At 36.9% G+C, this 72,089-nt stretch overlaps 2 protein-coding genes, 1 non-coding gene and 2 pseudogenes across 3 annotated transcripts; all 5 read left to right on the top strand.

Moving 5' to 3' along the window:
* The first annotated feature begins 19,792 nt into the window (after positions 1 to 19,792).
* Positions 19,793 to 24,776, top strand: LOC107793035 (uncharacterized). The gene is made up of 3 exons (XM_075237128.1): positions 19,793 to 20,257; positions 21,704 to 21,994; positions 23,292 to 24,776. The coding sequence occupies exons 1-3, from the start codon at positions 20,108 to 20,110 to the stop codon at positions 24,456 to 24,458; spliced, it is 1,608 nt and encodes a 535-aa protein (XP_075093229.1). The 5' UTR covers positions 19,793 to 20,107; the 3' UTR covers positions 24,459 to 24,776.
* Positions 24,777 to 32,693: 7,917 nt separating this feature from the next.
* Positions 32,694 to 32,764, top strand: LOC142174199 (U6 spliceosomal RNA; annotated as a pseudogene).
* A 3,786-nt stretch (positions 32,765 to 36,550) lies between these two features.
* On the top strand, positions 36,551 to 36,966 carry LOC142174213 (18S ribosomal RNA; annotated as a pseudogene).
* Positions 36,967 to 51,852: 14,886 nt separating this feature from the next.
* LOC107811977 (callose synthase 12) lies at positions 51,853 to 60,924 on the top strand. Its single transcript, XM_016636977.2, has 3 exons — positions 51,853 to 57,313; positions 58,703 to 58,774; positions 60,544 to 60,924. Exon 1 carries the CDS (start codon positions 52,001 to 52,003, stop codon positions 57,305 to 57,307), a length of 5,307 nt encoding a protein of 1,768 aa, XP_016492463.2. The 5' UTR covers positions 51,853 to 52,000; the 3' UTR covers positions 57,308 to 57,313; positions 58,703 to 58,774; positions 60,544 to 60,924.
* On the top strand, positions 54,945 to 55,023 carry LOC142174152 (small nucleolar RNA J33). Its single transcript, XR_012703488.1, has one exon. It is a non-coding gene; the product is annotated as a small nucleolar RNA J33 (small nucleolar RNA).
* Positions 60,925 to 72,089: the final 11,165 nt, after the last annotated feature.

Genomic DNA, 72,089 nt, shown 5'->3' with positions numbered 1-72,089 from the left:
TTTTACATGACCATTTCCTATTTAGGTCACTGTGCTTAGGTTGAAGCCTTCTTCCTTATTTCCTCAGCTAGTCTTTCGTTGTAGTACTTAGGGAAGACCTTCTAACTCTTGTAAAGCTGCGTGCTTATTACATCGTATACTTGATAGAATTTTTGATATTCTTCCTTGTCTATAATTATCCGTAGTTACTTATTTCCACACCTTCGTACTTGTAGGGTTGCTCATGAACTGAAGTTTTGACTGTCTTCCCAGTGACATTCTCTTTTATTTACCTTTAACTACCACAACTCCTATCTGAATATATCTCAAGGGTCACGATATCATTATCTGCGAGACTGGATTCACTATGTTCGGGGTTCACTATGTTTATCTTGCAAGATCTGTTGATTTGCCTGTAACCTCTTGTCTAGCCATGACTAGGCTCTTTCTGAATCAACTACTAACAACTCGTTGGCCCACTCTCATATCAATATTCCCTATAATCTTTCTTGGGTTATATTCTTTGTCTTAACTTACGTCTCGCACTGGCTCCTTATTTATCAATAACATCTCTGGCAGGAATTCTTACTTCCTCTCCTTGACGTCGTGTTTGCATAATATTCTGGAATCGTAGCATATCTATTGGATTTGGATAAGTGCAATCTCATTTTTTTCTCATTTTTTTTCGCATTCTTCCTTTACCATTCCATAGTTACTAGAACCACTTAATTCTGACTTAATGCCACATCACACCATATTCCCCCCTTTAGGGGAGCACTAAGATTTAGTGCTACGATGATCTACGTATAGATGTTTTACCTTCTCATCTTTGGCATCTTTTCACATCATCGATGATCCTTACTCGCCTCGCGGCAATCCTTCTGTACCAAGGATAAAGAAATTCCTGACTCGCGAGGGTGACACTTAGTGTAACTGGCACATACAGTCCCTTAAGCTTAACTTTGCTCACCTTGCTCGCTTTAGGGAAGCGTCTTCCTAAATGACCTTCAAAGGTTATTCTTCTGTCGTCCATTCTATTATCGCCGAAATGAAATCTGAAATTCTCATAATGGCGACTATTGTCAAAATACTTAGTCCCTAATTCATGTTTAGCTTATCTTGTTCATCAGTCCATGCTGATTTCTTATTACTCTGGGGTCTAACTTTTCCTTTTGGTAATCATGTTTGAGTCACGAACTTATTTCTCGAAATGAGGGTATGACTTTATGGCCTATACTCTTTTGATGTCTCAAGGCCTGCCACCTCTCGTCTTTTCCTTCACTTGACTATGGACTCTGTAATACTGTTATTCATTTTTTTTAACCGTTGTCATCCATGCATCACATCTTACTCATAATGCTTTGTTATCTCTCTTCTTATTTCCCTGCTAATATTTTTGTGTATCACTTTATTCTGAAAACTTTAACAAGACATTCTTTTGCTTTTAGCTCCCCTTGCTTCATCTGTTGGCTCTTCGGGTTGCCTAACATTCTTTCTTTATTAGGGACGGGAGCCACACTAAGATAATATTTATCCCTTCAGGATTCCAATGCCTATCTTTGTAGTATTCATATCTGGTTGTACTATTTTAGAGTGCACCATCTGGGTGTCTTACAAGGAGATCTATTACCACATTTGCAATATCCTTAGGAAATGTCAACTGACACAAATAATCCATTCACCATTTTGGGTTACTCTAACCCTATCCGAATCCTGATATCCCGTCCTTCTCTTAAACTACACATGTCAGCCCCCATAGGGCATAACTGAAATGAGTGTGATCAATTGTATATATCTCTATTACTGTTGAAAGTAACTCAGAATGCTTACATTTCTCTGCTTGAATTGTAATTACCGTTAACCTTCATTAACTGGGTACCTCGTACCCTTTTTCACCTTGCTTCTTTTGCTTGCTGAAACTTGTATCTACCTTCCGATTCTCTTATTTCTTTTTACCGTAAGAGTGGATAGACATTCTTGCCTTAGGAATCCTCATCAAGAAGCTCACACATCTTAGTACATACATGATCTGTTGAATACCTCATATTTATCCATCATAAGCATGATGCAAAAATTGAGTTCCTCTGAATCAATTCTTCCACAACTATATCTCTTACCAACTGTCTTTCTGGATATAGGTATCATTGTATTATAAATAAAATCGAATTTAGGAGTTTGAATTCTTACAAGTGAGCTCTACCACACGATCTAGAGTAAGAAGAAAGAGTGACAATCCTAAATGCCCTGTAGCCTCCTGCTTATAAGTGTGGTGCACAACACACCCATAAACAAGACTCTACTAGACACGGCTTGTAGACTCCCTAGAACGGAACTGCTCTGATACCACTTTTGTCACGCCCGAACTTGGGGGGCGAGACCGGCACCCGGTACCTTACTCAACCGAGTACCAACATAATGTATCTTTTCATGTCATACTATCATAGATAACTGAGCCGGAAGGCTGCCGTGAGATAAGTAGAATACAACATATAATACCAACTTATACATAAGACATACGGGCCTATAAGACCAAAATAACCACTCATACACTGAACATAGGCCGACAAGGCCATACAATCTTTTACGTACATGACATCTGTCTACAAGCCTCTAAGGATACATAAGTCTCATAAAGGTCGGAACAGAGTCCCGCCATACCAAACAATACACGTCTAAATCATACTAACCAAACAAGCAACTCCAAAGCAAATGGAGCACCAACATCTTACGCTGAGCTGATAGTCTACTTGGAGGGCTCTCGACCTGTATATCGGGACCTGCGGGCATGAAACGCAGCGTCCCCAGGCAAAAGGGACGTCAGTACAAATAATGTACCGAGTATGAAAGGAATAAAAATCAGTAAATAATAGACATGAGAGAAACATGGAGTAAAAGACTCGACATGTACGTTTGCATAGCTCTGTGAATCATTTTATTTTTATAATGTCATGCATATGCGTATAAATATCATACCATGCATAGGTATATGCGTTCATAACATCATCAAGCCTCTGAGGGCATCCCATCATATCATCTCGGCCACTGTGGGCAAAATCATCAACGTATACCAGCTGATCAGGTGGTGGTGCATATATAACGCCATAACCTATTTCCATATCCCATATACATATAATATACATATATACGCGTATATAACGCCATCTGGTCATGAGTCAATGTACATGTATAAATGAATGAAATGCATATGAAATATGTCAATAAAATCTCTCGGAATGTCAAAAAAATAATATGCATGTCGGATAAATTTTATCAAATACGTATTTTTCTGAGACCCATGAATATAAGATATAATAATAATTCACATAGAGTCATTTATGAAAATTGTGCATTTGCTCATTTCGTTCGTGTCGTATAGATCACGCCAAAAGAAAGAAGAGATAGCCTTAACATACCTGGAGTAGGAAAAAATCCGTATGATATTCTTGGAAAAGGTTGCACCGTACTCCTTTAGAACCACAAAATTTTACGTTGCTAAAGTTTCAATAATTCTCGTTGGATTTTTTTTTTTTGTGTAGGAATTGGTTGAAGAATCACGTTGCTAATGTGGTGTTTAGAATCTGATTGAAGTATTGTATTCCAAATATGAAGTGTTGCTAACACTCTGACATGAAGTCTTTGTATTCAAAATCCTAGAAATGAATATATTAGGTTGAAATTAATATCCTAGAATGAAAGGTGTCTTGAAATTAATGCATTAGGTTGCCACCTAATCATAAATGACCAAGAGTCATTTATCTAATATGTGGCTTGCTGCCACGTGGGGGTAGGGTGAAAATTTTAGATCTTTATCCAACTTATTAGTTAATTAGGTAATGTCCCATTACCCGGTAATTAACTAATTACCCGCATAATTAAGAATTATCTCAAATTACTTAAAATACTACTCATTTTTAATATACTTTATACATCATACTATCATGGTCATATGGTACCTTGTATGGTATTAGTCCATAAATATCGGATATTATATCTCGGACCGTATTTTATCCCAAAATGTCAAACTTCGACGAAATTTATTTTTTTGATTTGCTTACCCTTTCTTCTTCATGAATTTACTCATCACTTGTTTGAAATAGCATAATGCTTATAATCGCAAAATAATCTCATTCCCGAACTTACGTCGATTAACTTACGACGAAACTTTAACGTACGAAAATGCGGGATGTAATATCTCATTCCGAGCTTTCATCAATTTATTTATGGCGTACTTTCGCGTACGAAAATATGGGGTGTAAGAACTTTACAAAATTTATTGATGAAGGAGGCAAACGTAGAGCAAAATGCAATTATTGTGTAAAACACTTTGCTTCCAAGACCAAGATAATGGAACTTCTACTTTGTGGAATCATTTAAATTTGATGTGTCTTAAATCTCCCTTTAGATTTGTTGATAGGAAGCAATCTACATTGAAACTTACACCTATCCAAGAAGGGGGACAAGAAACTGGTAAAAGTTCTATTGAAAAGGTGGTGTATAATGTGGAGGATATTAGGAGGGCAATTGCTGAATTTGTTATTATTGACGAGCAGCCATTTCAAGTTGTTGAGGGAGAAGGATTTAAAAATTTAATGGCTAAGGCTTTGCCTAATTTTGAATTATCTTCTCGTGTAACTGTGGCTAGAGATTGTTTGAAGATTTATCAAAGGGAGAAAGAAAAACTGAAAAAACTTATCAAGAACCAACATGTATGTCTTACTAGTGATACATGGTCATCACTCCAAAATTTTACTTATATTGTTGTCACCGCCCATTGGATTGATGATGAATGGAATATACAAAAGAAGATACTTAACTTTTTCCAAACACCAGATCACAAGGGATAGACTATTGCTAAGGGTATTGAAGCTTGTACGTTAGAGTGGGGTATTGAAAACTTGTTTACGGTGACGCTAGATAATGCAAGTGCAAATGCTGCTGCTATTAAGCATTTGAAGGCACGTATTGATGACTGGAAAGGAGTAATATTGGGAAATGAGTTTTTACATGTTAGATGTAATGCACATATTTTGAACTTGATTGTAAAAAATGGGTTAGATGAACAAATTGATCCCATTTCTCGTATTAGAAATGCGGTAAAATATGTCAAGTCTTCCTCTTCAAGGTTTGCTTCTTTCAAGTCACATGTTGAAAAAGTTAAGATAGACAATCATGGTCTTTTGAGTCTTGATGTTGAGACTAGGCGAAACTCTATATATACAATATTAGACACAACTGTGAAATTTAAAAAGGCCTTTACAAGAATGTACGTGGATGACCATAAGTACCAAAAGTATTATCGAGAGGTAACAAAGGGACATCCATCTGTTGATGATTGGAAGATTGTGAAAGCTTTTATCATGTTCCTTAATATTTCTTACCAGACCACTTTAAAATTTTCAGGAAGCTTATATGTTACTTCGAATGCATTCTTCCATGAATTTTTTAATGTTCGAAATGCTATTATAAAGTATTCTTACAATGAAGATCTTATTTTGATTGATATGGCTAACATGATGAAAGGAAAGTTTGATAAATATTGGGGTAAGTTTGAGAATTTGAACATGTTATTATTCATTGTTGTTGTGTTGGATCCCGGATATAAGATGAAGTATGTGAAATTCATTCTTAGTATATCATATAATCCTTTGGTGGGAAAATTGAAATCAGATCAGGTGACAGGTGCTTTGACTCGTTTGTATGATCATTACCATAATTCTTTCTCTGAATCTTCTAATGACAATTCTGGAGGTGAAACTAGTATGGTGAGTGAAGTTGGTGATATTTTGCTATCTCGCTGGGCAAAATATTTGGAAGATAAGGGAGATGTTGAGAAAAAATCTGAGCTTGAGAAATACTTGACGGATAATATGGAGAAGACCAAGGATTTAAATATCTTGGCTCGGTGGAAAGCTTCATCTAGTAAATATCCAATTCTTTCAAAAATGGCAAGGGATGTTCATTCAATTCCTATTTCTACTGTTGCATCTGAGTCATCTTTCAGTACCGGTGGTCGAATTCTTAATTCTTACCGAAGTTCTTTATCACTAAAGACGGTAGAAGCTCTTATTTGCACTCAACAATGGATAAAGTCACCTAAGGAATGCAAGCTTCAAGACTATCTAGAAGAAATTAAGAAAATTGAGCAAGTTCAAGAAGGTAATTTTATATATTTAATTCGTAATGAATTTGATTCTATCTTTATATTGTTTAACATATAACTGTGTTTTTTTTCCAGAATGTCCAGGTGACCCTTTTAGTATTGATTAGTTCAGAACTTCAGTTAAACAAAATAGTGTCAACCTATTCATGGTGCTTGGCTGCTTGCTGCTTATTTCTAACTTTTGTCTTGGCCAACTTTAATTAACTTGATATTTTTTGTGGAACTACAAGTTGGGTTGTAACTTTTGGTTTATCACATGTTTGTTGTCATTTTCTATTATGGAAGGTCTTGGAATTATGATTCATACGAACAATTATTATTCCTCATATATTATTTTAATGAATAGTAATCATGCGGATAAGTGATGATTATTTGATCTCTTTCAAGCATAATATAACTAAAAAGGAAAACCGAAAATAAACCGAAAAAACGAGAAAATAGAAAAAATCGAAAAAACGAAACTGAAAAAATCGAGTTTATATTGGTTTGATTTGATTATAAATTTAGTAAACCGACATAGTTGGTTTGATTTTGATTTAATAAAAAACCAAACCAAACCGCCTCACGTACACCCCTACTTTTCATTCTTCATCACTTGTATGAACAAATTAGTTAAGGAAAACTTGCCTGAGATAATAAAATAATTTGGCCATAAAAACTTGCCTGTTGTGGTTGTTAATTACAGAAAGGAGAAGAAGCTTTTGGTTCTTTGAATATGTCAACAATATTAGCCGGTCAACATTTGAGGTTATTTTTGTCGATCACTATGGCATTTTAACATTCATGCCTAATTTTATATATGGTATTATGGTATATCATGTGTTAGAAAAAACACAACCTTTTATACATACTTTAAAAATATATGTGGAATCACAAATATAAATAAACATATTATCTACCCGAAAATCGGATAGAGTTGAATTTATGTATGGTTCTAAGGACACATGATATAACTTGATACAAATTGTAGAGTGAAATGTAAAAATCTTTCTTCTTGGCAAAATGGAATGAAATACGAAAAACAGAGGAAAGGAAATATTCCTCCACCCTCAATTAAGCACCCCTCTAAATGTGTTAACATTCCCCTTTTATATTAGAGGGATCCTACTTTTTCTATAATAATAAAAATATGTAGTGGAGGTCCCACGATGAATTGTCTTTTCCTTGATTTCTGCCAAGATTCTCTCCCATAGTGTGGTTGCAACGGCTCTTGTTTGCGAGCTCGATACTGGCTTGAGCTCGGTATTAGATCGAGCCCCCGGTCTAGGTTCGAGCTCGATTCTGCCTTGGGGCATCGATATTCAGGGTGAGTATTGGTTGGTCTAGGCACCTTCGATAATCTACGCCTTGCCTCGTAGTTTGATTTGGATATGAGCTCGATAATAATACCGAGCTTGCCATTGATCGGTCTTATAGCTCGAAGCTCGACGCCCTCACTTCGTACCTCGACCGAGCTTGTCACGCAGATACCCTTTGATCGAAACATCATCGTTTTGACCAATCCGTACGACTGAGTCAATCGATATTGACCGTACACAGATAGTCCCCTCGTTTCTCGGAAAAGGATGTGGCGAGAAACGATATGATTTCCCAACAGCTCGATCAGATATATGCTGACATTTACCTCGATCCCGACTTTGACATATGTGATAGCTGTCCCATCAGCTTAGTTTAACCGAGGCATTTAATGTGTGTCAGACGGTGGTCGGCCACCGCTGATATTGAACTGTTATTGCTTCAATCTATAAATAGCCTTTCTTTCCACCATTCATCACTTTTACGTCTTCAATCCTCCAAATTTTCTAAGTTTATTCTCATCTTTTCTGAGTTTTCTGCCTGCAAATCTGCAAGTTTTACTGCAAACTCTTCCTTAGAACACCAAATACTTCCATTTTTTGTCTACGAAATTTTAAATGGAAAAAACGTCTAAAACTGTTCCGCAAAAAGAGATTGCTTCTTCATCTCGACCTGCTGGTGGCGAGGATGTGGAAGAGCCCCGCCTCGAGAAATTCGTTCCGATTGGGTGTTCGACTGTAGGCGATTTTAAAATTGAAAAGCCTTCTCCCATACCGGGTCAGTGTGAGCCGATGTCGAGGTACCAATGTTCAATTACCGAAAAATTTCTCGATAAAGTTATACAGGAATGCAACTGGGATAATAAACTCGTAGTAATTCCATCGCACGATGAATAATTACTACCCACATCGAAGGTTTCTTAAGTGTTTATACTTATCCTTTCACGTTGGAGCCCCTAGACCCTGTCATCGTTGCCTTTTGTAAGAGGTACGATGTGACCCTTGGCCAAATCTACCCTTCCTTTTGGAGGATAGTGATTCTTTTTTGATTTTTCTCGAGTAAGGTCGAAGAGCGTATCTTCACCCTCGACCACCTTATGCGCCTTTACAGTCCCCGACTTTATCGAAGAGGCTTGATCAAGCTTGCTCGCCGAGCAACCAAAGCGCTATTCTCGAGCATAGACGGGACTCGAGATCGGGGTTGGATGGGCCGCTTTGTTCAAATCAGAACCTCGGACCTGATCCCTGCCGATGACTTGCCATTTCCCGAGAAATGCAATATGAGCCGTGAGTAAACATTTCTCTTTGCCCATTTTGATTTTTTGATTGCCTTCTATTTTGTTGATCCATTTTTTTTCCTAATCACAGCCGTAGCTCGAATACCGGAACCGATCCCGGATCTTAGACAATGGGTCGAAAGTCTAGTGTTGTAGAGACCGTACTCCGAGCGTGCTTGGGTCGAATTATTAAAGGGTCGATAGGAGGCCCGCAGTCATGGTAAATCTTTTTTGTCGACTTGCCTCTTCCGTGGTTTGTATGGTAAATCTCTCTCTTCCCTTTTGTAGGACTTGGGAAAGATGTAGTCATGAGGCCCCCATCTGGTGGCGAAGAAGTTCATGTCCCCAAGCAGGTAAAAGAAAGGAAGAGAAAAGACGTATCGGGCTCCCCGAGCTCGGAAAAGAAGAAACCGGCTAAAAGATCTCGAAAGCCGAAGGTGGGCTCTGGTGTTGTGTCTTCGGAAGTGGTCCGCCATTTAAGGGACGAGCCCGAAGAAGGAGAGAAAAATTTATCCTGCGTACGGACTAATGTTGAGATTCAACATCCTTCCAATTTAGTGGAAGCAAATCAGGGAACCCTGGCCATAATCCCAAAACAAAAAGAAATCGAGATTATCCCTTCTCGAGCTAAGATGATAGAAAGGGATAACGAGGGTGGATCTTCTCGGGCAGTAGAAGATATTTCAAGGGATGAGTTCGGGATAGTTGACATTGGCGGATCCCCTCAGATTTCGGATGCCATGATTCGAGAGGCCGTCATGTTGGAGGATCGGTCCTATAAGGGTATTCAGGAGTCGGCCGATATCCATGGTTTTCTGGAGGGGCTCGAGTCAGGTACCTCGGAGGAGGTTACCGATTTTGGTGGAATGTCGATACCCAAAAAAGCATCGTGGTCGGGTTCTACCGATCCTTCATCGATTCATAAACTGGTTGACTTGACATTGGCGGATCCCCTCAGATTTTGGATGCCATGATTCGAGAGGCCGTCATGTTGGAGGATCGGTCCTATAAGGGTATTCAGGAGTCGGCCGATATCCATGATTTTCTGGAGGGGCTCGAGTCAGGTACCTCGGAGGAGGTTACCGATTTTGGTGGAATGTCGATACCCAAAAAAGCATCGTGGTCGGGTTCTGCCGATCCTTCATCGATTCATAAACTGGTTGACCGATTTCCGGCCCCGAGTATCGATGCCGACCGAAGGCGAAAGATAGTGCTTTTTGTACCTGCGGATACCCGAATATTTTCTTCCTCTGTGGGGATTCCCAGTTACCTTAGGTCCTTGGTAACCGAAGAGGATCAGTCAGTGATGAGTGCGGTGGGGCCCGCCTATCTTTTCAACGAGGCCCAACATGCTTTGAATCGGGTAAATCTGACGGCGTTTTCGCCGCTTCTTTTACACATAGAGTTATAGGTAATTCTAATGTTTCTTCTTTTATTTTCAGGCTTCAGTGTTGCATCACGAGGCTTTTCTTTGAATCCGGGACGAGCATGATGCCGAGGTTCGAAGCCTCAATGAGAAGAGTGACTCGTACAAGCTTTTTAGTGAAAACCTTCGAGCAGATTTGACAGCGGCTCGAGAAGAGCATGAGGAGATGGCCGAGCAAGTATTCCGAATGTTCCATGATAATGAAGATGAAAAAGAGATAACCACTAATGATCCGATTCTGCAGGTTCGGCAGAGGATCGAGCAGATTGGATGGCTTAACTCACAGGTAGATACGCTACTAGCCGAGGCAGAAGAATTTAAAAAGTGTATGGATATCCTTGCCTCGAAAAAGGAAGTCGTCGAAGCTCAGTTGGAACTGTCTGATGCTCAACTTCGATTTGCGAAAGAAAATGCTTTGGAGCTGATCGAAAAGATGAAAGAGCTTCAGCATCGGTTGGATTTGGCCATTTCAGATAAAGCAGATTCAGCCAAAGAACTTGAAGTGGCCAGATCTGAGGTGATCGAGGCCAATAAAAGAGCTGATGCCAAAGTGGCTCAGTTCAGGATCGATGTCGAGGTTAACCAAGCCAAAGCTGAGAGCATGGTCAAACATGCAAAATGGCAAGCTCAGAGAGAGGCTCTCGAGGAGGTCAGAGCTCAGGGCTTCGATATTGGGGGTCGAGATTGAAGTCGCCAGGGCGGAAGAGAACAGAGCTCGGAGGTTGGCCTTTCCCGAGGAGGACTCCGATGACTCGGGTGAGTCTGAAGATGAGGACGATGCTGAGAATACAGTCTCCAATACTTTAGGGCCTTAGGTCGTTTGCTGCGTTCTTTCGATACCGCTTTCGGTTTTTGTATAAAGAACTTCCTTTTGGCAGAGTAGCCGCCTCTGTACAAAAAAATTATAAATATAAATCCTTCTTCTTTTTGAAGCAAAATAGCCTTTCAAGCTAAATAGATAGTTTGAATTTTAATCTCTGTTGCCTTCGGGCTTTGTGGGTAGTCTCATTTGCTTTATCGGGCTCGAACATCCTTCAGCCTTAAATAGTCAAGTGTTCATTTGAATTCGAAGAAATGAGTAATTTTACTCGAAGTAAAGTAGCCCGCAGGCGTAATGGTCGAGTGAGTGCTTGCTCTAACTCGAAATAAAAGTAGCCCATGGGCTTAATAGTCGAGTGAATGATTCGAACTCGATGTAAAAGTAGCCCGTAGGCTTAGCAGTCGAGTGAATGATCCGAACTCGATGCAATGTAGCCCGTAGGCGTAATAGTCAAAGTAGCTCGTAGGCTTAATGATCGAGTGAGTGCTTGCTCGAACTCGAAATAAAAGTAGCCTGTGGGCTTAGTAGTCGAGTGAATGATTCGAACTCAATGACACGTCGCCCATAGGCATAATGGTCGAATGAGTGCTTGCTCGAACTCGAAATAAAAATAGCTCGTGAGCTTAGTAGTCGAGTGAATGATTCGAACTCGATGCAATGTCGCCCGTAGGCATAATGGTCGAAGTAGCCCATGGGCTTAATGGTCGAGTGAGTACTTGCTCGAACTCGAAATAAAAGTAACCCGTAGGCTTAGCAGTCGAGTGAATGATTCGAACTCGATGCAATGTCGCCCGTAGGCGTAATGGTCGAAGTAGCCCGTAGGCTTAATGGTCGAGTGAGTGCTTGCTCGAACTCGAAATAAAAGTAGCCCGTAGGCTTAGCAGTCGAGTGAATGATTCGAACTCGATGCAATGTAGCCCGTAGGCGTAATGGTCGAAGTAGCCCGTAGGCTTAATGGTCGAGTGAGTGCTTGCTCGAACTCGAAATAAAAGTAGCCCGTAGGCTTAGCAGTCGAGGGAATGATTCGAACTCGATGCAATGTCGCCTGTAGACGTAATGGTCGAAGTATCCTGTAGGCTTAATGGTCGAGTGAGTGCTTGCTCGAACTCAAAATAAAAGTAGCCTGTAGGCTTAGCAGTTGAGTGAATGATTCGAACTCGATGCAATGTCGCCCGTAGGCGTAATGGTCGAAGTAGCCAGTAGGCTTAATGGTCGAGTGAGTGCTTGCTCGAACTCGAAATAAAAGTAGCCCGTAGGCTTAGCAGTCGAGTGAATGCTTGCTCGAACTCGATCCTATTTGCATAATAAATCTTGAACATAGAACATCGGTAAAGAAGATTGTCTTTGCAAGTCATTATATATGTGTTCCTATTTTGCACCCCGGCTCGGGCCAACTATATAAGCATGGTTCGTTTTGATCATTTGGCTCTTACAACGTTTCATGTTGAGACATTGTTTGTCATGAAATAACGAAGTAACTTCCTTTGCACCGAACTTGATAATCATCACAGATGAGTTCAATGATAAAGTCCCTCAGTATACGAGGTTGATTTTAAAGAGGCCTCGGATACTCATCAGTGGTATCGTTTCCGCTATATGGCTGGTATCGATCTCTGGTCGATTTTTGCTTAGTAGTTCTTTTTGTAATGGACCTAGAAATCAACTGGTCATCTTCGACTCTTATTTTGGATTGATACCGATTGTGCACATCGGTCCAAGTAATAGCTAGGTATTCGGTCAGATTTTGCTTCAGCCGCCGTGAAGCCGTCGAGCTCCACTTGTTTAGACCTTGAGTGAAAGCTTGAATAGCCCAATCGTCTGTGACTGTTGGCATATCCATTCGTTCCATTTGAAAACGAGATACAAACTCCCTTAGCATCTCGTTATCTTTTTGTATTACCTTGAACAAGTCTGACTTTTTTGGTTTCGACCTTTATGGCTCCGGTATGTGCGTTTACGAAGCAATCTGCAAGCATAGCAAAAGAATCAATAGAGTTATATGGTAAATTATGATACCATACCATTGCCCCCTTTGACAGGGTTTCACCGAAATTTTTCAATAATACAGATTCGATCTCATCATCTTCCAAATCATTGCCCTTGATGGCACACGTGTAAGAAGTGACGTGCTCGTTGGGGTCGGTCGTTCCGTTATATTTGGGTATTTCGGGCATACAGAAATTTTTAGGGATTGGTTTTGGGGCTGCACTCGAGAGAAAAGACTTTTGAATGAATTTTTTTGAATCTAGCCCTTTTATCATTGGTGGAGCTCCCGGGATCTGATCGACCCTGGAATTATATGTTTCTATTTTTTTATCGTCGGCTTCGACTCGTTTTGTGAGTTCCTCGAGCATTTTAGTAATTTCGGGAGTAGTCCCCGATTTTTGCTCATTTGACTTCACTAAGGCTGGTTCCGTTCTGTGGGTGATTTCTCGAAGCCGATTGGGCTCCGGTCTGCTTTGTGCTTGAGTTTGGCTCTGCAACTGAGCTATCGCTACTTGCTGGGCTTGTAACATCTCGAAGATCATCTGTAAGCTGACTCTGATCTCCTCCACATTATGGGTGTCTCGAGCTACGGATCGAGTACCGCCCTGAATATTTTTTTCCGGTTCGGAACGTTGGTTCGCCTCAAGAGCCACTTGTGAATTGACATCTAGCGGTACTTCGACTCGAGCTTTGGTGGCATCATTAATTCGCCTTCCAGCCCCGTGTGTCAAGTTGTTGGTTTCATCTTGAAGGCCGGCTTCGTGGTCGATAGGTAAAGCCATTGCTGATTTGAAGTTATAAACTGGTGTGTACTGTAGATTTATATCAAACAATCACTGTTATCCTTAGCCCCACGGTTGGCGCCAAATTGTTTACCCGAAAATCGGATAAAGTTGAATTTATATATGGTTCTAAGGACACGTGATATAACTTGATACAAATTGTAGAGTGAAATATAAAAATCTTTCTTCTTGGCAAAATGGAATGAAATACGAAAAATAAAGGAAAGGAAATGTTCCTCCACCCTCAATTAAGCACCCCTCTAAATGTGTTAACATCCCCCTTTTATATTAGAGGGATCCTACTTTTTCTATAATAATAAAAATATGTAGTGGAGGTCCCACGATAAATTGTCTTTTCCTTGATTTCTGCCAAGATTCTCTTTCATATTGTGATCGCAACGGCTCTTGTCTGCGAGCTCGATACTGGCTCAAGCTCGGTATTGGATCGAGCCCCCGGTCTAGGTTCGAGCTTGATTCTGCCTTGGGGTATCAATATTCGGGGTGAGTGTTGGTTGGTCTAGGCACCTTCGATAATCTACGCCTTGCCTCGTAGTTCGATTTGGATATGAGCTCGATAATGATTCCGAGCTTGCCATTGATCGGTCTTATAGCTCGAAACTCGACGCCCTCACTTCGGACCTTGACCGAGCTTGTCACGCAGATACCCTTTGATCGAAACATCATCATTTCGATCAATCCGTACAACTGAGTCAATCGGTATTGACCGTACACATATATATAGAAGTGTAAATTCTTAAAAATAATGAACATTAATCCTATTTCTTTATGACTTAGTGCTTGAATTCAAATGACTGAATAGTTTGTTAAGGTTGAAAATTTTATTAAACATAATTGTATATTTATATGACATTTATGTCCCTCTTGATAATTTGAAAGCATCTATTGGACATTACGGAAATATGTGTTCTCTTATAGATCTCTTGAGTATGGAAGCATCTTGTGATGACCCGAAAGGTCATCTTTAAATTTAATATTTATTTATGTGATCTGAGATCTCGAATAGCACCACTTAGTATTTCTCGACTTGCGTGCGCAGTCCGTATATTTTTTCAAAAATTTTTTATGTGAAAATTGATAAAAATGAGAAATAATGCTTTAAAACTTAACTAAGTTGACTTCGGTCAACATTTTTAGCAAACAGACCCGGATCGGTGTTCTGACAGTCCCAGTGAGTCCGTATCGTGATTTGGAACTTGAGCGTATGACCGGAATCAAATTCGGAAGTCCCTAGCTTAAATTATTGCCATTTGACGAAAACTAGAAGCTTAAAAGCTTAAAGATTTCAAAGTTTGACCACAAGTTGACTTTTATTGATATCAGGGTCGGAATCTAGTTCTAAAAATGTTCATAGGTCCGTTATGTCATTTTATGACTTGTGTGTAAAATTTGAGGTCAATCAGACTTGATTTGATAGGTTTCGGCATTGAATGTAGAAGTTGAAAATTCTTAAATTCCTTAAGCTTGAATTGGGGTATGATTCGTAGTTTTAGCGTTGTTTGATGTGATTTGAGGTTTTAACTAAGTTTGTATGATGTTTTAGCACTTGTTGGTGTATTTGGTTGAGGTCCCGGGGCCCTCAGGTGGATTCCGGATGGTTAACGGATCAAAATTTGGACTTAAAAAAAATTTGAAATTTTAGCCTTCTGGTGTAATCGCACCTGCGGATTTTAGACCGCAGGTGCAAGCTCGCAGAAGTGAGCCTGGCCTCACAGAAGCGGAAATTCCATAGAAGCAGACGGGGCGACGTAGAAGCGCGACCGCAGAAGCGGCACACGCATCGCAGAAACGGAAAAGGGGAAGATGAAGCCTCGTCGCAGAAGCGGACGCTTCTTCACAGAAGCGAGCCAGCCCGCAGAAGCGACCACAATCTCCGCAAAAGCGGAACCGCATATGCGGTTAAGTGTCCGCAGGTGCGAAAGCACTAGACATATTACAAAAACAGAGGGTTCCGATATTTTTGTCATTTTGGACATTTTCAACACGGGTTGAGGCGATTTTTGAGCGAGAATTTACGGAAAAACTTGAGGTAAGTTACTTGTGATCATTGTTAGTCAATAATATTGGATTATCATCGATTATTCTTGCTAGATTACGTATTTTTGAGGTGAAATTCGAGGATTTGGGCCTAGGGATTTGAAAATAAGATTTGGGGATTTGAAGGTCGAGTTGATGTTTGGTAAAATTTATATAGTTGGACTCATGGTTGAATGGGCATTCATATTTTATAATTTTTGTCGGATTCCGAGACGTGAGCCTCAGTGTCAATTTTTTAATTGAATTTCGGATTTTTGATTGGAAAATTTAGTATTTTTATATAGAATTAGTTTCTATAATTCGTATTGAATATATTGAATTGTTTGTGATAGATTTGAGGCATTCAGACAACAATTCGCGAGGCAAAGGTTTGTTGGAATCTTGAGTTGGTTACAAAGCGAGGTAAGTGTCGTGGTTAACCTTGACTTGAGGGAGTAGGACTTATTTGTCTATTTGCTACGTGATTTAATGTGCGGGTACAACGTATATGTGAGGTGACGAGTACTTATGCGTTGTGGTTGAGTCAAAGCATGCGGGTGGAATTTGATTATTGTGAATAATTGCCTATTTAATTAAGATATTCCTGCTTAAGTTGGAGTATTATTTATTTGATCATTTTTCATGAGATTATTGCTAGTTTAATTATTGTTGAACATTTTGGAAGGTGAAGTCGGTATTCTGGTATTGAATTGATTGATAAGTGTATATCTCCGCATTTAAATACTCTTCCGAATTTATATTATTATTTTCAAGGTAAGAAAGAGTGTAAAAGCACGAAGAGTGATGTCGTGCCATTTATATTATTTATATTATCCTTGCCATGGTGAGAAAGAGTGTAAAAGCACGAAGGGTAATGCGTGCCATTTTCAAAGAGAGTAAAAACACGAAGGGTGATGCCGTGCCAGAAGAGATTTAAAGCACGAAGGGTGATGCCGTGCCAGAAGAGAGTTAAAGCACGAAGGGCGATGTCATGCCAATCTTATTATTTATTTATAAATTTATGGGAAAAATGAGAGTAAAAGCACGAAGGGTGGTGACGTGTCATTTTCATATTATCAGCTGCTCATTTAATTGTTGATGAATTAATTGGCTGCTACGTGACACTTTTCCTGCTGAAATTATTATATCATCCCCCTTCGCATGTTCCCTCCCAAATTTATAAATTATTATTTATTGTGTGATTGTTGCTTCGTATTTGTATATACTTGTACATGTTATTTACGTACGTGTCTTGTCATAGCCTCGTCACTACTTCGTCGAGGTTAGGCTCGACACTTACGGAGTACATGGGATCGATTATACTCATACTACACTCTGCACTTCTTGTGCAGATTTTGGAGTTGGTCCCAGCAGCATACCATAGACTTGCTCGGATTCAGCTACTCAGAGGAGACTTGAGGTATAACTGCACAGCGTCCGCAGTTCTGAAGTACCCTTCTATCTTATCTTAGTTGTGTATTATCTTTCAAACAGCTTGAATTTTATTCAGACTTTTATTTGTATTATTCTAATAGCTTGTGCACTTGTGACACCAGATTCAGGGATGTATTTTGATGATTCGGTATGGTCTTCCGCACTTTATCTCAGTAATTGACTTCCTTTTTAATTTAATTTGTTTAAAAATGGTTAAGATTATTCTAATGTTGGCTTGCCTAACAAGTGAAATGTTAGGCGCCATCACGGTCCCGAAAATGAGAATTTCGGGTCGTGACACATCTCAACATGCTATAAACACATTTTCTTCCATATATTCGGTGAAAAGGACAAAAATAATCAATGCATACAAAAATGAATATGAGGTGATCTTTTTCTCCTCAAACAAAACTCTATTTGTAGGTCTGAAAGTATATAGATAACTGATTTAACTAATGTTTAGCCGAAAGCATTCTCTTCAAATATTGATAGGTCTCATAATTCGTTTGTAAAAGCTCCACAAAATCCTTTGCTCCAGCTGAAGAAAATCACAATCTATTCGGTAAGTTGTCATTTAATAAAAAGAAAAAAGAAAAGACAATATTACTGTTCAAAGTAGTAGAGCCATCTCAAGATAGACAAAAAGTCAGACAAATTAACCAAGTAAATAATACTTTTACGTTCCTAGTTTCCCTAATATCATCAATTGTCCATTGGCAAAGGACCAAACGTGTAAAACTTATGCTCATAAGTTTTTGGGTAGATAACATATAATTAAACACTTAAGCTGTTGAAGCATATAGTCGATAAGTACCGATGTGGGATATGAGGGAAGAGGTTTTACAATTAAATTGTACAAAATTGCAACTATTATAAGTGTTTCATCATTAAACTCTCTCCTACTTAATTTATTTTTATTTCACCAAGTATCTTTTGTTTACTAAATATGATGGTGATGTTAAAAAAAATATTAAGCGAAAAAGCAAAAGAAGAAATAGAAGAAACAGAAATTTGACTACCACTGTTGGTACCTTTCCCAAACTTTGAGTATTGTTCGATATTTTCTTATCAATATTTAGTGTAGGGATATATTAATTTTTTCATATATAAAAATTAGTCATCTTTAAAAGAATAAGAATATTTTTTTCCTCCATTGAGATGCATACATGAAATTAATCTTTAAAAGAGAATTTATGTGATCAAGAAAATTAAATTACCTCAAGAAGGATTGATGTTTCGGGCATGCGGCAATAGTTGATGAAAACCTATAATTAAACAGCATAGCAAAAAAATATAGCAAAGATATTAAAATTGAATCAAGCGCAGAACATTCACCCAATCCCAACAAATTAGCCCTTATTGCCCCGCTCAAAAAGTAACACATAATTATACAAAGAAAAACACCCATAGTAAAAAAAAAAAAAACCAACAAAGCCCTAGCCCTCATAACCCAAATACAACCATTATTAATTATTATGCGCATAGCAATAAATAAACAAAAAATAGCAAGAAGGAAAGGATACAACAAAAGCAAGACGACATGCTGGCATAATTTATTCTCAATTGAGATAGATATATGGATTAGTCTTAGAGAGACAATTCTTGTAATAAATAAAATTATATTAATGTATAAAAGAATGATATTTCATGCGAGCCGCAAAGCAATGAGGCAACAATGTAACACGTCCAATGTTCCTTTATGTAGGTATTCTTGACTTCTTTGTGCGTGTAAATTTTTTTATGACTATAGGAGTTCAAGATTAGGCAGTAACATATTGTTGTCCAAAAAGAAGAAGGCTACTGTACATAGCATCTATTGTCCAAAAAGAAGTAGGCTACTATCCTTTAAACCAAACATAATGGTGGTGAGGAGTAATCCAAAACGATAAAGTCTCAAAGAATTTGATTCAAAAGTAACTTTGTAGACTCGACGTATGTATAGTTTAAATCGGAAAAGAATTCCAGCCTTAGATGATTTATAATTATATCCTTAAATTATATCAATAATTAAGGCTATAAAAGTCGATTAATATTTCGAGAATATTTTAGTCATTCAACATTTAGTATAAATTATTCGTATTTTTATAATAATATAGATAAATATAGATATAGATAAATTCAGGCCTTTATAGGTACGTTACAAGCTCAATATTAGGAAGGGTCCAAACCCAAACCTTTTTTCTTTCCTTTTTAATTGGGACTTGGATGTGAATTAATCTAAAATATGTATTTTAATACTATATTCCAACAACTAAAGATAATAGGAGTAATATATATATATATATATATATATATATGAGAATACCTTATTGAAAAAAGGTATAAATAGCGTCCACAAAAAAATCTCTAACAAAGGAAAAAATTTCGAAATGAAAGAAACTTCGGTAGTGAAATGGGATGTAATAAAGAAAGGGATTTAGGCAAAAGAATGCAATAAAGAGAGGCGAAAATGACAAAAAAAATAAAAAAAAAATAAAAAATAAAATATATATATAGAAAAGATATAACCTACCACGTAATCATCGTGGTCGGTCATTTTTATTTTCCGAGGTCGGTCATTAGGCTTATCCTAAAATTTAACCTTTTTCTTTCTTTTCTTAATTTCAGCAACCCATAGTGTTCACGCTAAGAAAAAAATAAAAGTCAAAACGTATGAAAAGAATGCGAACAGAAAAATAAATACAAGTACAAGTACAAATAAATACGAAGTGCAGTAGCAGTTGTACGAATCTACAAATTACAGTACGACGGACTTTCCTGTTTAGCAGTGAAGCTAAAGCAAATATACTATTCCCAAAATATACCTCTCTCTCTACCAAGAAACAAACTTTATCCCTTTTTCTAGGTTATTTTTTTGGGTTTATTTGTTGTTTTGGTAATAGAAGCGAAACCCTAGGTTTTGGATCGTTGAAAAATGGCATCTGGATCATCGGGTAGACCAAACAATGGTGGTTTTGATTTCGGGTCGGATGATATTTTGTGTTCTTATGAAGACTTTGCTGCTAATCAAGACCCATCTAATGGAACCCATTCTGATCCTGTGATCGCTCCCAATTCTGCTAAGGTACTCACTAATATTTTTCCCCCTTATTTATGTAATATAAGGTGAAAGTTTTGGGTTAGTTATGCTAGTTGATCTTTAGGGTTTTGAGATTTACGGGGAAATTTAGTGAATTTGCTGTCAGATTATGCTAATAGTTGCTGATTTAGGAATTTGGTACAGATTTTGTGCCTCAAGTGAATGCCCTTGATCAAAGCTAGGTTTATGTTCTTTTTGTGTCGTGTTGCATTTTGCTATTGAAATGAATTTTTTTGCTGGTAAGGAATAGCTGTAACTTGTGCTTTGATTTTTAGGATTGCTTGAGAAAATGAGATACTATATTTTGGAAATAGAGAGAACATTGAAACATATGCTGCTTTAAAGCAAAGGGGGTGAAGAGAGCGTTCTGATACAATTTTTTATATGGTTATTGGTGTGACCTTGTCTGGTTGGTTGCTAACTGGGTTCTTTCCCTAACTTGATATGTCGGTGGAAAGATGCTTTTAAAATAATGTTGTTAGCATTGTTGTTGGTGGTGCTTGTCATACACTGGGTTATGTGCATTTGTTGAAGAAAGAGTTTAATTTCCATTTCTGATACAGCCTCACCTTCACTTCCATGCTTGCATTTCTGGTGTTATTCATCTTGTTCTTTTCTTGCTCATATGTTGAACTTTTTCTTGATATCTTTCTTTGCTTCAAAATTTCTAGGAAGTGAGATTATAGAAGAGAAATTATAAAGACTGTTGAGAATCTTTTGTGATTTTCAAGAGCCAAAGGTTTACTGACTCAACACTTGGTTAGCAGTTGATTCAGCTAGTAATAGTCATTCTTGATATATTGTCCTGTAAGCTGGGAGCTAAAAGCATTGATGCCTCTCCATTACCTTCCCTTTTCCCAAGTGATGATTTATCCCCTTCTTCCCTATGGATTCTTCTCCTCTCTTTTTTGAATAAACAAATAATGAAACTGCAAAAACAGGTGACTAAAGTTTGACCAGGATGAGAAGCCGATACTGTCTCATGCCAATCTATGTATGGTATAAGAAGTTGTATTTCATTGAAATCATTTAGCACAGTATTGATTAAATCATTTCGCGCAGTATTGATGGAAAAAAAATCATTTGGTGCACAATATCCTCGGGTTGAACTGGTTTTAATGGTGAAACTTGAGTTTGGGTTTTATCTAGCACGTTGAAAGCGACCATCGAATAGTTGCACTAATGGGCCTTATTTGGACCATTTGGCGTTATCATAAGAATTAAGTTCTACTCCACCATAATGATTATGTAATCTTTGCAAGTATTGTTACAAAGATCCATGCTACTATATTCATCTAATATAACCAATTGGTTTTCTTCATATAGTCGGGAGGCTGTAAAAGTTTGCACACTCAGTATACCTCAATTATAAATTTATAGAAGCGTTGCTTTTTAAGAATTTTAACTTAATTTTGTTCTTGTATTGTGTAGGAGTTCCACAAAAGCAGAATGACAAGGTCATCAATGTTTCCTGCTCCAGCATACAGTCCACCAGAAGAATCTTCCTTCAATCAAGACATGATATGTACTGTTGAGAAGACCATGAAGAAATATGCCGACAATCTCATGCGTTTCCTAGAGGGAATCAGCTCACGCTTGTCGCAGTTGGAATTATACTGTTACAATCTTGATAAGTCTATTGGAGAAATGCGCTCTGATTTAGTTCGGGATCATGGTGAGGCAGATTCAAAACTGAAGGCTCTTGAGAAGCATGTCCAAGAGGTTAGTTCACGGCGTACTGTGGGAGTTCCATAAAGTTAGAGTCTTAAAAGCTTACCACTCCCTTATGTCTTAAATTAGTTTAAAAATTGACTTGTTACTTATATAAGGCAGCCCACATTTCGGTGTAGTTTAACTGAGGGACATAGAGGGAAATGTGTTTCTTGGTTCTTTACTTGCAATTAGCAGCTTTATGCCTGCAGAATTTTCTAGGACCTGTAGTCGTGGTATAAGCTTGTGTGGTGAGGATCTGTTTTTACTTTTTAGCTTTAAACTGTGACTGCACTTAGAGAATTTTGTAAACTGGACATCTTCTCCATTAGTTAACATGGCAAGTTGACAAAATTCACTATTATCTGATTTGGGTTGGTGTAGTTTGGAGGAAATTTGGAGGTAGTCTGTTGCGAATAGAATAACTCCCCATTATAACAGAAACAGCAATAATGACGATTCACTTGGAATAGTTTTCTTTCCTATTTTTCTGCAGAGACGTGCTTTTTTGTTGTGTTTGTGCTTGAAGCTCTAGATGCATTTTCTGATATTCTTATACCTTTGAATTTGTGCTTTTGTTGGGTCTAAGGCATATGGATGATTTTGTTCTTGCCCACTGGCAATTTTCAAGTTGCTCTTTGGTGTTCAATGGTTTTTCCATCACATTGTGTCAATAACAACAAACCCAGTGCAATCCTACTCGTGGGGTCTGGGGAGGGTAATGTGTACACATACCTTACTCCTACCTTATGAAGGAAAGGTTGTTTCCGATAGACCCTCGGCTCAAGAACAATGAAAAGGACACAATAAACAAACAGTAACAATGGCAAGGAAATAAGATAACAGAAACAAATAACACATGTAATAGCAAAGAATTTAGGAATACGAAGCTATAAGAGAAGTGCGAAAACTACCGGCAATAATGCCACATCGTCTAACAACGAGGAACTCGGAATAGGAGAATACAAGACTAGTACTAATACTACTAGTTCGACTAGAAGAGACTCTCGACTACCTGTCAACCCACAACCCTAATTATCGACCTCCACACCTTCCTATCGAGGGTCATGTCCTCGGTAAGCTAAAGTAGTGTCATGTTCTGCCTAGTCACCTCTCCCCCGTACTTCCTAAGCCTCTCCTCTGACCCGTCGTGGTCGACCTCTCACATCTCCTCACCGGGGCATCGGTGTCTCTCCTCTTCACATGCCCGAACCATCCATTGATTCACATTGTGTCATAACTTAAATAGCTGTTGATTCCATTGAAAAACTTAAATAGTTATTGATTTACTAAACTGCTCTTCCTGCAGGTCCACCGAGCTGTGCAGATTCTAAGAGATAAACAAGAACTTGCTGAAACTCAAAAGGAGCTGGCCAAGCTTCAGCTTGCACAGAAAGACTCTACTTCATCCAGCAATTCTCAGCAGAATGAGGAGAAGAATGCTCAACACCTGTCTGATGCTAAAAAAAGTGATAACTCACATGAAGTGCATGGACAGCAACTGGCTCTTGCACTACCTCATCAAGTGGCACCCCAGGCTTCTCTTACTAACCGTCCTGTGGAGCAGCCACAACAACTACCGGTGCAGCCTCCGCAACCAATTCCATCCCAAAGTATGCCCCTGTCACAAGGATATTATTTACCCCCTCCTCAGATGGTAAATCAACAAGCTCCAACTCAGTTGTCTCAAGGACAGTATTTGTCATCTGACTCCCAGTATCGAAATCCTCAAATGCAAGTACCACCACAGCCAGCGCCACCTCAGGTGAATCAGACACCACAAGTCCAGTCAATGCCCCAGTATCAGCAGCAGTGGGCCCAACAGGTACCACAACAGGTTCAACATTCACAAATACCAAGTATGCAACAGCAAGCTAGACCTACATCACCTGCTGTTTATCCCTCTTATCCGCCCAGTCAGCCTAATCCTACTCCTGAGACGGCGCCCAATAGTATGCCAATGCAAGTGCCATTTTCTGGAATATCTCAACCAGTTGCTAGCCGTCCCGAAGCAATGCCTTATGGGTATGATAGGTCTAGTAGGCCCCTTCAGCAACAGCCTGCGCCGCCACATCTTAAGCCTTCATTTGGTGCAGTGGGCGATGGGTATGCAGCTAGTGGAGCTCATCCAACACTCTCTCCAGGAAATGCATATGTGATGTATGATGGTGAAGGCACAAGGGGCCATCCACCACCACAACCAAATTTCTCACAAAGTGGTTATCCTCCCTCCAGCTTCCCTCCCCAAAATCCGCAGCCTACCCCCAGTGCAAATCTGATGGTTCGTCCACCTCAGTTGGTGCGCAACCATCCATACAATGAGCTGATTGAAAAGCTAGTGAGTATGGGCTACCGCGCTGATCATGTTGTTAATGTGATCCAAAGGCTTGAGGAAAGTGGTCAGCCTGTCGATTTTAATGCTGTCTTAGACAGGTTGAATGGACATTCATCTGGTGGTTCTCAGAGAGGATGGTGAGGTTAAGTGATCAGGCCCAGCTTTTCTAGTTGTGTTTCATGATTGGTCTGAAAAACTAAAGAGTAAAAGTGCATTGTGACTCGAAAACCAATCTATTGCTGAATAAGGAGTCACGTTCGTAGCCTGAATCTGGTATATATGAGATCTTTAGATGCATTGTATATTTGTCATGTCTTCCGAAGCTTTGTTATTTTAACATGCAAACTTCTGAAGCTTTGTTATTTTACCTGCAAACTTCTGAACCTCTGCTATTAGTTGTAAGGGAACTGATCTAACCTCTGTTTGAAATAGAAATTGCTCTTGTATCCTTTATTGATATATGACTAGCTGACAATAGGTTTACGATCTAGATAATCAGTTACAAATTGTCTACTATTTAAATAATCAACCGCGATGAGTTAGGATGGGAAAATGGAGATAAGAAATGTGTATCCGCAAAATCATTTTCAGGATTCGCTTCAAGGTTTTCAGATTTGATGCTTGTGAAAAATTTAAACTTAATGTATCAAGATTTGTCACATATTAGTTTCGATCCTTTGGAATAGGTTAATGAAGAGAAGCTTTTAATGTGTCATTCCAGAATTGTAAGTGTTCTCACTGGCTGCTGCACCCGAAAAATTCTTCCTCAAATCTGCTGAACCGAATTTTACAAAAGAAAAAGTCCAAAGAGTAGACAATTTTCGAAGAAAATTAAAGCATATGGCTTAGTAACAGTTTAAGATGAATTAATGGTCCTGACTTTAAGAACTTCTTCAATGGTCAAAGTTCTATATATGTTGTAAATGATTTTTTTGTTAAGGAGATCGTCATAGGATGTGTAGTTATGTATCATGGTGTGTATATTATATTTTCAATAAATACTACTTAAGTTGTTTTAGGGCTTAAATACTAAGTTAGTGAGCCTTGTTATCCCCATGTCATAAAAAAGTCTAGACATTAATGTTGAATTTGGGATTTGCCTTATATTAATAATATCATAAAGAATAGTCGCATAACCCAATTAGTAAATGAATATAAGGCTTAAGACTTAACTCTGTAATGACAGTCTCTGTTCATTGTATCATGAAGTATGTGATTTTAGAAGTTAATTACAAGCTTTCCGTCTAATTTAAGTTATCTGGTTATTGGAAGAGTAGAATAATTGGTGGGAGTGAAACGCTGGAACATGAAATTAGTGCGTGAAAGTTTGTTTTAGACTTTAATTCCAGATAGCAATGACTACTGCCACTTTCAAATATTCCCTATACATGTTTGTCTATGAAAGCCTGCAATTTACCCTACAATTTACATTACTTTTGTCCAAAATTTTAAATTTGCATAATATCAAAAAATAATAATCAATATTTTAATTGAAACAAAAAATCATACGCGTTAATCCATGTATCGTGAATCTCTATTGTGTTTTTGTTGCCTTTACGTATAATTTTGTAAATGAAGAAATTCAAATATACATCATACGCACAGTATGATTTAGAGCTGATAACAAGAAGAATGAAGATTGCAGATAGAAGAATGCATCAGCCGAAAAGAAGAAGAAGAAAAGAAAGAAGATGAAGAGCAGAGGAGAGATCGATTTAGAAATGAAAGAGAGAAGTTACTTCATTGATTAATTTCTAAATACACCTACATGTATATATATAATCAGAGAATTCCCAATAACTCTAATAGTGCTGCATTGACTTGTTATAACCGTGTAACTAACTTCTTGACCTTGTAAGATGAGTTACTAACTCATTTATCTATCCTTCACATTTCTGTCATTATACTCAATACTCCTCCTCAAGCTAGGTGGAGTAAAGATTTTAAGTAATCCTAGCTTGGACCTTAGATATATGTGTTAAACCTTGCTTAGTCCCTTTGTAAGAATGTTTGTTGGCTGTTCTTTGGTACTGATGTATTCTATCTTCATCTCCTCTCTTATGAAATGATAGTCTATCTCAATATATTTTGTTCTTTCGTGGAAAACTGGGTTTGCTGTAATTTGGATTGCAGCTTTACTGTCACTGTAAATAGTTACTTGAAGTTCAAACTTGAGACCAATTTCTTTAAGCATTCCTAATAACCATGTCAACTCTGCTACTATTGAAGCCATGCTTCTATATTCAGATTCATAAGAATTTCCTGAGATTGTGGTTCGTTTCTTTGATTTCCAAGATACTGTTGAATCCACAATCTTCACTAGAAAACCTATGATAGATTTTCTTGTTTGTGGACATGCTGCCCAGTGAGCATCATAAAATGATGTAATTTTATCTTGAGATTTATTGGATAGGAGTACATCTAGGCCGGGCTCATTCTTGATATAATTAACTATTCTTTGAGCTACTTCCATGTGTGACCTTTTTGGTTGCTGCAAATATTGGCTTAGATTATGTACATTGAAGCCTATGTCAGGCCTTGTGACCGTGAGATATAGTAGTTTTCCAATAAGTCTTTGGTATGGTCCTCGATCAGTTAGGACTTCATATCAGATTGTTGTCCATAGGTGTACCTGCTGGTTTTGCAGCTGAGAGTCCAAGTTCAGAAAATAATTCTAATGCATATTTTCTTTGATGAATTAGGATTCCTTTATCTCATCTTGCAAATTCAATCCCAAGAAAGTATTTTAATTCTCTCAAGTCCTTCATCTTAAATGCCTTTTGTAGTGCATTCTTGGTATCTTCTATGAGATCCAACCTATCACTTGTTATTAACATGTAATCAACATAAATAAGGTCCATTGTAGTGCCTTTGTCTGTCCTCTTAATGAATAGAGAGTGATCAAATTGACTCTGACTAAACTGAAAACTGAACAAAGCTTCTATCAATTTTGTATTCCACTGTCTTGGTGCCTGTTTTAATTCATAGAGGGATTTTATGAGTCTACACATTTTTAGTCTCCCGCTGACTCTAAAATCCATATGGCAGTTCCATGTATAGTTCATCAATAAGGTCTACTTGTAAGAAGGCATTATACATATCCATTCGGTGTATATGCCAACCTCTTGTAGCTGCTATAGACATAATTGATCTGGTTGTCACCATCTTGACTACAGGAGAAAAAGTCTCCTGGTAGTCTATGCCTTCTTGTTGACTGTAGCCTTTTGCTATAAGTCTTGCCTTAAATCTTTCTACTTCATTTGTTGCCTTATATTTAATCTTGTATATCCACTTACAGCCAATTAGTGTCTTTCCTTTTGGTAAACTTACAATCTCCCATGTATGATTTTCTTGCAGTGCATTAAACTCTACCTGCATAACTTCAATCCTGTCTAGATCTTGAGCTGCCTCAGCATAAGATTGAGGTTTTGTGATGGATGAAAAAACTTATAGAAATGTATTATATTCTGGTGAGATCTGATCATAGGAAATGAAGTTTGAGATTGGATAAGTAGTATTGTTATGTAAGCTAAGTGATATGAAGTCCTTTTTCCATATAGGTGGCTTTGAATTTCTTGTTGACTTCCTAGTAGGTTCAGCTCTTTGTTTTGATCTTGGCACGGGTTGAGTAGGCAATGGTTGAGTTGTTAGTGTTATAATGGACTGTAGCAAAGGTTGTGTGTCTATATTGGTCTGAGATTGTAATATAGGTTATGTTTCTGGAGTAGTCTTAGCTGAAGACAATGATGGGTTGGTAGCTGGTGGTGGTTGTGCTGCCTTATTGTTTCCACTCGATCTTCTGTCAGAAGACTCTTGTAGTTCTAACTGGTAGGTTGTGTTCATCTACTAGAGACATCTCAGACATAATGTTAGTAAATATTGGAATCTTCGCAGTATTCCATTTAAATGGAAATTCACCTTCCCTGAAACTAACATCCATGTTGACAAAAAAACACTTGTTATTAAGATCATATAGAATATAACCTTTTTATACCTCTAAGTATCCCATTAAACTAAAGTTTATCAGTTTCAGCAATGTTCTTGGCATGGCATAGGCATTCCATTATTCTTAAATGACTAAGAAAAGGTTTCCTGTTATACATTTTTTTTCATATGGAGATACTTTAATCACAAATGAAGGCAGTCTATTAATCAAATATACAACAATTTGGACACGGTATCCCCAAAATTTCAGAAGAATATTTGCTTGAAACCTGATTGATTTTGTTATTTTTAGAATGTGTCTATGTTCTCTTTCTGCTATGCCATTTTCCTGGGGTGCACATGACCTTTGGTGTATTATACCTAATTGTTTGAATATATTGTTACATACATCATTAAGAAACTCAGTGCCATTGTCTGAACTAACAACTTTAACCATCATATTGAACTGAGTTTGAACATATTTTACAAAGAATGGAATAATAGTGCAGCCATTAGATTTTAGTTTTAACAAGTAGACTCATGTCATTCTAGTGAAATCATCAACCATGGTTAGAAAGTATTTATTTCCATCAAAAGTTTGAACTTTGTAAGGCACCCATACATCCATGTGAACAAGATCAAATTTAGCAGTATTTTTACTTAAGCTACTAGGGAAAGGTAGTCTACATTATTTTGTACATGGACATATACTACATTTGTTGAGAGCATCTGATATAATCTGATTGTTAGCATGTAGTATTTTATTTAAAGTTGTACTAGATAAATGGCCAAATCTCATATTCCATAGTTTTATTTCTTGTTCACTAACACCGCTTGATGCACTTTTAAGCTGATCTCTCCAAATTTTTCAGTAGACTGGTTTATTAGCAGGTATATGCCATCACACTCCTTACCAATTTCCTTCACCTTGCCACTGCAAAGATCCTGAAACACACAAAATTTAGGATAAAAAAACAGCCACACAGTTTAGTTATTTTGTTGCATAAGAGACTGACATAATATTATACTTGAACTGAGGTAGTAGAAACACATTAGTTAAAATACTGTTACCAGAAATTGTGCTTGAACCAATGTGTTACTTGTGATACATCACCATTTGTTGACTGCATATTTTTTGAGTTTGTACTTTTTAACAGAGAGACCTTGTTTAGTATGCTTATATCAAACATCATGTGGTTTGTGGTACCAGCGTCAATAATCCAATCTCTAAGAATTTTTGATACTAGCATGCCTTACTACTGCTAATACTTATTTCTTTACCTACTACATTAGCTGAGGAACCTGTATGAGAATTTACACTTTGCTGCTAATTTTCGTTAAGTAGTTGAACAATCTGTTCATATTGAGTCTGAGTGAAAGCACATGCTCCGGTTTGAGTTATCAGCCCTAGGAACTGATTTATTTGATCCATTTGTGCAGGTGTGTCTGTGTAGTGAACTTTGTTGGCTTTATTGTTTCCTTGATTATCAAGCCATGTTAGCTGATCACTTGTTTCTTCTGAAAACACATTGTAAGCAGCATATGACCCTTCTAGGCCTCATTTTCTCTTGAACTTGGGACTCTTGAGGATATCCTTTCAGTTTATAGCAGTTTTTTCTGATGTGATTTCTCGTCTTGCAGTAATCACAATACATGTTATTATTATTTTTAAACTTCTGATTTTGATATCCTGTCTAAGAATACATAGCAGTAGGATCAAGAGTGGGCATAATACCCAATAAACCGACTGAGCTAGAGACTATCCCCATTGCCCTTTGTGATTCATCACTGATTATCATAGCATAGGCTTGATTCACTAAGGGTAGTGGTGCCATCAGAAGGTTTTGACTCCTAGCTTGTAGATAGTTATCATTCAGCCCCATTAGAAACTAATATAGTTTCTCTCATTGGAGATAGGCTACAAACTCTCTTGACTTATCACATTTGCATCCTGGTAGTGGCATTAGTGTCTCTAACTCAACCCAAAGCTCTTTCAGCTTTGTGAAATAAGTTGCCACATAAGTTGTTCCTTGAGTTAGTCTTACAATTTCTTGATGTAGGCTAAATGATCTTGATCCATCCACCTTATTGAACCTTTCTTTCATATCTTCCCAAACATCTTGAGCATTATCTGCATACACCGTTCCCCCAATAAATTACTAGACACAGTGTTCATTATCCAAGATTAAACTACAATATTACACCTTTCGCACTGGTACCAGAATTCTTTTCTAAAGTTTTCTTTCTTCCCAAGATCCATCAACAAATCCCAACTTATTTCTTCCTAGCAGGGCTATTCTCATGAACTTGCTCCATACAGAATAATTTTCTGAACCAGTTAATTATAAAGAGACAAGAGAAATGTCACTTACATCAGTTGAATGTAGATACAAGGGATGGTTATGATCCATGACTGGTATGATTCCAGGTGCAAATTGAGTTCCATTTGCATCAATCTGAACAACAGTTGGTAAGGTTCCAGTTGTGATTCCCAAATTCTCAAAATTATCGATTGTTATTTTTCAAAAGATTGCACTACTTTCCAGAATTGTAATTAACCAACAATACTTTTTTCAATACAGATTTCCAGAATGCAGATTCTCGGAACTTTCAAGACTTGAAGAAAATTTGACAGAATTGAAAGTTTCAAGAACAAGAACTTTTAGTTTTGCAGAAGTGATTGGATTCTACTGCTCTGATACCATGAAGAAATTCAAATATACATCATGAGCATAGTATGATTTAGAGACAAAGAGAATGAAGGTTGCAGATAGAAGAATGCATTAATTGAAAAGAAGAAGATGAAGAAGAGAAAGAGGAGAGATCGATTTAGAAATGAAAGAGGGAAGTTACTTCATTGATTAATTTTTGAATACACCGACATGTATATATAGAATCGGAGAATTCCCTGCAGCTCTAAGAGTGCTGCATTGACTAGTTATAACCGTGTAACTAACTTAACTAACTCCTTGACCTTGTAATATGAGTTACTAACTCAGCTATCTATCCTTCACATTTATGTCATTATACTCAATAGTAAAGCATGCAAGATCTCTTAGTAAGTCATTGTTGGCATATTATGCGCCCATGAACACAAATAACATAGCCAATGTGATCCTAAAAGTGAGGTTGTGGAGGTTGAGGTGTACGAAAACCTTATTCCTACCTTGTTTGACGTAGAAAAGCTATTTTGAATAGACACTCGGCTCAAGAACAACATTTTCTTAGGCTGATGAAGACTATTCACGTAAAACATTTATGTATGATTATAGTGACTAATTTCTATTTCATGTATTTTGAATCTCTATTTTGTTTTTGTTGGGACGAGAAGTATTATGATTTATGTGTATTAGTCTCATGTATAGTCTTGTATCTTTCAATAAAATGGATGGATGAAATAGATTAGGTGAAAGAGAAACAAAAAGAAATTTCGAATTGTTTGAAAGTGTCAATAGCGTAAGACGTGTTGGTTTTTCTTGAAAATTTCCATATAATTTCATAGCGGTGGCAGCTTCAACAACTCCAACCACTTTCCACTTGAACTTGTTACAAAGACCATTAGTGAAAAGATTTTACGCGGCGTTTGACTTTTGTAATCTAATAATTAGTATGTGATAGTATTTCATACAAATAATAATCAACCTCATTGCAAGTACCGAGTAATAATTATGTTTAAATTTCAGACAACAACTTTGATTATGACTTTATTGATTAGGGCATTTGGAAAATGCTTTTGAAGTGACATGTATCTAATGGACATGACTTACGCCCCTTTCTATTTTGTTCATCTTTTCATATTAAAATGTTTGAATTTGTGTAATTTTCAAAGTACTACCTCTAAATGTAATGAAAATTTAAGGATACATTTTTTACCCCAAAAAAGAATATTGAAGGATATTTTTTTCTCAATTATAAATATGTACTCTATTTACCAATTATAAATATAAAATAAGTAAATAATAATTAAACATATTTAATAATAACCTAATCACAGTGTAATTCATAGCTTATTTTGTTGGACAATGATAATTGCATAATTAGATATTTTTGTTTTTTTTTAATAATACTACTTATTAGTTATCAAAAATTAATTTAACACTTATTATGTGAACAAGTATATAAAGCTTTAATGAATGAAACAACCCCTTCCACTTCCTCCAATGGCATGTGTGTAAAAATTTATACATTTCTGATGTTTACACTCAATTATATTAATAATTTATAATTAAATGATACTAAAATAAAGATAAATATAAATTAACTATAATTTAGTGATAATTGTTTTTATAAAGATAATTATTATAAATTTATTGAATTAGTACAAACACTCACATTTAATTTTACCTCAACCCCCATCCTTAAAAAAGGAGGCCATATACTTTTTTTCCCAAAAAAAAGAAGGAGATCTTCCTTTATTGTCCACTCAAAGATAGAAAGCAGAAAGCGATACACAGAGTGATACAGAGAAGATTAGCATGGCCTCTACGCAAGGATGACATGCATAAATCGAGAATGATATAGATAGAGACAGATCTAGGATTTAAGTTCTATGATTTCAATCTTTAAAGTTTTAGGCATTAAATTTATTATAATTTTAAAATTATAGATTCAAGTCTAATTTTATGCAATTTTAATGGATTTTTCTCAACAAAAAAAAATACTGGATTCATGATCCTATGTTGCATCTGCCCCGGATATAGAGAGTAATACTATATAAAATCCCAAGTAATCATTAGTTTGTCGGGTACTTTTTTATATTGGACTATGCGGTTATGATCAATATTAGAAACGAAGACGCCCTTTGCTTTTAACTTGTATGACTATAATTTTTCAAAACATGTACAATTTATTTATCGAACTTCTTTTTCCGAAGAAGAAGCAATGACGGTATCTGAGGAATAAGCATCGGCTAACTCTGTGCCAGTAGCCGCAGTAATACAGAGGATGCAAGCGTTATCACGGGCCCGTTTCCTTACGCTCGCCAGCAGCACCGACTCGCCCATGCGGCGCCTGCAGTTTCCCTCGCTGCAGGCCAGCCTTCGTCCTTTCCGAGGTTTTCAAGCACGATCATGTGCCTGTTGGTGGGACTCGCCCGTGAGGTTCGCCCCAACTTATGTCGCCCGTAAGATGTCTAGGCACTTGGCCCTAGACATGTCGTGGCGCTTCTCGTCTTAGGATCACAATCCATGCGCGCCCTGGGGGTTGGCTTAGGACATGTCTTGTCCTTCGCCCAAGATTGAGCATCGCTTTCGCATGCATAGCCCAATCCTCAAGCTTGACACTCGCCTAGTGCATCCATAACTAGCTCGTGTTTCGCCCGAGTAAGACAACCTTTAGTCCTTGGCCATTGTCATGCGCGTCTTTCGTGCCATGCCCATACATAGCCCTCGCGACACACTTCCATCCCGAATAGTGCAGTGTCGCCCCACAATTGCACGTTTAGGCCAACGGACCCTTGCTTGCATGGTTGAACCCACGCCATGATCACAAGTCGACGTATGATGCCCCTAAGATAGGTGCATTAAGTATCCAATCAGTACGGAGGTCTCCTTCCAACATTTCGGCAGCCTGCGGGGCAGGCCGTCCCACACATCGAGCCTCCAGCGCCCTTTTGGTACCCAACGCTAGCCTGAAGGCATCGCGCCGTCTATAGAATTTCCTAACTCGTATGGATACCTAGGACATTCCTTTGAGTCATCCAGACAGGCCCTTGAGGTTTCCCCTCAAGGTATCTCTTTCAATACGGCTTGGTGGCAGCACGTATGGGGGAGGCAGGTCGAAGTTTTCATCACCTATACCTCCCTTATATATGCTTAAAATTAAAAAGCCCAAGTTACCTGAGTAGACGGATCTACGTCGGACAATCAGAAGAGCCTTTTCTCACCAGTTCTTGGCCGAAGTCACAACCCCAAAGTGCGGGTTGTGACATTCTCCCACACTTATTCTGTCATCGACCCGATGACACATCATGGCCTACGACATCCCGAAGTCTGCCCCCTCAGGTATGTACTTCGCAGCTCCCTTGGTCCTGTGGGTTGGACTTCCTCGAAGTCCTTTCTCAAAAGGAGTCGTGCCCCATGCACTTCTCCCCCAAGTATCTTCCAAGCATGTCTCTGCACCTCACCTCCTTTCGGTGTTCACTTGGAAAGTGCCTACGCACTTGTACCCTCTAGTATCTAACTTTGTGATTGACCCACACTAGTCAATCACACCATGACCCTCACGGCCTTCATGTCCGTCTGAATTTTTCCCTTCAATGGTAAGCATATCAGCGTGCTCTTTGGCGCGGCTCTCGCAACTCTGTCGCTCACTTAGCCTTACAATGCCCTCTGGCATAGCTCCCGTAGCATTTCGCTCCCGTAGCTTTTCCTTGGCCTCATTACCTTGAAGATGTGTTCGCTTCCGGACTCACAACTTCGCCCTTATGCCTCTTGCATAGGCGGATCCTCCCACACTCAATGTGGAGGATACTTCTTAGCGCTGTCGTCCCACTTGGCATTCGGCCAGCTCTTGGGACGACTCTTGGTGAGTACTACATTCTCAAAGTCATAGCATCGCCGCATTTCCGAACAAAGCTCTTTGTTTTCTAACTGTCACTTCCTCAGCAAGTACCCAATGCTCCGGGTAGTACTTCAATACTCGCCCTATAGCCAGGTACTCTCTTGGTCCTGCTAGCATGGCTTCCCGGTTAGATAGTGCCTCGTACTTGGACTCTCAACAGTCCCCGATCATTCGGCGTACCCCTTTCCAGAATGATGACATCTTCCAACTTAGAAATTTGCCCAATTCCGAAGCTTCTCTATACCCTCGAATTCGTCTCCTCACCTTGCAATCCCCTCAGGCAGTCCAAAAGTCTATCCCATAGGGAAGGCACTCAACTGATGCATCGCACGCATCCTTGGCAAGATCTCCTCTATGATCATGTCGAATGTTTATAGTCCATGGGTTTCACTCTTTGCAATATGGTTACACGACCTAGAAAATATGGCCTTCTCTTTATCATCCGTCTTGTCGGCATATTACCACATTCAGTAGCACCCTAGACTTTCGAAAGAAAGTGGAATCACCCATTTCTTTCTTCGACCAGCAGTATCGGGTTCTCGATCTCTGGTGGCATATGAACATCAATCTCTGCTTTGACATGATCTCCGCACTGACATCCAAAATGCGCTCGCCATCTCCACCTTTGCCTTGACATTGTGCCATGGCATAGTATGGCCTTAATTAACTCTGATACCACGTGTCACGGGCTCATTTTCTTACGCTCGCCAGCGGTACCGACTCGCCCATGCGGTGCCTGCAGTTCCCCTCGTTGTAGGCCAACCTTCGTCCTTTCCCAGGTTTTCAAGCACGATCCTATGCCTGTTGGTGGGACTCGCCCATGAGGCTCGCCCCAACTTGTGCCGCCCGTAAGATGTCTAGGCACTTGGCCCTAGACATGTCGTGGCACTTCTCGTCTTAGGATCATAATCCATGCGCGCCGTAGGGGTTGGCTTAGGACATGTCTTGTCCTTCGCCCCAGACTGAGCATCGCTCTCGCGTCCACATCCCAATCCTCAAGATTGACACTCGCCTAGTGCATCCGCAACTAGCTCGTGCTTCACCCGAGTAAGGCAACCTTTAGTCCTTGGCCATTGTCATGCGCGTCTTTCGTGCCATGCCCATACATAGCCCTCGTGACACACTTGCATCCCGAATAGTGTAGTGTCGCCCCACAACTGCACGTTTAGGCCAACGGACCCTTGCTTGCATGGTTGAACCCAAGCCATGCTCACAAGTCGACACATGATGCCCCTAAGATAGGTGCATCAAGTATCTTATCGGCACGGAGGTCTCCTTCCAATATTTCGGCAGCCCGCGGGGCAGGCCGTCCCACACATCAAGCCTCCAGCGCCCTTTTGGTGCCCAACGCTAGCCCGAAGGCGTCGCGCCGTCCATAGAGTTCCCTAACTCGTATGGATACCTAGGACACTCCTTTGAGTCATCCAGGGAGGCCCTTGAGGTTGCCCCTCAAGGTAGCTCTTTCAATACGGCTTGGTGGCAGCACGTATGGGGGAGGTAGGTCGGAGCTTTCATCACCTATACCCCCCTTATATATGCTTAAAATTAAAAAGCCCAAGTTACCTAAGTAGACGGATCTACGTCAGACAATCAGAAGAGCCTTTTCTCACCAGTTCTTGGCCGAAGACACAACTCCAAAGTGCGGGTTGTGACAGTAATACTATACAAAATCCCAAGTAATCGTTAGTTTGTCGGGTACTTTTTTATATTGGAGTATGCGGTTATGATCAATATTAGAAACGAAAAAGCCCTTTGCTTTTAACTTGTATGACTATAATTTTTCAAAAAATGTACAATTTATTTATCGAACTTCTTTTTCCGGAGAAGAAGCAATGACGGTATCTGCGGAATAAGCATCGGCTAACTCTGTGCCAGCAGCCGCGGTAATACAGAGGATGCAAGCGTTATCCGGAATGATTGGGCTTAAAGCGTCTGTAGGTGGCTTTTTAAGCCCGCCGTCAAATCTCAGGGCTCAACCCGGGACATGCGGTGGAAACTACCAAGCTGGAGTACGGTATGGGCTGAGGGAATTTCCGGTGGAGTGGTGAAATGCGTAGAGATCAGAAAGAACACCAACGACGAAAGCACTCTGCTAGACCGACACTGACACTGAGAGACGAAAACAGGCATAAAAATATTACTTCGAGTTGTAATTTGATCTAATTTTGTTCGCTGCAACTTAAATGAGAAATGCACCTCAGTTATTATTAGGAAAAAGGAAAAGAAAAGAATTACAAGTTTTTCTCCCCTTTTCAAAAGTTTACTGGTCTTATGACCACTCTTCAGTCTTCAGTTTTGGCTTGCACTTTTGAAGGAACATTTTACTCTTTGTTTAGGGCATCAAGCTAAGGTTCAAGTCTTTTTCCTTTGATATCTCTATTCTGCTTTCTTATTCCTCCCCCTTAATTTTATATTAAAAAGCTCAGATCTAAAGTATACAATTAATATTTTTAGTAGTAGGGTGTTGCATCAGGCATGTGCTGCCCATCAATCTGGCTTTTGATGGATTTTCATTTCCTAATTCCTGCCTCCCATCAGTGAAACAATATACTTTCAAAAATATGCCAACTGACAATCAGTAAGGGGAAGTGTTCCTACCAGAATTTTATTTTCTTTAATAGTTTTGTTTTTTATGATGTTCTGTATTTCTTTTTGGCTCTTAATTCGAACATGTGTCACGTAACATCCATTAAAGAGGAAAGAGTTTTCCAACAGAATTTATTTAAATTCGAAGTTTCACTTGAGCTTACGCAACAAAGCAAGTCTACAAGTCATTGCATATGTCTGATTTCTGAGAACTTAGAATGTTATAGGCAGTTCCTGCAAGGTTACAATAAATAATGGTATTTTTTGTATAAATATTTCTCATTCTAAGGTGATTCAAGTAGTTTTTTTGTTAATAGATAATCTAAGTTCAAATCAAATATTGGTTTTATTGATTGAAGAACTTAATTGTTAAACCATGATGACGATGATGATGCTTATTTTACCTGTAGCTAAAGAGTGAGTTCAACTTCTCTATAATAATCTCGTTTGTTGAATTTTTTTGATTGTTATAGCACAATATTGTTATAGAGAAACATATATTATAACATATATAACATAAAAATTGCTTCCAAAGAAAATATATTTGTTATAATAAGATGTTATTATAGAAGATGATTGTTATAAAAAAATTGACTTTATTATGGAAAAAAAGGAAAATCGTAAAACTGATTAATAAAGGTCTCATTTTGATTAATTTAAGTGATTTTCTATTCCCTGAGAGTTCATCTTTCAATCTATCTCTTCAAACAAACAAACTATATTATCAACACCAAAAATAAAAAAGAGAAATTGTTGTAAAGTAATTAACGTATAGTAGCGAAAAATATACACGAATATTCCTCTCTTTGAGAGAATATTGTAAGACGAAAACGTTAATACTCTTTTAACTTTTCTTCAAAAAAATAAACTGAAAAAAATAAACTAACAAATTCATTTCCAAGGAGAGGATTGCTATTTTTAGTAAAAGGTGGCTGCCGAAAAACAGTGGATCGGTCTGAAACTACATTACGTAGAGGTGTATATGGTTCGATTTGGATCGATTTTTTCCTAAAAAGAAATTAAACTAAGTGAGTCGGTTTTCAAATATTGAAACCAAACTAAACCAATTAAGTCAGTTTTTTATCGATTCGATTTTTATTGGTTTTCAGTTATTTATCGGGTTTTTTTTAAAATATGAGATATACACTACTAAACACATATTCCGGCGACAACATTTTCAACATAACACTATCAAACCAATTGTTCTTTGAGAAATCTATCATTTACCAAGATATATTGATGATAATTGAACCAAATAGTGATGAATAATTTTATGACTCAATTAAAAATAAATTATTTTTAACATGAAATAAATTTTTTTACTTAGCAAAAGAAAACTACTAATCAAACTAGAATGTAAAGGCAAAGAACTAGACTAAAAGTGCAAACTATTAAAATGTAACATAAAATTTTAGAAATTTTGTATAAAAATATACATATATATAGGTATAATAATAAATTTTAAATAGCTACTTCTCTATTCGGTTTAGTTCGGTTTTTTCGGTTATTTTTTTATTAAAACCAAACCAAAGTAAATTTTTTTTGCGGGGGGGCGTAGGGTGGGTGGTGACGAAAAAAAACTGAAATTTGAAAGAAAAAAAAAAACTTTTTTGGAGAGAGGGGTGGGGTTAGGTGGGTGGGTGTGAGGGTGTGTGGTGGGTGAGTGAGGGTGAGGAAGGTTAAGAAAGAGTTTTGGAAAATGTTTTCCCTTCTCTTCTCTTGATAAGGAAAATGAATTCATAAGAAAAATATTTTCCAACACATTTAAGCCAATCAAACATTAAAAAATTGAAAAGCATTTTCCGGAAAATATTTTCCTTTCCTACCAAACACACCCTTAATCACTTTCACTTTTCAAAGGACCTACTTTACAAAATATTTGTAATATACTTCCACCTCCTAATAAATCTTATTCCCTTTGTTAAATATTCTTTGACAGTAGATTATGGTATATTGGATTGTGATTTGTGAAGCATGGCACTAATTCATCTAATAATGTGAGTATTCTTGATTGATTTCTTCTTGTTATTAATAATTAATTAATAATAATGTTAAAAAGGAACTAAAGGAGAAAGTTCAGCCATTAATTCTATTGGATTAAGCATAATATAATAAGAAAGAATTACAAGGAAATACACATGATCTCACACCATAACAAAAAATGGCTCATGTTTTTAAGTTTTACCCAACCTAACCCATATTGTATATATTTTGAAAGTACTAGCAAATTCAAAACTTGTGTTCTTACAACCATTGCTTCTAAAAGTTATGGAGTTAAATATGTATTCTCATAACCATTGCTTTCACTCTCTCTTCTTCTCACATCTTCTACATATGCTTCAAGGGGTCGTCCGTCATTACTGCTTCTTACCCTGTGTCACCTTATTGCAATGTAAAAAAATTGAAGAGTAGAAGTCCACCATTGAAGGCCATTCAAAGCTTTGCTTTCGAAAATAGGATTTTTTGAGTTTGTTAGTTGTTTGGATTGAGTGTTTTTCCAATTGATTGAAAATATCAAAAGGAGTTCAAAATTTAAATTTGAAGTGATTTGGAGTAGATTTGGGCAAGATTTGAGTTAAATTTTAGAAAAGACGCAAGGAAGAAGACGAAGTCAGTTTTTTGTATAATTATGTATAATATTGTATAATAGTGTATATGAGTGTATAAACACATCTTATACACTATTATACACGAACTTCTTCCATGATTTTCAGTTGCAATTCTTGTTCAACACCAGTCCAAATCTCCATTAAATGACTTCAAATTTTATATACAACCTCCTTATACTATTTCTAACAAGTTTAAATAACATCCACTCCAAATTTCTCACAAAATCAAATTCAAAATTTAAACCCACATGTTTAAGCTTGTTAAAAATTTAATTTTTACCAATCCAAATGGATTTGTTTTGTTGAACTAATATTTGAGTCACAGTTACTGATTCGAAAATTAACTTAAAAGGTTGAGCAATCTTTTTTACAAATTAAATAGTAATTTTTAGAACCTATTGGAGTTCGATGTTGAATCTTAGCCTATTATTTTTGGACTAATTAATTGTAAATTAAAATATGGGCTATAAAATTGAAAAACATGTAGCTCAAATGTGAAATTTTATATAATAACTAACTATTTATACTTTTATCTAGAACGATATTTAGCAGCTCCTATGTTTTAACATTGTACGTGGCAGCCTCAAACAAAACAAAAATTACATATTTTAATAACCTGCGAATGCCTCTGACTTCCTGCTTAATTCGTAACTTCGTTGTGGTCAATTGTCTTTCTGTCAACTAAATCCAAATGCATTTTTCCGTTAAATTAATTAATCATTTATTAGTGGAAAAGTATAAATGTATATATATTGAAAATCTGGTTTTGATCATACTTCCTAACAGGAAGACACCACGTGAAGTCTTTCAATTTGATAAACAAAACTACCAATAAGCCTGTTGAGATGAGGTAGCAAGTGTTCGTGGAATAGTTACGCAAACAAGTTAACTAGGACACAATTATAATAAAAGGCAACTCGGTGCACAAAGTATTTTGTACTTACGCAGGATCGGGGGTCGCATCCTGGCATGTCATGTGACAACGCCTCATCAAAATTTTTATTAAATATGTATCTATAGATAGTATATAAAATAAAAATATAAAAAATGACACTGTTTGTTATTATAGTGATTTATGTAAACATAAACTTTAATTTACACCAGGATCTTAAACATAATAACCTTACACAAAATCGTTACAGAAAACATACATGAAGCGGAAGCCATTATCATGAAGCGGAAACGTTAATTAAAATTGGTTTCCCGCCCCTTGCCCTAACTTTCGTTACTGCCACCATTAGTGATGGAAAAGAAGAATAGAATAGGTGATAACCCTAATGGGTGGGGAGATGACCAATTTATAGAGGTTCTCACTTAATCTGGTACGTCCATCGAGTAACCGATCGGACGGACGAGATTTGTCTTTCATTAAATATTAATTATGGCCTTTATTATATTGGGTCATATACATAATAGGAAAATCTACATTCTCCCACTTGGCCCAATAATCACATAACATTAATATTTAATCATATAAATATTAGTTGCGCATAAACAAATCTCTTCTATAATGTCTATCATAAATACCATAATATGACAAATTGCTAAATGTGAGTTATGGCGGTTATACATATAATTTTGTCTACATACTCCCTTTTATATACTACAACATTAGTAACTCATCGTACCAGGTCCATAAGTTATAAAATATTATGGTCTACAATAATGTCTCATTGAGACTTATCCTGTAATATCTCAGAACAATAATGTGTACACCTTTATGAGAAATAGAAAATCATTAATGTATATCAAAAATACATAAATGAGCTTAGAGTGTCAAAACATCATAAATACAACCAAAACCCATTCTATGTACATGTTCTTTAAATATTTTTGGCTGTAAACCTTTCGTTAACAGATCTGCAATCATAAGATCAGTTCTAATATGCTCATGTGACACTCTTTGTTTCTGAACTTTCTCCTTGACGGTAAAATATATTAATTCCATATGTTTGGCACCTTTGGAGTACTTATCGTTCTTGGAGAAGAATACTGCTGCAGAATTATCACAATAAATTTTCAGCGACTTGGTAATGGTGTCGACGACCTCAAATCCTGAAATAAAGTTTCGCATCCATAATACATGAATTATGGCTTCAAAACATGCTACAAATTCTGCTTCTATCGTGGATGTAGCAATGACAGACTGTTTGGTACTCTTCCATGATATTGTTGCTTCAGCTAATTGGAACAAATAACCAAATGTGGACTTTCTAGTATCAATGCATCCAGCGAAATCTGAATTCGAGTATCCAACAACTTCCAAATGCTTGGATCTCCTATACATGAGCATGTAATCATTCGTTCCTTTCAGGTACCTCAAAACTTTCTTTGCAGCTTTCCAGTAATCAATTCCTGGGTTACTTTGATATCTTCCCAGCATTCCGACCGCAAAACTAATATCTGGTCTTGTGCAAGTATGAGCATACATCAGACTACCAACAATAGAAGAGTAAGGAATTGATTCCATTTCTTTTCGTTCTACATCATTCTTAGGGCATTGCATGAGACTAAATTTGTCTCCTTTTTGAATTGGAACAATTCCTACTGTACAATTGTTCATGTTAAATATCTCTAGAATTCCTTCGATATAGCTTTCTGAGACAGACCCAATAATCCTTGTGATCTATCACAGAATATTTCTATTCTTATCACATAGGATGTCTCACCCATATCTTTCATTTCAAAATTCTTAGAGAGAAAATCTTTAGTCTCACGCAATATGCGTAAATCATTAGCAGCAAGTAGAATGTCGTCAACATATAGGACTAAGAATATAAACTTTCTTCCACTGATCTTTTGGTGTATACACCGATTACAGGTATTTTTCACAAATCCAAAAGATGTTATGGTATCATTAAACTTTATATACCATTGTCGTGAGGCTTGTTTGAGTCCATATATTGACTTCTTTAATTTACACACCATTTGACATTTTTCTTTAGTTTTGAAACTCTCTGGTTGGTCCATATAAACTTCCTTCTCGAGGTCTCCATTACGAAAAGCAGTTTTCACATCCATTTGGTATAACTCTAAATCATAATGAGCCACCAAAGACATAAGAATTCTTAACGAGTCTTTCTTTGAGACCGGTGAAAAGGTCTCTTTATAATTAATGTCTCATTTATGAGTATAACCCATGGTAATAAGTCTGGCTTTATATCATTCAATATTGCCATTTGAATAGCATTTGGTCTTAAAGACCCATCTACACCCGATTCTTTTAGAACTTTCTGGCAATTCAACGAGATCCCAGATTTTATTGTATTCCATGTATTTTAACTCTTCCTTCATGGCATCAATCAATTTGTCAGACTCATTACTTTCTATGGCTTGTGAATATGAAATCGTATCTTTATTAAGACCAATGTCAAAATCTGACTCTTGCAAATAAACCACGTAATCATTCGAAATAGCCAATTTTCTAACTCTTTGAGATTTTCTTAATGTCATTTCTTGTGATTCATTTGTGTCAGATATTGGTGAGTTAGTTTCTTCATAAAGTGTTTCATCCAAACGTTGCTCGATGTTGTCAGAGTGTTCTTCAACAACTGAAATAATATTTTGTATTTATGTGGAAGTAGGCACATTCGTGGGTAATGGAACATTGACCCTCACCTCTTTTATTTTCACACTTTATTTTTCAACACTCCCACTAACTTCACCATTCTCAATGAATCTTGCATTACCGGTTTCAACAATTCTCGAACTATGGTTTGGACAGTAAAACACATACCCTTTAGATTTCTCTGGGTAACCAATAAAGTAACCACTTACTGTTCGAGTATGTAATTTCTTTTCTTACGGATTATAAACTCTAGCTTTCGCTAGGCAATCCCAAACATGCAGGTGCCTTAAACTAGGTTTCATTCCTGTCCACATTTCAAAAAGAGTTTTTGGAACTACCTTATTAGAAACCTTGTTTAATAAATATAAAGCACTTTTAAGATCATACATCCACAATGATTTGAGTAATGAGGAATTACTCATCATGCTACTAACCATATCCATAAGTGTTCGATTACGCCTATCTGCAACACCATTTTGCTGAGGTATTTCTGGCATAGTATACTGTGCACATATGCCATGTTCCTCAAGGAACTTTGCAAATGGGCCTGGACATTGGATTCATTATATTTTCCATAATATTTACCGCATCTATCTGACCTAATGATTTTCACCTTTTTATCTAATTGCCTTTTAACCTCATTAACAAACACTTTGAGAGCATTTGTTGCTTGAGATTTTTCTTTTCAGCAAATAGATGTATCCATAACGTGAAAAGTCATCGATAAAAGTGATAAAATATTTTTCTCCACCAAAAGATGGAACGTCAGAGGGTCCACATTTCAAGAAGCTGGGTGCTTCTTGTGGCACCTTTCTTACTATGCTTGGTTTGCTTTCCCTTAATGCAATCCAAACATATATTAAGATCAGTAAAATTTAGATTTAGAAAAATCTCATTCTTTACTAATCTTTCTAACCTTTCTTTGGATATATGACCCAAACGTATATGCCACAAGTAAGCAGAACTTTCATCTAGTGAACTACGTTTAATTTCAACATTATGTTGAACAGTAATAAGAGATTCAGAAAAATCAATATCGAGTTTCAATTTATATAAACCATTACTAAGAATACCAGAACAATAAAAAATAGCATTCTTATATAAATTAAACATCCATTTTCAAACTTTAAATCAAATCAAGAAACACCAAGTCTTGAAAGAGAAATCAAATTCAAAGAAACTAAAGGTACATAAAGAGTCTGTAATAGATCAAGGTGACGTCCAGTCTCCATGATCAAACGATAAGTCCTCATGCCTTCAATTGGAGTCTTCATACGATTTCCCATGAACAAGAAATCCTTATTTGGATTTGTATTTTGGATCGCAAGGATTCCCTACAACGTAGTAGATACATGAGCAGTTGCACCAGAATCAAGCCACCAAGTATTATTAGGAACTTCTACTAAATTTGATTCGAAATATAGAAAAGTACTAATTGTACCTTTCTTTTCGAACCAAGCTTTACATTTCAGGCAATCTTTCTAATAGTGTCCTTCTTTGTTACAGAAACGACACGTATCTGCCTTATGTTCCTTCTTAGCATCCTGTGAAACTTTAGCAGGTACTTTCTTTTTCTTAAACTTGTTGGCCTTCACTTTAAGTCCTTTACCAGCTCCTTGACCCATGAGGTTAATTGAATGACTCCCTTGTTTCTTAAGTCTTGACTCCTCCTGAGTAAGCATACTGGACAATTTACTAATATTCCACTTATCCTTAATAGTGTTATAGTTAATTTGAAAAGGTCCATACTAAGGAGGCAACGAGTTCAGAATAAACTAAACCAAGAAGGAGTCATCCACTTTCATCCCCAATGTCTGAAGTCTTGCAGCAATGTTTGTCATCTCGATGATATAATTTTTCATACTGCGCGACCCATCAAATTTCATGGTCGTGAGTTCAACCATTAGTGTACCAGCGAGAGACTTATCTGCGGAAGGAAAATATTCTTCCACAAACTTCAAGTATTCCCTGGCACTTTCTGTCTGTGAAATAGTACTGTTAATGTTGTTGGCAATAGTCATTCGCATAAACATAAGGCTCATCATGTTATAGCGTTCCCTCTTTATGGAAAGACTTCTCATCCGCACTGCTCGTATCAGTGATGGAAACGGGCTTATCATTTAGCAGAGCCAAGTCAAGATCTATTACACCTAAGTGGAACTGGACTTGATCATGCCATTCAGAGAAGTTCAATCCGTTGAACACAGTAATAGACGAAGCATGCGCATGAAGAGGAATAACTGCAAAATAGATAATATATGCTCACAAATCATTATGGATTCAGTTATATAATTAAAGCACATCGTAATTCTCCTTTGGGTAAATACTACGACACGCTATCATAATTTAAATACCATTTACTCTTTAATAGGTAATTAAATATTTTTAACCAAATATATATGACATCTATGGACATACAATATATATTTGATTAAAGAATATTAATTTACCTCATCATATTCACTATTCATAGAATAATTAATCTACCTTTGGGTAAATTCTTAAGTTCTAGCAATAGTGAAAATTAATTTATCCATTTATTTTTCGATTTTAGGCATTTCATTAATTTCATGGATAAACTAAAATTTTATGTATGCACATTTTCATAAACATACTAGTTTGGCCACTTTGGTGACTAACAAACTATACAAACATAAATGTACACAAAAAATAAATATCAAAATATTTTATGTATGTGAATACTTTAAACAATCTAGTTTGATCACTTTGGTGACTACCAAACTATATGAATATTAGTACATACATAAAATATAAATATTATGTATGTATATATTTTAAACATTCTATATAACTTTAAAACACATACATTAGTTATTACACGGTATAAGTACCAAATTATAATTAATGCATAATATGAGATTTCCGTGGAGCTTAGCATTCAAGAAACCTTTTAGGAATAAAACTTTATTTCATTTAATGTCCCTAAGATACGAGTAACTTTACTTTTATAACCTAGAAAGTAGCAATAATTTTTGTAGTTGAAATCTTAACAAAATATAAACAATAATGTATTACAAACAATCTAGACCGAAATTGATATGGCTAATAATTAAGGGACAATACGATCATCATGTAAACAAACAATAAGTCACCACCATACAAAACTTAAATTCCAGTACTCATATTTCCTTTGAAATTGATAAACTAAGAAACAAGTAGATTAATATATCTCGGTATTCAAAGAACTCTGATTTTAATTGCATGATGGGCTAATGGGTGTTGAACGAATGCAAATCATTGGTCAAAGATTTTCTAATCACGTTGTCATTAGATATTGAATTCTCAATTGTACTGATTTAAACATCACGAGAAAATAAACATGTTCTTACAGTTTCGCTGAAAACTGTTCTTAACTAACGCCACGGTGATTTCAATCATACTAGTAAACGAAGATTATCAGTTCAAATGTCTATGCTCTGATACCACATGTAAACATAAACTTTAATTTACACCAGGATCTTGAACATGATAATCTTACACAAAATTATTACAGAAAACATACCTGAAGCGGAAGCCATTATCGTGAAGTAGAAGCGTTAATTGAAATTGGTTTCTCGACCCTTGCCCTAACTTTCGTTACCGCCGCCTTTAGTGATGGAAAAGAAGAATAGAATAGGTGATAACCCTAATGTGTGGGGAGATGACCAATTTATAAAGGTTCTCACTTAATATGGTACGTCCATTAAGTAACCGATCGGACGGACGAGATTTGTCTTTCATTAAATATTAATTATTGCCTTATTATATTGGGTCATATACAAAATAGGAAAATCTAACAATTTATTTATTCGTTCATTTTTTTAAATATTGGCATCGCTTGCCAAAAATCCTGCGTATGCCACTGTCCCTAAGGGGTGTGATGTAGATAGCCTACTATAATGCAAGTATTAGTTGTTGCTGCCACGACTCTAACCCGTGACCCATAAATCACATGAAGACAACTTTATCGCTGCTCTAAAGCTCCCGTTCAGGACACAACTGCATAAAACAATAAAAAATAATAGTAATAATAAAATAGTATAGTAAATCTGTATTAGTCAAAACCTCATATGCTATGTCCATTGATAAAGGCATCGACATATATTCATGCATGTTATCCAAAGTTACGAGTTTTAATGTAATGACCCAACCGGTCATTTTAACTTTTAGAACCCCGTTTCCTAAAATAAAACTTTTTGTAGGTACTTGTAATGAATTATGACTTGCGAGGATGGTTGGTTCGGGATTTGGAAGTGTCTGCGGTGAAACCGGAACACTTGGTTCCTTAAGTTGGCCTTAAAGTGCTAAGTTTGACTTCGGTTAATATTTTGAGAAAACGACACCGGAATATAATTTTGATGATTCCAACAGCTCCGTATGGTGATTTTGGACTTAGGAGCATGATCGGAATTTTATTTGGAAATCCGTAGTGAAATTAGGCTTGAAATGACTAAAATAGGAATTTAATGTTTGACCGGGGAGTTGACTTTTTGATACCGGAGTCGGAATCCAGTTCCGAAAATTTTCATAGCTCCATTATGTAATTTATAACTTGTGTGTAAAATTTGAGGTCAATCGGAGTTGATTTGATGGGTTCCGACATTTAATGTAGAAGTTGAAAACTCTTAGTTCCATTAAGCTTGAATTGGGGTATGATTCGTGGTTTTAGCGTTGTTTGATGTGATTTAGAGGTTCGACTAAGTTCGTGTGAATTGTTAGATAAAGATATTAAAGGATGGAAAGCTCATAGGCTTGATTGTCTGTTTAAATCAATTAATTGTTAAAAGAAATTGTTCTCCTCCCAAATTCATCTTATAATGAATATACTCTCCTTCCGGAGGCACATAAGAAAATGTCCTCCTTTCTTGTGGAGCGGGTCGAACGCCTCGGCAGGATAGATGCATCTATGGATTGCGCCGCACGTCCTTCGACAGTGTACACGACACTCTGGATCGGGCTGTACGTCCTCGGCAAAAATCGTGCTTAATAATAATAATTACACGATACTTTAATAATTTATTTCAGCTTGTGAAGCTAATTAATAAATTGAAAAATCCTTGAAATTTAATGAATTATTGTTCTTGCTTGTTTAGGAATTAATTGTTACTCCTGTAAATGAGATTTAATTGATAAATTAGAATTTATTTGAATTGAAGAAATTTAATTAATATATTGAGAATTGTTACATTTGAAGGAATTTGATTATTTCCGCTGATTAAATAAATTATTTGTAAATTCTGTAAATCATGCTGATTTGAATATTCTAATTATATTTCAATTATTATTGACCCATAGTGAGTGTCAAAGTCGGCCATCTCGTCTCTACCATTTCGAGATTAGGCTTGATACTTACTGGGTACACGTTGTTTACGTACTCATACTACACTTGCTGCACTTTTTGTGCAGGATCTGAGACAGGTACTGGTGGAGGACCTATCATCACATACCCACGTCATCCCGAGGCATAGTGGTGAGCTGCCTTTCTGCGCCGTTCTGCAGCTACCAGTGTCTCTTCTGATATTTATATTCTGTCTATTTCATTTCAGACAGTATTTGGAGTTTTGTATAATCTACTAGATGCTCATGCACTTGTGACACCGGGTCTTGGCACACACATTGGTAGAAATTGGTATTTTATTATCTTCTTGGAATAAAAGTTTAACCAATGTATGTTTGACTTATTAGTTGGCTTGCCTAGCTGTAGTGTTGGGCGCCATCACGACCTATAGGTGAAATTGGGTCGTGACATTTAATGTATAGTAATTGCTTGAACGAGGACTTTTAAGAATGCAAAGTAAAATAAGGTGATTCCATAACTGTACAAATAATTAATTTAGATGCATAAAGATAAAAGAAAAATGAGTTTTCATATGATTCCATTTCATCTCAATACAAGGGACCATCTAAAATTAGGAGGACTGTATTAATTATGGGCAGTTTCTGTGCAGAAGAATTTAAGAAGGCTAACATGCCTTTAAATAGTAAATACTAAATACTAAACAAAAAACCCACTCTATCTTAACTTTATTTTGCTTCTTGTAATAATTACTCGTATATACAAAAGTATAGTCCAACACAACACGTTGCTTATATAGACATGCTTTTAAGTTTACAACGGCATAGCCGATGGTTTTCTTTTTTGCAATACTAATATTATAACTTATTATAAATAATGCATCTAACTTTATATAAAAGTATATAATAATGTATAAGAGATATTTATATATATGTTTATATAGTATATAAAATTATACATGATTTTACTATATTATACCGAAGCTGAGTTTTATTTTATACGAATTTCAATTCATGAAAAACAACACAAAATAGATCAAATCTTCACTAAATAGCTTCTAATTTTTACCACAATTCAAAAATGATACACCCAAAATAAAAGGTATCCCGGTGCACTAAGCTTCCGCTATGTGCGGACGGAGAAAGCCCGGATCACAAGAGTCTATTGTACGCAGCCTCACCATGTATTTATGTAAGAGATTGTTTACCCGTGATCTCCTGGTCACATGACAACAACTTACTAGTTACGCTAAAACAACGAATTTAATTCACCCAATAAATAATTCAATCTATGATGATAAACATAAATATTACTCTCAAATCCGTTTTTTAACACAAATCTTCTTAAATACCATGTTAATAGGTGAAAAAAAGTTTCAAATTATACACAAAATAGGTTAAATTAGGTAAGAAAAAAGAATGTAGACTAAAAAAGGAAAGTACAGGTCAACCTTCCCCCGTAATTGTTTCTATTTTATTTGATTTTCACCGGATTAAGTAAAAGCATTATTATTAACAAAAATATAAACTATTTAATTTTCTATAATGATTTAACTTATTTCTTCTTTAAGATCCAATTCATTTGAGAATTTATTGTTTTTTAATAAAATCTTAAATGACTAAATTTGAATCTTAATGATTAATTATCTTTTGGATAGGATACTTCCCGAAGTCTTCTATCAATACAAATTGATAATTTTATATTAGTTGACGTTAAAGATATCGTAGAAATTACGATCACTTGTCATGGAAAAACTAATAAACATCAACAGGGCAATTGTTTCTGAGAAGAAACGATAGCATGAATGTGAAATTACGAATATTTAATATATTGGCTCACCTCTCATGTTCACATCCTATTATGGCACCAAATCCGTACATATTTCAAGTAAAATATGGCTATACTGTTGGCTTTTCAAACTTGAAATTCGACATGTTTGAAAGCGAACTTTTTGTTTGCAATTGCATCTACTTGCAATTATAGCCTTAATTGTCTGGTTGGCTAATCTTGTCAGGTAGGAGTAATATTTTCGTACACACTATCTTCCCTAAACTTCATTTGTGGGAATATCTGGATTGTTGTCATTGTTGTTGGCCAATGTTCTAAAATCAGTTTATTTTAAAAAGTATTTTTCTCAAAAATATTTTTAAACAAGTATCTTGAGTGAGAAGCAGTTTGTTTAACTAATTAATTTAAAAATCACTTTTGACTAATAATTAGTGTTTTGTCAAATTTTTAAAAAGTATTTCTAAGTGTATTTTTTTTATTAAAAATATTTTTGGGGAAAAATTACTTTTTCTGATTTTCAACAATGCTTTGCTTCAACTCAACATAACTTTATTTTTTTTAAAGTTTGACCAAATATCTTAACTTTAGGAAAAAAATACTTTTGACACTCCAAAAAAAACTTGGCCAAATAGACTATTAGATGTTTCTCAAATAAAATTCTAGTTTTTCATTATTCCTAGAAAATATATGTATATTCCTTCTGAATGGGTTGAGATTTATATTAGCAAAACGATATACCATACAAGTTGAAAATGCTAGATTATTAGTACCTTCATAAAATTAAAGCAAACAGGAAAAATGTGACGTTATCCATTATTTCAGTATCTTTCAATCCTGATAAAAAATGATTTTTGCCTTTCTAATATTCCATGAATGATTAAAAGCAAAAGTTGGAATTCAATTATTCAACTTTCCCTTTGCTTTAATCTTCTTTTCCTTTTAGAGAGAGCTCAATTTCTGTGGGCTCTTCGACATTTACAAACAGTTTCACAAGTCTTGAAAATTACACACTTAAGCAATCGATATAAGGAATGTACAATTATCGTTGCACCTGGTACAATATAAGGAATTTAAAGATTAGTACTCAATTAGTATTTCTTTTTACTCATTCAAATCTTGATGTTTGAGCTGGCATTGACCGTTAAAACTTAAAAGACTTTTTGCTGCGCCTGCGAGTACTAAAACTAGACTTATATTCAAAATATTTTAAGAAACACAATTATATACCCCACGCGCAGTGCCACGCGCCACTTTCCATTTCTGGGCATTCCTTTTCCAGCTTCTTCCCCAAAACCCCCCTCTTCTCATACCCCAAAATTGAGATTTTTCTTAGATCTCTGCGAATGCGACAATGAGCCACCGGCAGCGTTCACCGCCGCCGGCGAGACAAGTCCCTATAGACGAAGAACCTTACAACATCATCCCAATCCATAACCTCTTAGCTGACCATCCTTCTCTCCGTTTCCCCGAGGTACGCGCCGCCGCTGCCGCTCTACGTTCCGTCGGCGACCTGCGTAGACCTGCATTCAGGCCTTGGAAACCTCACTATGACCTCCTTGACTGGCTCGCCCTTTTCTTCGGCTTTCAGGAATCTAACGTTCGTAACCAGCGGGAACACATTGTGCTTCACCTCGCTAATGCTCAGATGCGTCTCTCTCCGCCGCCGGACAACATTGACTCACTTGACCCCGCCGTCCTCCGTCGATTTCGCCGTCAACTCCTCAAAAACTACTCCTCCTGGTGCTCTTTCCTCGGTCTCAAATCCAACGTTTGGCTTTCCGACCGCCATAATTCCTCCGACCACCGCCGTGAGTTGCTTTATGTCTCACTTTACCTTCTTATCTGGGGTGAGTCTGCAAATCTGCGTTTTGTTCCTGAATGTTTGAGTTATATTTTTCATAACATGGCGATGGAACTGAATAAGATATTGGAGGATTATATCGATGAGATGACTGGTAGGCCGTTTTTGCCTTCAATTTCTGGTGAGAATGCTTTTCTGGATCGGATTGTTAAGCCAATTTACGATACGATTAAAGCTGAGGCTGAGAATAGTCGGAATGGTACTGCCCCACACTCTGCGTGGCGGAACTATGATGATATTAATGAGTATTTCTGGAGTAAGAGGTGTTTTGACAAGTTGAAGTGGCCTATTGATACTGGGAGTACATTCTTTGTGACTACTAACAAGGGAAAGAAGGTGGGAAAGACGGGGTTTGTGGAGCAAAGATCATTTTTGAATTTGTATAGGAGCTTTGATAAATTATGGATCATGCTAGCATTGTTCTTGCAGGCTGCAATCATTGTAGCTTGGGAGCAGAGGGGGTATCCGTGGCAGGCACTGGAGAGGAGGGAGGTTCAGGTGAGGGTGTTAACAGTCTTCTTCACGTGGAGTGGGATGAGGCTTTTGCAGTCACTGCTTGATGCAGGAATGCAATATAGTATTGTTTCGAGGGAGACCCCATGGCATGGGGTGAGAATGGTGTTGAAGATCGTGGTTGCTGCAGGGTGGATTGTGGTTTTTGGGGTATTCTATGGGAGGATTTGGACACAGAGGAATAATGATGGGAATTGGACCAGCGCAGCTAACAAGAGGGTGGTGAATTTTCTTGAGGTTGCTTTTGTTTTTGTTGCTCCAGAACTGTTAGCTTTGGCACTCTTTATTCTGCCATGGGTCAGGAATTTTCTTGAGAACACAAACTGGAGGATATTTTACCTGTTATCATGGTGGTTCCAGAGTCGGACATTTGTGGGTCGTGGGCTTAGGGAAGGCCTTGTCGACAACATAAAGTATTCCCTCTTTTGGGTGGTAGTGCTTGCGACCAAGTTTTCCTTCAGTTACTTCCTACAGATCAAACCTATGATTGTTCCAACAAAAGCACTGTTGCGCCTCAGGGATGTGAAGTACGAATGGCATGAGTTTTTTAACAACAGCAACAGGTTCTCAGTAGGATTGCTTTGGCTTCCCGTTGTCCTGATTTATCTTATGGATATTCAGATATGGTACTCAATCTACTCTTCATTTGTTGGGGCAGCTGTTGGATTGTTTGATCACTTGGGCGAGATTCGGAACATGCCACAGTTAAGGTTGAGATTCCAATTTTTTGCAAGTGCAATTCAGTTTAATCTGATGCCAGAGGAGCAGTTGCTGAATGCCCAAGGGACTCTAAAGAGCAAGATCAAGGACGCCATCCTCCGTTTGAAACTCAGATATGGTTTTGGTCGACCATTCAAGAAGCTTGAATCAAACCAGGTAGAGGCTAACAAATTTGCCTTGATTTGGAATGAGATAATTGCAACTTTCAGAGAAGAAGATATTCTGAATGACCGTGAGGTTGAGTTGTTGGAGCTTCCACAGAACACGTGGAATGTTAGAGTGGTTCGTTGGCCATGTTTGCTTCTCTGCAATGAGGTGCTGCTTGCTCTCAGCCAGGCAAAGGAGCTGGTGGATGCTCCTGATAGGTGGCTCTGGCATAAGATCAGCAAGTATGAGTACAGGCGGTGTGCTGTTATTGAGGCTTATGACTGTACAAGGCATTTGCTGCTGGAAATTGTCAAATTGAACAGCGAGGAGCATTCTATCATAACAACCTTCTTTCAGCAGATTGATCAGTGGATTCAGCTGGAAAAGTTCACAAAATACTATAATCTGACTGCTCTGCCCCAGATCCGCGGAAAGTTGATTGCTCTTCTAGATCTCATACTCAAGCCAAAAAAGGATGTTGACAAGATTGTGAATGTTCTACAGGCCTTATATGAGGTTGCCACTCGGGATTTTCTGAAAGAGAAGATGACTGGAGATCAGCTGAGAGAGGAAGGTCTGGCTCTTCAGGCCTCTGCGACTAGATTGCTTTTTGAGAATATAGTTTCATTGCCAGATCCAGAAAATGAGACTTTTTATCGGCAGGCTCGCCGCTTGAACACTATTCTTACATCCCGGGACTCTATGAGTAATATCCCGAGAAATCTTGAGGCGAGACGTCGACTTGCCTTCTTTAGCAATTCTCTATTTATGAACATGCCACATGCTCCCCAAGTTGAGAAGATGATGGCTTTCAGTGTTTTGACGCCTTACTACAATGAAGAAGTACTGTACAATAAGGAACTACTTAGAACTGAGAATGAAGATGGGATTTCTACATTATATTACTTGCAGACTATTTATGCCGATGAGTGGGAAAATTTCTTGCAGCGAATGCGTAGAGAAGGAATGGTTGATGAGAAGAAAGAGTTATGGACAACGAAGCTGAGAGACCTTCGTCTTTGGGCATCGTACAGAGGGCAGACTCTTTCTCGCACAGTTAGGGGGATGATGTACTACTATCGAGCCCTCAAAATGCTGGCCTTTCTGGATTCTGCATCTGAGATGGATATCAGAGAAGGATCAGTGGAGCTTGGTTCTATGAGGCATGATGGTGGCATTGATGGTTTAAGCTCTGAAAGGTCTTCGTCTTCAAGGAGGTTGAGCAGAGCTGACAGTTCAGTGAGTATGTTGTTTAAAGGCCACGAGTATGGGACTGCTTTGATGAAATTCACATACGTTGTTGCTTGCCAGATATATGGTACTCAGAAGGCCAAAAAGGATCCGCATGCGGAGGAAATTTTGTATCTGATGAAAAATAATGAAGCCCTTCGTGTAGCATATGTTGATGAGGTTCCCACAGGAAGGGATGAGAAGGATTATTATTCTGTGCTTGTGAAGTATGATCAAAAGCTTGAAAGGGAAGTTGAGATCTATCGAGTTAAATTGCCTGGCCCCTTGAAGCTTGGAGAGGGAAAACCAGAAAATCAGAATCATGCCTTTATCTTTACCCGTGGTGATGCAGTTCAGACTATTGACATGAACCAAGATAACTACTTTGAGGAGGCACTGAAAATGAGGAACTTGTTGGAAGAATTCAAACGCTACTACGGTATTCGCAAGCCTTCAATTCTTGGAGTTCGGGAACATATATTTACTGGTTCTGTGTCATCCCTTGCTTGGTTCATGTCAGCTCAGGAAATGAGTTTTGTAACCCTGGGACAGCGTGTATTGGCCAACCCCCTGAAAATCCGAATGCATTATGGACATCCAGATGTCTTTGACAGGTTTTGGTTTCTAACAAGGGGAGGAATAAGCAAGGCATCCAGAGTGATCAACATCAGCGAGGACATTTTTGCTGGCTTCAACTGCACACTGCGAGGTGGCAATATCACCCACCACGAGTACATTCAAGTTGGCAAAGGAAGAGATGTTGGGTTGAACCAAATATCTATGTTTGAAGCCAAGGTTGCCAGTGGCAATGGTGAACAAGTTCTTAGCAGGGATCTCTATAGGTTGGGTCATAGGCTGGATTTCTTCAGAATGCTCTCTTTCTTTTATACAACTGTAGGATTTTTCTTCAATACAATGATGATTGTCCTCACTGTATATGCATTCTTATGGGGACGACTTTACCTTGCACTTAGTGGGGTTGAGGATTCTGTTGCTGCAGATACCACCGACAACAACAAAGCACTTGGTGCCATACTGAACCAGCAATTCATCATCCAGTTGGGTCTTTTCACTGCGTTACCAATGATAGTGGAGAATTCTCTTGAGCACGGTTTTCTTACATCTATTTGGGAGTTTCTAACAATGATGCTTCAACTTTCATCTGTATTTTACACATTCTCGATGGGAACTCGTGCTCATTACTTTGGTCGTACTATTCTTCATGGCGGTGCAAAGTACCGGGCCACTGGGCGTGGTTTTGTGGTGCAGCACAAGAGTTTTGCTGAGAATTATCGTTTATATGCTCGTAGCCATTTTGTCAAGGCAATTGAACTTGGTCTGATACTTACAGTGTATGCTTCATACAGCCCTGTTGCTAAAGGAACTTTTACATATATAGCACTGACCATCTCGAGTTGGTTCCTGGTGCTGTCATGGATTGTGGGGCCCTTTGTGTTTAATCCTTCTGGGTTTGATTGGTTAAAGACAGTGTATGATTTTGATGATTTCATGAATTGGGTATGGTACCGTGGTAGTGTTTTTGCAAAGGCAGAACAGAGCTGGGAAAAATGGTGGGACGAAGAACAGGATCATTTAAGAACAACAGGTTTGTGGGGAAAGATACTGGAAATTATCCTAGACCTTCGCTTCTTCTTTTTCCAGTATGGCATTGTATATCAGCTAGGCATTGCTGCTGGAAACAAAAGCATTGCTGTTTACTTGCTTTCATGGATTTATGTGGTGGTGGCTCTTGGCTTTTTTAACATTACAGCTTATGCTCGGGATAAATATGCTGCAAGGGAGCACATATACTTTCGACTTGTGCAGCTCCTCGTTGTAGTCTTTTTCATAGTCATAATTGTTGCTCTACTGCAGTTCACGGCTTTTAGATTTAGTGATCTCTTCATCAGCCTGTTGGCTTTCATTCCTACTGGTTGGGGTTTCATTTCAGTTGCCCAAGTGTTACGTCCCTTTTTGCAAAACACTATGATATGGGGAACTATTGTGTCTATGGCGCGGCTATATGAGATAATGTTCGGGATTATTGTCATGGTACCCGTGGCAGTACTTTCTTGGTTGCCTGGTTTCCAGCCAATGCAGACAAGGATCCTATTCAATGACGCATTTAGTAGAGGTCTGCGGATATTCCAGATTGTGACTGGAAAAAAGCCTAAGAGTGACTTGTGATTTGAGGTAAACTTTCTAACCTTTAGGCGTGCAGAAAAACGTTTTAAGTTTTACATCCTGCTGCAATCAATGTGTTTTCTGTATTTAGCATATACATGTTTTGGTGTGCAACACCACTTTTTGTTCATCATTCGTAGAGTGCCTCTCACAGTTGCTACTAAAAAGAGATTGTTTCTACTGCCATTAACAATTTTCTGATTAATGATTCTATCACGTGTACTTTCTCTTTGTTTATCCGACTTCCTATTTTTTATGCATACAGCTTGCTTGCCCAGTTGTGTGGCATGTAATTAGTCATTGAATTCTTTCATTTTATTTTCCTTTTTGCCTTTCTTTTGTTGGGGGTGCGGGGAGGGGGGGGGGGGGTTCAACAATAATATTCGTGGATTCATATTGAACCTGCAACTGGTTATACTTATGTACGAGGGACTTAAGTATTTTACCCAGCTCCATCCGTCTGTCTTGTTTTGATTTTATCTCGTTTTGAGCCAATTGTGGATGAAAAGCTTCAAAACTCTAAGAGTCCTGGTTAACTTGGTTCTGCTAGGAGCTGTATTCTTCTTTCATAAAACTATGGGTGCACCACTGAAAAGGCAAGGAAAAAGAAAGTACTATATGGGAACCGATCCATGTTCCTTTGGATAAATAACTCAATATTCAACCAGGTGCACAACCAGGTGCACCATTCAACTTTTTTGGAGTATGGGGGCCAACAGATAATATTAGATCAATTTTACGAAATATACACATAAAATACCTAATTTGGCGGAAAAACCATGGGTTCACGTGCACCGTAAAAACGGCCTAAATCCGCCAGAGTCTACGCATGGCAATCTTCTTAAGTTGGCCAACATACCATTGTTTCTGACCACTACTCAATTATTCCCCTTAAACAGAAACTCTTTTGTCTGTGTAGATCAACTCTTGACTAGCGTCAGAACCCTATATATGAAAATATACACCTTATTTCTCACTTTTCATAGCAAGAATATTGACATGACTCTGAATGCTATCATGTTTTAGAAGGATGCTCAACATAACTCTTGTGGGCATTGATCGTGTAGTGCTAGTTTCTAAAAGCCCATTTATATGTACAATTTATTTAGCTATATACTTATTCTTCTTATTCCATGGAAACTAGTTATCTTCTGGCTATCTATAGCTCCTAAAAAGGTCTTATTTCAACAACAACCAACAATACCCAGTCCCAAACGGCTATATGAATCCTCACTTACCACATTACTCCATCTAAATTTTTTCATGCCAATTGTATGCAAATTAAAAAAATATCATTGTTTTTGTTGCCTGTCCTGGAATTCGTGTTTTTGAGCTTTCCTCAATTTGCTGGAACTTATTTCTTGTGTAACTAGAATTCTCTTCCTTTGTCACTTTCAGGACCCATTGGAACATTTTGTATAAGTGATCCATGTACTTCATTGTCCAATATACATCTGACAACTAAGTGCGGTATGGAAACCTTCTCAACTCTTCAATTTGAATTTAAATTATGGTTCAGTTTGGTTTTCTGTGAGTTATTCAATTGTTTGTTCAATTTATCAACCATCTTGTTTAGAGCCGAATCATGAATATCTGTTACTTTTAACATTAAATATGAAGCCGACCTTTAAAAAGATGAATATAGATAACTTTGGGAGTAGTTACTTATGAGAAAGATAGCATTAGAAGTTACTCATAAATAGAGAACATTAGATTCACTTTCCGGTGAGCATTTTCAACCATCTTCGGCATGGAGTTGAACTATGGTTTAATCTGATTTCTCGTAAGCTGAATTATGCGTAAATCTGTTTTTTAGCATTAAATCTGAAGCTGACCCTTAAGTATAGATATTAAGATAAAATTAAAAGCTGCCTGTCGAATCTTGAAATATTTTGCTGCTCTTATTATTGCAAAATTTTTACTTGTTTTCCACGTTTAATAAAACTGGTCTATTAACTTAAATGCGCAGAATAGTTTACTACATTCAAGTCCATCTCAGAAGTGTTTTCACTTTATCTTTAGCCACTTTAAGATAATATAGCATATCTAATTAGCGAGGCATCAGGACCGCAATTAGAATCGCCCCAAGGGCTTTGGTCTAGGGGTAAGAGCGTGGCGCGTGATGTGTGGGTTTTGCGCTCACGGGCGCTCACGGGTTCGAACCCAGACAAAAGCCTTGTAGTTGAGAAGGGTAGAGGGGCGAGCCCATTATCCACCTAGCTTCGAACTGTGCGCCATTGGCCATCGGGGATTTCGGAGTTTAAAAAAAAGACTACAGTTAGTATCGGTATTACGGAATATTTCCTTTCCTGCCTAGATGGTATGTTTCCTTTCCTTTACTAGTCAGAAACCCAAAATTTTACTAGCCCAAAATTTTACTAGTAAAGAACAAGGGGACTAGATTCGAGTAAATAGTACTCAGACGTACCAACTATTGGCTCATTTTTCTAAAATCTTACAGTTATAGTAGGCTGAACTAGTTAAGTTGGGAGAGGATCAATCTTATCAGTTAACTTTAGGCTGACAGGTTTTTTAATGGTCTTTGGCCCTTTAACGGCATTTAAAATGTAAAAGTTTTACTACTCTAGTACAACTTCATCCTATGTGTTCCACTGGGCCACAAATTCTTGCAACCTGGTGTGCTTTTGGTAAGTTTTTTTTGGTACCTGTGGTATCAGCGTGCAAAATTTGTACGTGACACACATGTATTGTTGCTTACACGCTGTAGCGAGGGGTAACCTTTTCTTGCACATGCCGAATGCATGTAGTAACCGGGTATTAAGAAAAGTGGACCTTAGACTTTACTAAACTCCATAAGTTAGCTCATGAAGCGAGAATTGTCCAAACCATATAAAGAGACTACAACTCATGCCCTAAACTTAACACCCCTCCATGCCAGAACTGGACATTTGGAGTGTTGATAACATAATATTGGGTCCCTACATTGGGTAACTCAACATCAGGGATAGCAAGGGATACTGCAGGTTCTGACTCCTTAATAAAATAAAAATTGGACTTTGGATCTACCTCAACCCCAAGAGCTAACTCATGAGTTGAGAATTGTCCAAGATCAAATATAAGGAGACTGCACCCCATACCCACCACCTTTGGTACTCTAACAAGTAACAACGAGTGCGGAGTTGTCGTTTACTTATTTTGTTTCTCTTTTAACGCTAACCTACTTCAGATAAACCTTAATTTTGCCGAAGATACTTAAAATAGTTGCTTTGCTTTTGCAGGGATGAACATTAGTGTGAAGTAGTAGATACAGTACAGAGTTTGAGAGGCTAGGAGGTTCAATATTTTTTTTATTGTAGAGCTTGTAGTGTGAATTATACTGTGTACTTGGATTACTATTAGTTTGGTTGAAGCAGCAGACGAGTTTTCATTAAAGGTTCATCTTTTGTAATTGTTGTAATCATATGTTTTATCATAGTAGGTGCACAGATGAGGAGCATTATCTCCGCAAAATCCATACAGTACTGATCTTTGAGTTTCTATTATGAGCAACGTGTAGTGTAGTAGCAATTTCTGCTGTATTAAGTGCATTTTTCAAAGGTGTTTGAAATATTAGATTTTTTTGTAGTTCTAATAGAAGCTATAGCCATTACTGCGTTTTATACCTAATGTCTGCTCTTTTTACTTGCCGTAATTAAGAATGAATTTCAGTTCTCTTCCCGTGGGATTTATTTTTTCGTGTGTATTAATCATTGCACCCTTTGGCAAAGGGAACTTGTGATGGCTGATTTTTGTACTTGCTCTAAAGTGTTGTCATTTTCAGTAATAACCATGCCACATGGTCCTTGGCCACTGACACCTCAAAAATCTGAATAAAATAAAATAAAAGGAATAACGTCACGTGATAAATGGGTTAAATTCAAAAATAGCTAGATTTACAAGTGATAATTGAAAAAATAGCCATAATTTCAAAAGTAATCGAAATTTAACCATTTTTCATGTAAAGATAAATCTGAACGAAAACACTGTTCAAAATACGGAAAATATTCCAGTATAATATACTGGAGTTCGAATTTTTTACATGTGAACTTCCAGCATAATATACTGAAGTTTCAATATTATGCTGGAACTCCAGTATATTTATACTGGAATTTCATCATAATATATTGGAGTTCCAGCATAATATGTTGGAAGTAGGGGTGTACAAATCAAACCGATAACCCGCACCAACCCGAAAATCTGAGTCAATCCCGAAAAAAAACCCGACTAGTGGTTTGGTTTGACTTGGTTTGGTATTGAAAAATAAAACCCGATCATAATAGGATTGGTTTGGTATTAACTAAAAAAAGTCAAACCGAAACCAAACCAACCCGACATTACATGTATACATATTTTATATATTGGATAAATAAAAATATTTATTAGAATGTAAGTTATAAATATTTCTTAATTTTTTTTATAATTTCTGTATTTAGCATAATATTTTAAGTTGGTTTTATAGCCCATATAAATGTTTGTTTTTTTCAGGCCCATAAAAGAATAATTGAGCCCAACCCAAAACTTAGTCCTAAAGCAAAACTAGATTAGTCCTAAAGTTGTTCTTAAACAATTAAAATCATTTTGTCTCTTCTCCAAAAGTACTAAACCCTATCGTTCCATTCCCATTCCAAAACCCACAATTAGCTCAAACCCTATCAATTCTCTTTTGCTCTCATCGGTAAGGCTCTTCCCTTTCTCATTTTACATGTTTTCTTTTAACTGCATACATACGCCTTACTTTTTCTCAATTAACTAAGATTTTTCTTTTTCCGATTAGCGAGTATTTTTGCAAATCTGTTGTATTCCTCCCTATTATCGAATTCATTTGTTTATTTTATTTCTCTTAGATGATAAACATGAGTAATTGACTGTTACTTAAAAAGATATTGAAACTTTTTTACTTATATTTTGAATCACTTGGTTAAATAATATGGACTATGTAAAATTAAGAGTGATGTATTTCCTACATTATTTCTTACATTGATGTATTTCAAAGGAATATAAGTTTGAAAACATGTTAGAGGAAGTCTAGAAAATTGAGCAAGTTGAAGAAGGTAATAATTTATATTCAATTGTTAATGAGTATGGTTATTTTTTATATTATTTAATATTAAATATGTTAATTGTTTCTTTTCTTTCGGAATATGCATACTCACCTTTGAGGATTGATTAGAGGGATAGTTAACTACAATTTGCTTCATGATTATTTTTGGAATCTTTACTACTTTAAGGTAATTAATTAAAAGAAATTTGGTGCATGATTTTTAATCGATTAAGAAACTTTTGTATTACATTGTTTCTTTAAGGTTCAGTTGATTTGACAGTTGGAGAAATTAGACTTTTTACAATACTTAAAGCAATTGATTTGTCCATGATACTCCAACCCGCTCTTTCTAATTATTTATCTAAGGTTCAATTGAAGTTGGACATGTAAATTGCTTTAAGCTATTATTAGCATTTTAGTGTAAAGTGAAAAATAATTTATAAAGTAGAGACGTTGGAGCCATACAACCTATTGACTAGCATAGTTGAGGTCAATGCTAAAAATTAAAAACATGATTGTTATGGGTAAAATTGTATTTAGGACTACAGAAATATTTGGAACATAAGTTTATTAGAAAAAAAATTCGAAAAACCCGAGAAAACCCGATATTGAAAAACCCGACTTTTGTTGGTTTGGTTTGGTCTATAGATTTAAAAATTCGATACAATTGGTTTGGTTTGGTAATTGCAAAATCCGAACCAACCCGACCTATGTACACCCCTAGTTGGAAGTTCATACACATGTGCTCTAATCTCCAGTATATTATGCTGGAACTTTCCGTGTGCTGGAGTTCCAGCATAATATGCTGGAAGTTCATACACAAGTGCACCAATCTCTAGTATATTATGCTGGAACTTTCCGTGTTGCAGCAAAATAATGACTATTTTCAATGAACTAGTCTTAAGGTATGCGCTTTGCGCGTGTACCATATCTCGATGAGTGATTATTTTTAAAAAAAAAATAGATATTCCATTAAAACTGTTTAAGATTATAAATAAAAATTTCAGCTCTAGAGTTGATAAATTTTGGTCATATATATATATCTAACTCAATAAAGGGAGAAATTCTACTTCATAAAATTCATCGATCATCATTCCATATATTTAACTTAAACTTAATTTTATTTTTATAATTTTATCATCTCAACTTTACAAATTATCAAGCCTCCATTTAAGTTTATACAAGAATATGTAGCATTTGAAAATTTAAGAGTCTGTACCCTTATTAATAAAAATAAATAATCAATATTCAAATAGGTGTTTGAAAATATTATTAAGCTCCTGAAAATAATAAATATTGCAGGTAATTACAAAATCTGTGTTTGTAATTTAATTACCACCAATTGAGAATTCTTTACCCATTACCTTTTGGATTCCACTAAAATAAAATTCGTGAAGTGGTTGATTTATCAAAACTAAAAGCGGAAAAAATCTTAATTAATTAGTTGACTTCAAAATCTTATATAATAGTAAAGTTTATTAATTAATTATGGTATGGTTTCTCTCTCATTTTTCTTTTATTATCTTAAATATTTTCTTAGTAAACTAATCTCATTATTGAAAACCCAGTAAAAAAATAAGTAAGAAAGGGGTCCAATTTTAATATGAAATATGTTGTTACATGTAATTTGTTATTTGATAACCTGATGAAAATTAAGTTTTTTTTTTTTTTTTACACTATCATTGTATGAAAATTAAACTCTTAATATACATAAAAGATGAAACTTAACTTGAAATTGGAGCTATCATGGTAGAATAGCCTATAGGTTACTCGAATCCCCTTCGTCGGAAAATTACACTGCATATATAAGACAAAACTCATTTTGCGCTTTTATAGATTATATTTTAAATTTACTTGACACAATCTAAAAGCATAACTCAGTAGCCAAGGGGTTTCAAAAATTTTGTGAGATTATTGGTTCATAATTTTTTAATTTTTTTTTCTTTTTTGAACCTATTATCGAAAATCCTGCGTCTGCCATCGGATGTTAGCGTATCAAACCACTGCGGCTTTCATTCTTTTTCATTCTAAGCGTGCATGTCTCTTGTTAAAAAAAATGTTACTTAACTTTGTATGAGAATTTCATAAGATAAAAGAAGTGCTTAACTTTGTATTAGAATTTCGTAAGATAAAAGAAGCCAGGACCTTACCATGATTGACGAACCACTGGTCAATTAGCGGCAATAAAAAAAGAAACTAATAGCACGCAGAAAAGAGGACCAAGCTTGAAATTAAAAAGTCTTCATCATTATTGTAGAAATCGAATAATAGGCGATGTCCTTAAGAATTATTGGTGGAGGAAGTTAGCTTTTATATGTTGAAGTAATTAATTGCAATACGACTAAAACTTTAACTCCATATTTAGTCATAATGAAGAAAATAATATAGAAAATTAATCGATTCTAAAGTCCTAAATATTAAAAAATTAACTTAAATTATAATTTTGTCCAAAGTAAAATTATTTTTAAAGGGTAAAAAAGGCGAAAGACATTTCGATAGGAGTTTCGTGTTTTTAATATAGTATAGATTTATAAACGTTGGCTATTTTTCAACTAACAGTTCGAAAACAATTCAAAAACTGACTAGCATGTGCTATTTTTATGATATAAATTGTAGCAGTGTTGTGCAAATCATTATTCATAAATTTGGACTAATTTATCGGGCACTTTGTTATCTTCTATATGCACATATATTGATAACTCTCTTCATTAAAAGTTTATTCAGATAAAAATGAAAATTTCTACAGCTGAAAAAATATCAAATATGAATTGACTCAACTTGCACATTTCCTGTGGCCTTTCATTTGGCCAGATGCTAAAAATTTCATTAAGTCCACGGCCAATTCTTTATGATTTCATTTTCTTCACAGGTGTCTCCACGTTAAGGGACCTTTTGTCTCGTTAGTACTTTGAACAGTTCAACAAATTTTTTTATTTGAACTTTTTTCTTTGATAGGACAGCTGGTGTCCTTTTCAACTTCAAGTTTGTACAAATATGTGGCCTTATTGAGATGAAAATATCCAATATTTAGAGACTAGAGATAATGCTGATGGCCTTTTCAACTTCACTAGTGCATCCGCCAAGTAGATTAAAAGCAACATTAATTAAAATAGAATAGAATGGTGAATTAGCTATGTCCAAGAAGGTAATTCAAATAAAGTTTGACTAAAGTCTAAAGCTAGTTAAAGTATGTCGTTGTTAAGCCTTTTGACAGCAAGGGTGACTTTGTTATAATTGATTTTTTAGTTGTTTTCTTACGTACTAAAAAGTCTAACTTTTAGGGTGTGTTTGTTATAACGGAAACGTTTTCGTGCAAAATGTTTTGTAAGAAAATATTTTTTTGAAAAATAAGTAGTAATTTTATTTATTTTTTGGTGTTTGGTACGCAAATTAAGGAAAATAATTTCTCAATAGTATTCATAAATAATTTAGATGCAATAAATATGAAGCTATAAACTTTCGAACTAACAACTTTCCAAACCCACAAATTTCATAAACTTCTGAACCACTAAACTTTCGAACCCAAAAACTCTGTAATTTCTGAACACGCAAACTTCCAAACACATAAACCTCCGAACTCATAACTTTGGAACTCGTAAAATTTCAAACATGTAAAGTGAAAAATGAAAAAATCAGAACTGAAAATATATATTAAAAAAAAATGAGGACAAGGGGATGACGGGGTTGGAGTGGGTGGGTTGCGCAGAAAAACAAAAAAAAATAGAAAATTAAAGTTAGAGGGGGGTTGGGGTTAGATGCGAGGGTAGGTGGAGTTTTTGAAAAATGCTTTCCTAACTTTTTCTAGGAAAATCATTTTTCTTCAATTTTAGGAAAATGTGATATCTAGAAAAATATTTTCCAAACTATTTTGTGCAATCAAAAAGTGAAAAATGGAAAAATATTTTTCGAAAAATATTTTCTGTCATACCAAACACACCCTTAATATTAATTAATAAAATCATATTAACTTTTATTATCTCTTTAATTTGTTTATTGAAAATATAACAAATACTCTGAGACTCTTTACACCGGGTAACATTAGTAAAAAGAAGTTAATTCCTTATTGATATCTAAAATAAAAATAAAAAATGTGGACCACAAAAAATGGTAAAATGGTGTGGGGTAACCACTATTTAAGGTGGTAATTATTTTTTATCCAGCAATTCTAATGTTGAGTAAAAATAGCCATTACTCTATTAAAATTAATATAAAAAGACATTTTTACCCTTTCTTCCATTTCTTTTCTTCCCAAACTCTCGCTTCTCTCTCGATTAAGGACAGTGAAAGAAAATATGGTTGAAAATGGACATGACAATGTCCGTCGGCATGGTTCAGGAAATATGAGAAGTGTTGGTATTCTTGATGCTTGTCTAATATCAGGAGTGATATATTTGCACTGTGTCTTTTCTTCTCAAAGTTGGTAGCATACACATTTTTGTAGTGGTTGTTGTTTTGTCTTAGTCAAACAGGTATACCAATAGAGAAACTTATACCATTGGAATTTGGAGGTACAAATTCAGATTGTGGAGTTAGATGTGTCTAGGACAATTGGTCCTGAACTTAGAGTTGGAAGTTCAAAAATTAAGGACACTTGGTCCTTAACTTAGAGTTACAAGCACAGAAATTAAGGACAGGTAGTCTTGAACTTCGAGTTCCAAGTTCAAAAGTTAAGGACATGTAGTCCTGAACTTAGAGCTACAAATTCAAAAGTTAAGGACAAGTAGTCCTAAACTTAAGACTTACAAGCTCATAAATTAAGAACAGCTAGTCCTGAACTTACAGTAACAAGCTCATAAGTTAAGGACACTGGTCTTAAACTTTATGAGCATAAAGGTATTTTCGTCCGGGCGGGTAAAATTTATTAAAGCAATGGCTAAAAACTAAATATATTTTAAATAGTGGCTTAAAAGTAAATACATGTCTTATTAGTGGCTAACTGTGCACTTCCCCTCAAAAATGCCACAAAATTAATTAAAATGGACGGGAGAAAGTAATATTGTTTTTACACAAGCGGATTTATTGTGACTATTGAAGACATTTAAATCAAATAATTTTATCTTTTAATCTTTCAAATTTGTTTGTACGAAACTTAGTTTATCTCTCCCTCGTTTATATTATAAAATTCAATGTTATTTTCTTCCGTGCAAGTCAAATTTTGAGAAAAATAGGTTAATTTAATCGTACATCTAATACTTTTCGGTGAGTGTGAACTCGAACATGATTATTAACCAATGAAATGAGAGAATTAAAAGAGAAGTTAAGGCAACTAAAATGTGATAATGATGCTAATTCCTACAATACTCTGTCCGGTCAAAAATAAGTGATTAATTTGTCGTGGGCACACCCATTAAAAAAATGCTAAATTTTAGACAAAAATAGCTAGTGTGACTAAACTACCCTTAATAAATATTGTAACATAATTTAATGTGAGAAGTAAAAGACTTTTTAGGGATACGTACATAAGGGTAATTTTGAAAAAATAAATTAATTTTTTCTTGATTATATAAATGGACACTTATTTTAAACCAAAATAAAAAGACAAATTGGTCACTTATTGTGGACCAAAGGGAGTAATAAGGGTCTTTCCTTCTTATTTTTTTCATTTTTTTTTGGTGGTCATAGACACTCTTTATATCTTTCTTTAACAAATTATTCCTTAGCATATCTATATAGGGTGAAATATAATATGATACGTGGACATTTAAAGAGAGGACACGTGGAACCCAAAACAAGAATGACCGAAGACCGAACGCATCCATTCCGCTTGTCACCGGAAAGGATAATGTTCATAAAGGTGTGTTAAATACTCTACGCCCGGTAGCATTTAATAGGGAATATTCTGCAGCATTAAGAGTGATGGTCCGTGACAGAGAATTTGGCATTTATATTCACCGTTACATCTTCATCAATGACCCTCATAATTGACATTAAAGGAGGACATGATCCTAGAAGAAGCTTCCCTAGACATAACTATAAATAGTGAGCTCAGTTATCATTGTAAATGAGACGAATTTGTTGGGTAAACTCACACTCTATTCTATACAAAGCTTTATACAATTTTACTTTCTTGCTTTTTTGATCTCATCATCGTTGTGCACGAAAACACTATCCTGGAATTGTCATCTTTATTGTTTTCATCTATATTTCAAGGCTAAGTATTATCTATTTCTTTAATTATTATATTATTTCAGGATCGTTAATTAACTTGTCTAGAAATCACGTATAAATTCAACTGTACTATTTTACAGGTAAACAGTTTGGTACCGACTGTGGGACCTAGACAACTGTACAATTAAATTGATCCTTGCCTTTTTTAGTAACGCGATTTGATTATTTGTCTTAGAAAAAATTATAAAAAATGGAAGATAACATTGTTAACGACATGCACAACCCTAAAACTCGAGGGGATTAGCCTCATTTTGAGGAATCAATCAGTGACACCTGCAATGAGAAGAATGACGACATGCCAATGCATGACAGGCAGTACCCTCGACAGGCTCAGGATACAACTCTCGATTATGCTGATAAGGAACATGTCGTGGATACGATGAGGGTCCTGCGAGAATAATAGGCAATCATTCTAAGCCATCTTACGCGACTGGACCAGGTTATGACGGAACTGAAACATGCAATATCGGGGGCTTCAAATAATGCAAACACACAATATCCAATTCCTCTCGTTGTTCCCTCAAACCAAACAACATAAAGAGTCGATAACAACACTCTCAGGGGTGAAGTTGGCTCCGACGAGGCTGAGGGGAGTAGGTCCGGTGTCAACAATGAAGATGATCCGTTCAAGAATGAACTTTTTATGGTTCATGAGGAAAGTGAACGCCCGCATAGACCAAATCCCGGGCGCGCCACCATTATTGAAAGGCCCGAACACAAAGAAGTATATTCAATTACCGTACAAGCCAAGTGTTGCACCCGAACTAATCCCGAAGCGGTTCAAAATGCCTGAAATTCCAAAGTATGATAGAACTCCAGACCCACAAGAGTATATTACTACCTACACAATGGTTGTGAAAGGAAATAATTTAGCTTCTCATGAAATTGAATCTGTGTTGCTAAAGAAATTTGGAAAACCTCTCACGAGAGGAGCTCTAACGTGGTATTCATTATTACCCGAGCATTCCATAGATTCCTTCGAGATGCTCGCATAATCTTTCATTAAGGATCATGCCGTGGCCAGAAAAGTGCAAGCCCGGAAAGCCGACATATTCAGAATCGCACAGGGAGAATCTGAATTATTACGAGAGTTTGTTACTCGATTCTAGAAAGAAAGAATGTTGCTCCCGGCCGTCCGGATGAATGGGCAGCTGAAGCATTCACCAAAGGATTGAATCCAAGAAGTTCAGACACTTCTCGGAAGCTGAAGGAGAGCCTGCTTGAGTTTCAAGCAACAACTTGGGCGGATATCCACAACCGGTATGAGTCAAAGATATGGATCGAAGATGACCAGGTCAGCTCTACATCATCGGCCAAAGGACAGGAGAAAAGTAGAGAAAAATCAAAGGATGACTACGACGCAGATAAAAGGACTTCGAGGGGCCAGTTTTGCCCTACGAGCAGACCGAAGGTCATGGTAGAAACTTCCGGGCAGCAAAGAAGTTCATCGCTGACAGAGGGACCGATCGTGGTCGAAAAAATAGATCACTCCAGGATAAGGAGACGTTGGGATCTCGGGATGCTTCTTACCCCAAGTTATCAGAATATAACTTTAACATTAGTATAGTGGAGTTGGTGTCAGCCATGAGAAACATTAAAGATGCACGACTCTCGAGACCTATGAGATCCGATTCCATCCAGAGAGATCCCAACTTATCGTGCGAGTACCATGGGAAGAACGATCACCGGACAGGGGACTGCCGACACCTCCGAGAGGAGGTGGCAACATTATTAAAGAATGGTCACCTCAGAGAATTCTTAAGTGACCTAGCTAAGAATAATTATGATCGTAACAGAGATGACGCAGGACTTTCGAAAGTAGAAGAAGAACCCACACGCCAAAAGATCAATATGATCTTCGAGGGGAATGAGATTAACGGGGTCACCTTTTCGGCAGCAAAGAAAACGAAAGTATCAATAACTCATAGTAAAAGACTCCGGGAAAACGATATCACTTTTACGGAGGAGGACGCAAACAGATTGTCGTTACCACATAACGATGCACTAGTAATTTCTTTAAATGTATTAGATTTTAAGATTAAACGTGTTATAGTGGATCCAGGAAGTTCGGCTAATATCATACAATGAAGAGTACTGGAGCAAACTAAACTCATCGGAAGCATTATTCTGGCAACAAAGCTCATCGCTAGATTCAACCTTGCAAGTGTAACGACCTGGGGAGAGATTTTGTTGCTCACAAATGTTGAAGGAGTAATGAAAACAACTCTCTTCGAAGTAGTAGATGATGACATGGGATACACCATTATCCTGGAAGGCCATGGTTATACGAAATGAAAGTTGTACCATCAACATATCACCAATTGCTGAAGTTTCCAATGCCCAAAGGAATCAAGCAGATAAAAGGTGATCAACCGGCAGCAAGGGAGATGAATACAACCTCAGTTTCCAGCAGCAAAGGGAAGGAATACATGGGATAGCAATTACAGGAACCAACACATATTCTCGAACTAGAAGGAGTTAGCTCAAAAACAGAAACCCTCATGTTAAAGGTTTGGTTTCAGAAGAATTTATACCCGGAATCTAAAATGCCGTCAGGGAAAAATACACCCAAAGTTGCATATGAAAAGGACGCAAAAGTAAACTTGCGCAAATACTTATAGAAACCCCCACATAAAAGGGATAATACTCGGAACCAAAGTGCTTTAAGGAAAACACATTCGAGACCACACATAGTAAAGCACGAATAGGAAAACGTGTGCAGAACTCTTGAGCAAATTCAAAGATTAAAGACTTGCATGGATATTCAAACTAAAGTAAGACTCAAACGACACTTGAGCAAAAATATGTCTTTATTTACAAGAATGTGCCAAAATGGTAAAAGTACAAAATGGGAAAAATAAAGGAAAAGCTGAACTGGGGACTGTGGAAGAGGAACACATTCTTCATGGTCAGGTGCGGCCGATGGAGGTGACGCAACAACTGCTGGTGGAAGAGTAGATGAAGATGAAAGTGATGTAGCAGTTCCCGGTGTTCGTGAAGGTGGAGATGAAGCTGATGGAGTTGAAGAATGAGAAGCAGCTGCATCAAATGCAGTGTCGGCTGTTGGATATTCGCCAACCAAAGACTGCAAAGACCCGGTACTCAGCCCCACATCACCGGTTACAATAATTGGGGCCCGAAAATGGGAGTTGGCATATTCTACCAAATTAGATTCTCCCCAAAGTGTCGAGACATTGTCTTCAGTTGGTGTAACTATCTCAACAGGTCGAGCATCCTGTTGATATGATGAGGATCGTCGCCTTCTATGTAAAGAAGCTCCCTCATCAACATCTTCTTTATCATCATCATCAATCATCACGGTGTCTATGACCGGCCCGGAAGGAGGACCAGTCGTCATCGCCATCGAAGATGACTAGGGGGCATCAGTTTTCTCCCTCTTATTCTTTTCCCCTGCCGGGGAGGAACGTCTTCTCTTTGGTTGCTTATCCACCAGCCGGGGACTCAGTAAAGAAGTGCTCGCGCCTGCAATAGGCCCGGAGATACCTGTTCGAGTAAGTGTTTCCTGAAGCAGCTTCGTTGCATCAGCTGGATAAGCCAAAACGCCCTCATCGGGGA

The sequence above is a fragment of the Nicotiana tabacum genome, chromosome 2 (genome assembly GCF_000715075.1).
Source record: "Nicotiana tabacum cultivar K326 chromosome 2, ASM71507v2, whole genome shotgun sequence".
Taxonomy (NCBI): domain Eukaryota; kingdom Viridiplantae; phylum Streptophyta; class Magnoliopsida; order Solanales; family Solanaceae; genus Nicotiana; species Nicotiana tabacum.
Note: the sequence above shows the minus strand (reverse complement) of the source record. Positions and strands in the feature narration are given on the sequence as shown.

What these genes read in the sequence shown, in the direction of transcription:
- LOC107811977 (XM_016636977.2), top strand. Translation starts at nt 52,001, where the DNA reads ATGAGCCACCGGCAGCGTTCACCGCCGCCGGCGAGACAAGTCCCTATA.
- LOC107793035 (XM_075237128.1), top strand. Translation starts at nt 20,108, where the DNA reads ATGGCATCTGGATCATCGGGTAGACCAAACAATGGTGGTTTTGATTTC. An exon ending in TCGCTCCCAATTCTGCTAAG is followed by an intron (nt 20,258 to 21,703) that starts GTACTCACTAAT and finishes TGTATTGTGTAG; the next exon opens with GAGTTCCACAAAAGCAGAAT. An exon ending in TTGAGAAGCATGTCCAAGAG is followed by an intron (nt 21,995 to 23,291) that starts GTTAGTTCACGG and finishes CTCTTCCTGCAG; the next exon opens with GTCCACCGAGCTGTGCAGAT.